Here is a 72,089-nt window from a genome sequence, read left to right on the forward strand (position 1 = left end):
AGGAACAGTGTTATATTTCTTAAGTCAGCATTGTGTGTGACTTGGAGGGGAACTTGAAGGCGGTGGTGACCCCATGCATCTGCTGCCCTTGTCCTACTATGTGGTAGAGGTCACGATTTGGAAAGTGCTGTCGAAAGACCCTTGGTGAGTTACTGCAGTACATCTTGTAGATGATGCACACTGCTGCCACTGTGTACCACTGGTGGAGGGAGTGAATGTTTATGGTGGTGAATGGGGTGCCAATCAAGTGGGTTGATTTTTCCTCAAGTTTCTTTTGCATTGCTGGAGCTGCACTTATCCAGGGAAAATGGAGGGTATTGCATCACATTCCTGACTTGTGGACAAGCTTTGGGGAGTCAGGGTGAGCTCCTTACAGCAGAATTCCTAGCCTCTGAGCTGCTCTTGTAGTCATAGAATATATGTGACTCATCCAGTTCAGCTTATGGACAATGGTATCCCCAGGATGTTGATGATGGGGGATTCATAGAAACATAGAAGCATAGGAAATAGGAGCAGAAGTAGGCCATTTGGCCCCTCGAGCCTGTTGCACTATTCAATGTGATCATGGCTGATCCTCTATCTCAATGCCGTACTCCCGCTCCCTCCCCATACCCCTTGATGCCTTTAGTTTCCAGAAATCTATCTATTTCCTTCTTAAATATTTTCACGACTTGGCCTCCACAGCCTTCTGTGGGAGAGAATTCCACAGGTTCACCATCCTGAGTGAAGAAATTTCTCCCCATCTCAGTCCTAAGTGGCCTATCCCATATCCTGAGACAGAGACCCTTCTTTCTAGACCACCCCAGACAGGGGAAGCATAACCCCTGCATCCAAGTCTATCCATCCCTGTCAAAATTTTATACATTTCAACGAGATCCCCTCGCATTCTTCTAAACTCCAGTGAATTTAGGCCTAATCGGCCCAATCTCTCCTCATACAACAATCCTGCCATCCCAGGAATCAGTCTGGTGAACCTTCGCTACACTCCCTCAATGGCAAGTATATGCTTTCTTGGATAAGGAGACCAAAACTGTACACAATACTCCAGGGATAGAATTTTCCCCCAGTTGGGGGGGGTTGTGTGGGGGCGGGGGTGGGCGCGGGCAGGTGCAGACCCAATCGGCGCACCTGATTGGGTCTGCGCCGCCATTTTACGTGGGCAGCCCAATGAAGGCCTGCCCAGCGTGACGCACACCCGGAAGTGCTGTGCGCTCCCTGTGCGGGTGGCGGGGGTGGGTTCCCTGAGTCGGGGGTGCACTCTTTCACGCATGCATGCGAAAGAGCGCAGAAATCTCCCTGAGGCACAGAGGTACTTCTTATCATGTCCATGGACAGCCTATACATGGCCCAGCCAGAACTGGACACATTTTTGCGCCTTGTTGTTGAATTCGGCAAGATCTGCAACAATGCAGGGTTCATCTAGCGATAGACATTGCAGGAGATGTTGCATAGTCTGTGGACACAGAGGTGCCTCAGGTAGATTAGTTTTAAGTTTTGTAGTAAAGTGTTGTAAAAATTTTTATGACATGTCCCCTCATGTGAAACTGTCACATGAGTTGGGGCATGTGCATTAATTTTAATAAAATATTTTCTGAAAATTTTAAATCATTCGTGAAACCTCATCCCGCCCGTGGATGAGGTTTCATGATAAATGTGAAGGCCGCCTGGGCTCTTCACCTGCCTGCCAACCTTAAGCTTGGATGGGCAGCTTTCTCAATCAGCTTAATTAGTTCATTAATGGCCTTAACAGGCCCTTGACAGTTCAGCGGGTGTACAGCTGACTTGGCTGCGCACCTGCTGAACTGAAAATCGAAATGACGCGCGGTGACGTTGGGACGCACGCCCGACATCATCCCGCGTCATTTTATGCTTCGGCGAGCGGGCCCCGCCCCCACTCACCAAGCCGATGATTCAGCCCCAGGTGTGGTCTCACCAAGGCCCTGTATAGCTGCAGTAAGATATTCTTGCTCCCGCACTCAAATCCTCTTGAAGTGAAGGCCAACATGCCATTTGCCTTCCTAACTGCTTGCTGCACCTGCATGTTTGCTTTCAGTAATTGGTGTACAAGATGGTGGACAGGCTTTGGGGAGTCAGGAGGTGGGTCACTCATCGCACGATTCCTAACCTGACACGTGACAAGTAAATTCACACCACACAAGTGCCAGGCAATGACCATCTCCAACAAGAGAGAATCTAACCATCGCCCCTTGACATTTAATGACATTACCATCACTGAATCCCCCGCTATCAACTTCCTCGGGGTTACCATTGACCAGAAACTGAACTGGACTAGCTACTTAAATATTGTGGCTACAAGAGCAGGTCAGAGGCTAGAAATCCTGCAGCGAGTAACTCACCTCCTGACTCCCCAAAGCCTGTCCACCAGCTACAAGGCACAAGTCAGGAGTCTGATGAAATACTCCCCACTTGACTGGGCGAGTGCAGCACCCACAACACTCAAGAAGCTTGACACCATCCAGGACAAAGCAGCCTGCACCACATCCACAAACATTCACTCCCTCCAACACCGATGCACAGTAGCAGTAGCATGTACCATCTACAAGATGCACTGCAGGAATTCACCAAGGATTCTTAGACAGCACCTTCCAAACCCACGACCACTACCATCTAGAAGGACAAGGGCAGCAAATGGATGGGAACACCACCACCTGCAAGTTCCCCTTCAAGTCACTCAACATTCTGACTTGGAAATATTTCATCATTCCTTCACTGTCACTAGATCAAAATCCTGGAACTCCCTCCCTAACAGCACTATGGATGTACCTTCACTACATGGACTGTAGCAGTTCAAGAAGGCAGCTCACCACCACCTTCCCAAGGGCAACTAGGGATGGGCAATAAATGCTGGCCCAGCCAGTGATGCCCACATCCCATGAATGAATCAAATAGAAACTGTACACACTACTCCAGGTGTGGTCTAACCAAGGTTCTATACAATTGAAGCAAGACTTTGGTACTCCTGTATGCAAACCCTCTTGCAATAAAGGCCAACATATTGTTAGCCTTCCTAATTGCTTGCTGCACCTGTATGTAGCTTTGAGTAACATATTGACGAGGATGACCAGGTCCCTTTGTACATCTACACTTTCTAATCTCTTACCATTTAAGGAATACCCTGCACACCTGTTCCTCCTACCAAAGTGGATAACCTCACATTTTTCCATGTTATATTCCATCCACCATGTTCTTACCATTCACTAAGTCTGTCCAAATCTCCTTGAAGTGGCTTTGCATCTTCCTTACAACACACATTCCCACCTAACTTTTTGTCATCTGTGCACTTGGAAATGTTACATTTGGTCCCCACATCCATATCAATGATACATGTTGTGAACATCTGAAACCCAATTACTGACCCATGCAGTACCCCACTAGTCACAGCCTGCCAACGTGAGAATGGTTTCTGAGGTGAGGAATTTCAGTTATGTAGATAGATTGGAGAAGCTGGGACTATTCTCATTGGAGAAGAGAAGATTGAGAGGAGATTTGATAGAGGTATTCAAGATCATGAGGGGTCTGGACAGAGTAGATTGGATGAAACTGTTCCTGTTGGCAGAAGTATTGAGAATCAGAGGACACTGATTAAAGGTGATTGGCAGAGAAGCAATAGCAACATGAGGAAAGGCATTTCTACACACAGTGGGTAGGACCTGAGGGTGTGGTGGAGGCAGATTCAATTGAGGCCTTCAAAAAAAATCAAGTAAAAGAAAAAATGCGCAGGACTAGAGGAAAAGGCAGGGGAGTGGGACTAAGTGAGTTGCTCTTGCAGAGAACTAGCATGGACACAATGGACAAAAAGAGAATCTAACCATCACACCTTGACATTTAATGGCATTACCATCACTGAATTCCCCCACTATCAACTTCCTTGGGGTTACCATTGACCAGAAACTGAACTGGACTAGCCACATAAATACTGTGGCTACAAGAGCAGAGGCCAGAAATCCTGCAGCGAGTAACTCACCTCCTGACTCCCCAAAGCCTGTCCACCATCCACAAGGCAAAGGTGGGGGAGTGGGACTAGGTGACCTGCAGAGAGCCAGCACTGACATGATGGGTCAAATGGCCTTCTCTTGTGCTGTAACCATTCTATGGGTAACCTTGCCTTAATGGCCTGTCATCCAAACTACTCAATACCTCAAAAAAAAACCTTATTGCACCACAAATAATAATCAGGACAATGGAAGGCAACTGCACTCAGAGGGATTAGCACACATACTGGGTATGATGTGCATAGACAACATTTGCTTCAGATTATTTACATCCGTCCAATAGGAATATCTAGCTTTATAGCTCCGGATAATTTAAGAAGTGATTAGAAGTTGTCCCGCCCCCGCCACAGTCCCCACCTATTTCCCACCCCCCGCCTCCACCCCCCAACACCCCCTCCCCCCTAACCTTGAAACCTGATCGTGACAAGTAATTCCATACATTGAGTTGTGGATAATCAGACTTGCGGCACATGACTGACCCACATACATAAAATAAATGTCAGTTCTGACCAAAGGTTATCGACCTGAAAAGGTTAACTCTGGTCTCTCTCTCTCTCTCTCTCTTCACAGAAGCTGCCAGACCCGCCGAGTATTTTCGGATTTTGTATTAAATGTCTGTAAGGGCAGTTCCGACCAGTTTTTGTGTGTGCGTGTTTCTGAGGGATGGACGTTTTCCCCGCCTCCCAGCCCCTCGCCCCCTTTCACTCCTTCATCGGTTTACACAACAAAACCCTGGAAAAGGGCAAATACAAGTATTTTGTCTCCGTGGTTTGTTTTGCGGGCAATGGTAATTGTGTAAGACGGGGAGATGTGGGCTGGGTCTCTGTTTACGAGCTCGATGCGTCACTGCAGGGTTGACACTGACAATGACATTGACACTGAAATTGATACAAGCGCCGCCTCCGATACTGTAAAACCAGCAACAACTGCTGCAAACGCAATTTAAATTCGGCTGACACTCGCCACTCACGGTGGATTTGACTTGCAGTAAATGGAATGCAGAAACAGCAACTAAATTAAAGAAACAGTAGCCGCTCGCTTCTTGAAAACGAGGAATCTTTTCGCCTGATTGCATGATAAACTTTAGCAAATAGAGCAGCCCTTGAATGAACCGATGTCAAACGCCAAAATGGTAAGCCGCTTCACGACAAACTTGCCACTTTTTAAATAATTAGTGCATGATTGAGAAACACGTCGATTTTGGGGCTACCACCCGCTATTCCTTGGATAACATTGATTGCCATTGGGAGATTGGTGCAGCTGTGTCCCTTACATGTCCGTGTTTCAGTTTACACTCATTGCAATAGCTACATTTAGCCCCCCTCTTGAAAGCGACTATTGTTCGTAAGTCAATTGCAGTTAAGTGAATTGTTACTGTTTTGTTCGCTGTTGACTGGTGTGATGTACAATCGGTGTTCTGTCAATTGGAAGCGGTAATATTGTTCAGAAGTTTGACGTCGCTTCATTTTGTAACTCCGCTTTGTTTTCCGTTATATGGGGGGAAACTTCAATACCAACTTTGCATATTCAAAGCTAAAGTGGTTCCTCCGGGATTAAATTTAAGCCACTAATAGATTTCTCTGACCTATTAGCATTTATTCAGTGACATGTCATGCCAGCCATCCATTTTCCAAGCCTAGTTACAACATCAAAATTAATTTTCCTCATTCCTCTTTTAGTTCTGTCCGAGAGTACGTTTGTCATGATACTGAGCCACGGCATTAAAAAAAATGCCCCTAATGTGAAATAGAGGGTTGCAAACAGCACCACCTTCCTATAGCAGGGGCTTTTCCATTTAGCATCACCTTCATATAGCAGGGGCTTTTCCATTTAGCATCACCTTCATATAGCAGGGGCTTTTCCATTTAGCATCACCTTCATATAGCAGGGGCTTTTCCATTTAGCATCACCTTCATATTGCAGGGGCTTTTCCTTTTAATCCAGAGTAATGATTGAAATGTAACCGCATTAGCTCCGGCAATGCGGAACATTATTTTACCAACCGGCGACCTGATTTCGGAATGAAATAAAACAAGGCAAGAAACAACACTCGGAGGCAGTAGTTAACCTCGCTGTGGACGCAAGTGCGATGGAACGTTCATTTTTTTTTCAGATCCGCTGCTTTGAATAATGTTCCTGTGGATATTTGGCTAAAGCAAATGGCACAATCTGCCACGGGCAACATTACGTACAGCGTGTCAGATTACTGTGCAACTTCAAAAAAAAAACAATACCCAATTTAATTCATTGTTTGGTCACTTCATTGTATCTCTAGTTACTATGGTAATCCATGTTATTTCATCATTTTTTTTTTGTCGTGTTATATGAATTAGGCATCGGGCGCATCATAAAGTTGCTTCCAACTGGACTTTTACCTGAACTTTATAGATTAAGCGAAGAGTAAAGCAGAACTTGAACATATGCGCGAGTCAGGCCAGATTACAATTGTGACAGCACCCACAGAAGGTGAGAGACATGTGTAATTAAGCAACAACAAAAAAAAAAGGGAATGTCTAGATCCGGCAGTATTTAAAATAGAAATTTAAAAGTCGCGGTGGAAAATGAAGACCTTGGTTCTCCAATTTGAAACATGTAACCTGCGGGGATTTTTTTTTCTCTCTCGTTCGGCTGCTGCGCTGCCAGGGGTACACTATCTAACTGGCTATCCACTAATCATGATTTATTAATGAATCATTAATTATAACGTCCTGCCGCTTAAAATGCACATGTTCATTTCCCGCTGCTGTTTATTTGTCTTTTGAATGCCAGGCGCCGGTGGTGGTTGGAGTGGGGGAATGTGTTAGTGCTGGGGAGTGGGTGGGGAGAGATGTTGAGGGTGGGCAATGCTAATGCTGCTAATGTTAATGCTGCTGCTCTGAGCAGTGAATGGGTTTGAATTTCCCGCCGGGCGGCTGGGGAGGCCGCGCGGGGGCTGTCGGGTAGCGGGGGAGGCCGCGCGCTGGATGGTGGGTCTCGGTTGCTGCGCCTTCTCCGGCGGCGTCGAGTCAAGCGGCGTTTGTAGCCGTGGCGGGACGGAGCAGCGGAGCGGCACTCGAAGCTTTTTCTCATGCTTTTGGGACGCCGAGTGAGTAGTTAGCGAGGGCTTTGGGCCGGCGGGGAGGAGGAGGAGGAGGAGGGGGGGGGGTTTGATTTGAAGAGTGTGTGAGGGGAGAGAGTCTCTCTCTGTCTCCTTTGTCTGACCGGTGGGGAAGGAGTCCCGGACTGAGGCCGGAGAGAGGGGTTAGGAGAGAGAGAGAGACACCGCGCCTCCCTCACCCCGCTCGGAGAACCGGCTCCACTTCGGTGCCTCATTCCCGGTCGCGGCTAAATTTCCCACGGAACCGGCTTTTTTTTTTCCCCCTTCCCCCCCACCCCCCGCGCGCCCGGTAAGGACGATGGAAAAAAAAAGAGCAGGGGCCGCCGGGTGGATGATTAACAGCCGCGCGGCCCAATCAGCGACGGAGCCGGCTGCGATGGGCGGGGACTCTCCACCAATCAGTGAGCAGCAGCGGAGGCGGGACCTTATCAGCCAACCATCAAGTTTGGTCGGTTCGCCGCTTCTATCAAGTGGGGTGGACCGGCACGGCTTCTTTCTTTCTCAATGATTGAGCGTTTTGTTGTTTGTTGGGTTTGGGGGGGTTGCGGATGAAAACGCGCCGGTCATTTAAAAGAAAAAACACACACACACACACACACATACATTATGCGGCCATCCGGCTGAGGTTACAGTCCAGGCTGTAGTGAGCAATAGCCGGGTAAAGTGAAGCTGTCACAGCCCCCACAGGGTTGAAGCACATTGTGTGTGTCCCCGACCAGAGGCTCTGGGGCACCCGAGTCCTCCTCATTGTTCAGCAACACGCGGTCAGGCTCTTAAAGGCGTTTCATTTGGACTTCAAATCCCAGTCCCTCTTTTTCCCCCCCTTTGGAGTTAATTGGGATTTAAGAAATCCTTTTTTAACTTTCGTGGGGGTTTTTTTTGGGAAAAAAGAAATCGCAGCAATTGAAATTTAACGCCATCTGGGATTTTTCTTCCCCCCCCCCCCTCCCCAAAGAACACATCTTGTCTCTTCCCACGTCCTTTTCTAACACCGTAGCGTACTTTTAAGGCGACTTGACTGAGTATAAGAACTGTTTTAACTCAGCAGTAACTGACCGCATCAATCTTTCCTGACCTTTCATTATGAAAGGAGATTAGATTGGCTTTCCATACCCCCTCCCCCCCCCCCCATGTGCCTTCACCCCCACTAAAATTGAAGCCTCCAGACAGACGGTGAGTAATATTTGCAGGGCGACAAAACGTCAACGACTCGGCGTGGCTCATAGAAGACGACGTGGCTCATTTTCATGTGACTCATGTGTGGGGTTTTTTTTTCCTTCCCAACAAAAGTTGCGTGTTATTTTCCTGTGACGTTAATGCCGGGTTTGAATGGCCACCCCAGGCAGCGACTCGGATGTGTCAGGTTCCACGGCTGTGTTTCAGTAAACCTGCTCCGAAACACATTAATTTAAGTCCGCCTGATTCCTTCCGAGCCCTAAACCGTGGCCGTGATCAGAAGTAGCGGTTCACGATGGTCCTCGCTAATGTTCGCGGAAAACACTTGGACTGCTTCTAATTTTCCCTGGGTGCGATTCGCAGAATGATAATTGGGTTTAGATTACCTGTGTCATTACTTTAGTTTCTCTCCATGGAAGTGATATCAAATGCTGGATTAGTCAGTCATGTGATGAATTTCTCTGGGGATTTTTTTCTGCCGGAGGGTAATTTTTTTTTTAACTGAAAATTACTTTCCAACTGTGGGCAAAATCAAAAGGGGAAAACCTGTTTGCTAAAATGATTTATTCCTATGAATTTCCATATTAAATACCAGTGCTCAACAACGTGGTCAGTACGCCATATTCAGGTGTTAAACATGGAACAGAGCAGTGAGGTTTTTGAAGTTTGATAATCTGATTCAATATGATAGTTTTGGAAGTCGTGATTTTATTACACAGCGCAGTTTTATACGTAATTTACAGGTATTGTAGTGGGCTACTGTAGTGTGTCTAGGTGTGGTGGTTAGCAGATCGCTCGTGTTTCTGCCACTAGTGAGAATATGTGATCCACATTTGCCTTTAGTCAGAAGTTGAATGATCTATTCGGATTTTGTTTTTATTGTGAACATTGTAAGCACGGTGGCTGTTTCTCAATGCCCAGAAGTAGAAGTTCCGACTGTGACGTTAGTACACCAAATCTTATATGCTCTTCACGGGGTCAGGACACGGTATGATAGGAAATTCCACTTTGTAATGATACTATAAATGGGGTTTGTTACTCCGCCTTCAATGTGACAGGAATGAGCGTTTCAACTGATACTTTAAAATTATGGAAATATTTGAAACAACCGAGAGCTTTTCATCCCAGTAAATTTCGTTTAACTTTGTCACATGAACCAAGCTAATAAAGCTACAGCCGGAAGTGCAAAAAAAAACTAGGCTGCCGTGCAGCTCTTGCACATGGTTAATTACTTTGAACTGCTCCAAAGCAAAAAGTGTGTCACTTTTTTGAGGGGGAGAGAGGAATGAAAATGTGATAACCCATTTAATCCCCAAAATTCAGTCCAAAGTGTAAGGTGTGCATTATATAAAGTTACGTTAAATTGGATATTTGCTGTGGCAGTTATCAGTGTCTGATGACCAAGTATGAGGGAAGTATGAACAGAATAAATAATACAAGCGTAGGTTAATTTAAAGCATACACAGACAGCATAAGTCACTAATGATGGATCATCTGGATTTTTGTTATTCCTTGTGAGATTGTTTATCTGCCATATTAAAATCGGTATATAATTATTGGAAAAGGAGACCTGTGAGTTACAGAAGACCCCTAAGAAAATAAATTCAAAACCATTTTATGAAAGGTGCAAGGCTATTATGCTAAGTCACTGTTATCAAGTTCCAGTGGATGCTTTTATTGTTCTGGTTTTAGTGTGAGGAGTATTTTCACCACAATCCAGGGTTTTTGCTTGCTTTATTGGAAACTTCCCTGGCTCCCTCTCCAAAAATGTGTGCCAGGTTTTTAAACTCCAAACCATGATGATGATAATTGGAAAGCAAGATTTTGCAGATGCTGGACATCTGAAATAAAAACAGAAAATGCTGGAAATACTTCATAGTTCAGGCAGCATCTGTACAGGGAGAAACAGAGTTAACCTTTCAGGTCGATGAAAGATTGACCTGAAACATTAACTCTGTTTCTTGCTCCAATTGACCTGAAAGGTTAATTCTGTTTCTTACTGCACAGATGCTGCCTGATCTGTGTATTTCCAGCATTTTCCATGATCATCATAATCCAGCTTAGTGCTATCTTGAAATAATAATCCTGACCAAATGTAATTGAAGTATTACAAAAATGTAGTTTGTCTGTTATTGTTGAGACTTTAACATTAAGTGCTGCTGGCAGTGTCACTGTGCCCACTTTTTTCCCCATATTCAGCATTTGCAGACTCTGTTTATAGCAGGAAGCTAAGATGTGTATGAACGTCCTGATTATACTGAGTTTTAAATAGCTCTGGAACAACTTTCAGACTAATATTTCGGGTTAATTGAGGAACGTATATGGGAATGCATGGTTTGCTTTCTGAATAAATTGTGGCATTTAATCTATGTTAGCCTAATTACCTGATTTTTCTTCACTTTAACCCTTTCAACACAACCTTAATTGGGAAATTAAGTAGAACAGGTGGTGGAATTCTTGTGAAATACCAGTTTCTGTTCATTGTTACTCTTTCGGTTAAATATTGAGCATTGTAAGCACTCTGGGTTTACTTAAATCTAATCTCCTGCTTTGTCATCTTAAACTTCCATGCTTTAGTTCAGAGGACAGGCACATAAGTTCTCCCATGCTACGTTCACTGTTGCTCAATAAGCAGCATCTTGACACAACTTTTGGTCACTCTATTCTCCCTTCTGTTGGGAAACATATGGTTACTGCCTCTACGGTGGTATGACAGAGATTGGAAGTTCCAAATGTGGGGATCAGGGTTTTAAATCTAAATTTTCCCACTCTGGAGTATTACATTAACCCTGATACACACCTCGTAACTCTGGTGCACACCTGCCTTTCAAATTACATTTTTAATGGAAGAGGCAATTATTTGTAAACCCATAAGATGTATTACACAAATTTTGCATAGATCAAACCAATTAGAAAACTATGAAAAGTAATTAATAGAGGAGAATAACATTTGATAAACCTGAAGGTCTATCACAGTAATGTTTACTACATTAAAGAAAGTATCTGGTAGAAAACTGTTGTTATGTGTTAATGTAATTGCTTTCCATATATAAATATGCTCCAACCTACTGTATCACCCGACATAAAATTATATTACATTTTTATTTTTGGATTGAGATTTGTAGCTATCTGTTGGTCAGTGGACAAAACCACCCAAAGCGTGTCAGCACTTTTTCTTTGTTCATGAAATTTGAACATCGATGGCAAGGCTCACATTTATTGCCCATTTCTAATTGGCCTTGAAGGTGGTGGTGAGCCACCTTCATGAACTGTTGCAGTCCATGTTGTGTAGATACATGCACAGTGCTGCTACAGAGTGTGTTCCAGGATCTTGACCCAGCGGCAGTGGAGGAATGGCAACCGTAGTTCCAAGTCAGGATGATGTGTGACTTGGAGGGAGAAATTGCAGGTGGTGGTGTTCCTATGCATCTTGCTACTCTTGGTCTTGTAGAGGGTATAGGTTGTGGGCTTGGTAAGTGCTGTTGAAAGATATTTGGTGAGTTGTTGCACTGTTTCTTCTAGAAAGTATGCGCTGCTGCCGTGGCACTGGTGGTGAAAAGCGTGAATGTTTCAGGTGGATCAAGTGAGCTGCTTTGTCCTGGATGGTCAAGCTTCTTGAGTATTATTAGAGCCACGGTGGAGAGTACTTCATAATACTCCTACCTTGTGCCTTGTAGATAGTGGACAGGCTTTGAGAATTCCAGAGGTGAGTTACTCGTCTGAGAATTCACAGCTTCTGACCTGCTGTTGTAGCTACAGTATGGATATGTCTGGTTCAAGATTTGGTTACTTGACCAAATCATCAAGGAACTGTCATATGATCACTTTCATACATATTGTAACCTTGATTCTTGTTTTGGTTGCTGGTCTGTGGTAAGTCCCCAGGATGTTGACTGCACGCAACCTGAACAGTTTTGGTTATTACATACATTCAGGGAATTGAAAAAACACACAGTTAAAGAACCTGGGCTGTATGATCCATTTTATCCATATTCATAGCTGAAAAGTTAGAACATTTTCCATTCCAGCATATTCTAATTAGGTTGGGAAGATTCTTCAGTGTTTTGAACATTGACAAAGTGGGTGTGCATTGGGCACATTTTTCTTTCTTTTCAGGGTTGTTGAATGTGGAGCAAACTCCTGGCCCATATGCCTGTGGCCTCCTTTATCTGTGTAATGTTTGGATAAAGAAAAAGAACCATAAATTGTCTTTTGAGTTCTCAAGTCATTTTTGAAATTTTCATTGCATCAGTGTTCTATTTTATAGCATTGAGTAATTCAAGTATATTCACCAAGTTACTTTTTTTTAAAGCATTGAAAGCAGATTAAAAGACATATAAGATATTTGTTGGTGTGCAGCAGTTAATTAAACTGATGTGATGGGCACATTCGTGGGTAAGAATGGGAGTGAGCTTGTTCCAAATTGAAATTTTGCTTCAAAACTGAAATGCAAATTTTAGACATGTTTACTTGTTTGTCCCTTTCTAAGAACCATCTGTTCTGTCATGTATTAAATCCAGATGGGAAGATTTGGAAATTGAGTGCTTACCATGCTTAATATTTAACCCACAGGAGCTGAAAGATTTATTTTGTGCTCAATTAAGTTTATTCCATTAAGATCATATGCCTGATAATGGGGAGGGAAACTTGACCTGTGTAACATTGTCGTAACTGCAAAATGACTTGCATTATTTTAGCCATTCGTGTGCATAGTGTGCAAAAACACTTCTGGAGTTTAGACATTTTGTTTATCCAAACAGAGCTGTTCAATTTGGACATCAATCCTTGTAGATTCTAATTAAAATAGATCTTCAAAAGTATTTTTTTTTTCCTTACGTAGCAAGAGTGCATCTGTGATATGCGTGAAATCAGTCTTGTGTCCAGATCTTCAAGATGCCCTTCTTGAAACTCATAAGCAGCAATTAAATATCAAACTTTACTAAAATAGCACCACTTTTATTTTTACTTTACCACACAACAAATGTGTTTCTTCATACTTCCTGTTGTCTCCAAGCTGCCAATGGTGAATGCACAGAACTAGTGCTGTAAACATCTGAAATCATATAGAATGATAATATTAGCTTTAGATACTGGATAGGCATTCTGGAGAAATGGTACAAATTTACTAGCTAATTATTTGGTAACAATTTGTTCAGAATTTCAAATTTCCATTAAAACATTTTTTGTCCTTGAAGTTTAAAACCTTTCGTGAATCTACTGACTTGACGTTGTCCAGAGATGGGCCCATCAAGTATTTTACAAATATATTTTTGTACTGTATAGTTAGATAAATTATCAATTGGAACAATTTTCAATGTTACTAATGTTTCGATGCAATCTTGTGTGTGACAGGAGGCATTGTTCTGTTCAATTTAATTTCAGCTGCAAGCTTCTGTATAATAAATGTCTTGACGTGAAAGTAAATTAAACATGCAAGTTAGGCATAGGGGCAGATTATGTTGAATATACTGGTGCAATAATTGCCCTAGTCTGTTACAAATTGGAATTGAATAGCTTAAACTCCAAAATTGACCAAATCATCAAGTGACTGTCATATGATCACTTTCATATGTATTGTAACCTTGATTCTTGTTTTAGTTTTTTTTTCCTTTCGTCGTCCTCGTTTATTGAGCCCCTTACCTAATCTCAAAGTTTGTAACCCAATACTCAGACCTTTAAATAGAAGTGGCTGCCGACATTTCAAGAAGATTCCTGTCACTGTTTAGACCACTGTTTGGGTTGTAAAGCCAGAAAAGCAGTGGAGAGGCACACCTCACATGAAAATATTTAGCACATTAGCACTTATATACTTCGCAGTCTCTGATATCCTGTACCTCTAAGTTGAAAGAATCGCAAGCTTACAGGACCGTTAGCTGCTTTGTTTTTTCCTCCCTTAAAAAGTGGAAAATTGAGGGGGGAAAAACTCTGTTCTTTAGGTTTACAATTGTTTGATACAAAGTCTGTGGATCTATTACTTAACATTTCTTTTTTCTTTTTATTTTATAGGTTGTCCAAATATAAAATGGATGATAGCTTTGATTGTGACTGCGGTGAGCTCGAGCCACCTGATCATTAACGGGAGCCATCTTTTAGAGATAGAAAAGCTGCCACAAGTTCATTGCTTGTCCAGACTATAGTTACAAGGAAAGAAAAAGTGCTCATCAGCACTGTAGAATGACGCTGCTCAGGACCAGTCTTACACTGAATGTATCTGCACTATGAGGAGGATGTCAATAGAGGTTTATAACACATATATGTATTGTCACACACCCTGTTAAATGTTAGCCTGTTTACAACAGTAGTTTGGATGCATCTGTCTGTCGAAGTTCATTCCGTTGCAATCAAACTTTAGTTTAATTTTTAATGTCTGCAGGGATGCCCTTTTTTGAATTAGAAGCCTAACATTTACTGACCTGGGTCAGACCCGAATTTCTATTCTTCAAGCTGTTCATTCTTGAAAGGAGGGATTCAATTGGGGACAGAGCTGACCTTGTTTAGCTAGGATACATGGCGCATACATTTCAAAGAGAAAATATCTTGAAGTTAAGAAACGGTTAAGGTTGGCTTGCTCTTTGTTGTGGAAGCTGATTTTCGATAGCTTAGTTTTGACATAGGATTGGCCATCTGATAGAAGAGGAAAACTTGAGGGTTATCAACATGGCAGAAAAGTTTGGAAGTTTAATGAACATTCATGGTTTTGATTTGGGTGCTCGTTATATGGACTTGAAGCCACTTGGGTATGGTGGCAATGGCCTGGTTTTCTCTGCTGTAGACAATGACTGTGACAAGCAAGTGGCTGTCAAGAAAATTGTCCTGAGTGACCCACAGAGTGTCAAACATGCCTTGCGAGAGATCAAAATCATCCGACGACTTGACAATGATAACATAGTGAAGGTGTTTGAGATTTTGGGTCCAAGTGGGATACCGATGTCTGATGATGTGGGTGCCATCACAGAACTGAATGCAGTATACATTGTTCAAGAGTACATGGAGACCGATCTAGCGAAGCTGTTGGAACAGGGTCCATTCTCAGAAGAGCATGCTAGGCTCTTCATGTACCAGCTGCTTCGTGGGCTAAAATACATCCATTCAGCTAATGTTCTGCACAGAGATCTCAAACCGGCTAATCTCTTCATTAACACTGAGGATCTGGTGCTGAAAATAGGGGATTTTGGTCTGGCACGAATCATGGATCCCCATTACTCTCACAAAGTAAGTTTTAATTTATTACCCATGAACAAATAAGGTAGTCGTGTTGTTAGTAGTGCTGGCTGTCATTATTCAGATCTTTTGCAATAACATTTAGCAAGAGCACAATATAGTATACGGAGGATTGAGTAGTGTGTCACTTGTCTATGAGGAACTTGTATGTGAACATTTTGTAATGAAAATTTTTTATGCAGTTTAAAGACTAATTGAGTAAATTAAGTTGCTTAGCTATGCACCAATAACATTTAATTATAGTAATTCTTAATTTTTCTTAATCTTTATTAAAAATTTGCAATAAAAATATTGTTTTAAAGTAGTGAGCTCTTGAATGAAGGATTAAATATGTCACGTTTCAGAAGTATAGGAGAGTTGCATTAGTTCTGTTGGAAGTACAGTATTGTAAATTTCAGTCAGCAGCTTGTCTTCCCATATTGATGTATGTAATATATATCACAGCTATAATGTACTGCAGTGCTTATGGTTTAGCATGGACTTTTTTGACAAGGAAGTGGCAGTGCTAAAAACAAAACATTTCCACTTTTAGTGCCCTGTGTCTGTAGTAAAATCAGCCATTAAATCAACTAGTTGTAGAAAGATATGCCTCATGTTGGATATCAGATGAGTGCCTTCTTTTTACTGCTGTCACTTATACAACTTCCATATTGAATGCAGATAAAAAGGCTGGATTTTATCAATTTTTTTTTGCTAACATCTAAATTGCCCATAATTTCAATGCGCACGTATTATCTTTTTCATTGACCTAGGAGTACAAGACTCTTCCTTTCTGTGTCCACAATACCCCCTCCCTATCAACCCCAAAGTTTAGGCCAGTTGAGAAGATTATATTTCTACTTTTCAAACGAGCCATTCTAATGGCTTGTACATGAAACTATATTTAATAGAAATTTGTAGCAGTAATTGAATGAGGATTTCAGACTTGCAGTCGGGTTATTCTAAATGTTAGAAATAAATAGCATACTCTTCCATCAATTGCCTAATCTAAAATGGGTTCATGTGGAATTGAAATTTTGACTGAAGTAAAAAAAAAACTTGCAGTCTACCCAGCTAAATAAATCAATGCAATTAATTCTGCAACATAATTTATCCTTTAAATATTTATAAGATTTCTAAACAGATTATACTTAATTGACCACTACTTTCAGGAGGTTGCTAGAGCCAATCAGATTAATATTTAAGCAAATTTGAGGGTATTCTTTCAAAACCCAAGCTGAGCTTCTACGGTCAATGAATTACAAAATCCTGACATTCTTACTGTGCTATTCAACCACTCACCCAAAACTACAGATGGGTAACCTTTCTAGATCTTTGTTTTCCACTGCTGACTTTGTTCCAAATTGTAGCTCATGGATTACATTCTGGCATAGTTTTATAATGGCAGCATGTGATGAGGGTAGTATGCAATAGTACTGAGGTGGAGTGACCTTGCTGGTATCCCATTTTGTAGTTCCTTTGGGAATTAAGGCACTAAAATGTTGACACCTGTCACAAGGTTAGCATCTGTTCCGTGTGTGCTGATTAAATGTCTGGAAGCTGCTATTCATGCACTACGTTTTATCAGAGAGTAGCATATCGTTACAGTGAATACTGTATAAGAAATGTAAGTCATCCTAATAGCAATATGATCTTTAAACTGATAGCATAGTCTATTTTCAGTTACAGTGGACAGAGTTCAGGGGAATTAAAGAATGAAACAACACGGATGCAATTTGTCCTATCATACCTATGCCTGTCCTCTGGCTTGAAATTGAAACTATATTTAATAGAAATTTGTAGCAGTAATTGAATTAGGATTTCAAACCAGTGAGTCCCACTCACCCACTCTTTCCCCATGGCACTTTCTTCCCCTTTCAGTATTTATCCAATTCTCTTTTGAAAGTTACTATTGATTCTATTTCCACTTTGACGCAGAGCATTCTGGGTTATAACAATTTTTTTTAGTTTCCTCCTGTTACCTCGTTTCTTTTGCTAGTCGCTTTAAATCCACATTCTCTGGTTACCTACTCCTTATTTATTCTATCAAAACCCTTCATGATTTTGAACACGTCTATCATATCTTCTCTGCTCTAAGGGCAACCCAGCTCCTCCGGTCTCTCCAAATAACTGAAGTCCCACATCCCTGGAAAATCATTTCTACATCTTCTCTAAGGCCTTGACATCCTTCCTAAAGTTTGGTGCCCAGAATTGAATGCAATAGCTGAGGCCTATCCAGTGTTTTATAAAGGTTTAGCCTAACTTCTCCAAATAAAGCCAAGGATCACAAATGTTTTTTTCAAACCAGCCTTCTAATAGCTGGATTGGGAGGGTTGTCTTATGAGGAAAGGTTGGACAGGCCAGGCTTGTATCTGCTGGAGTTTAGAAGAGTAAGAGATAACTTAACTGAAACATGTAAGATTCTGAGGGGCCTTGTCAAGCTGGATGTGGAAAGGATGTTACCTCTGGGAGAATCTAGAACTAGGTGTCATTGTTTAAAAATAAGGGGTCGTCCATTTAAGACGGAGACGAAGATGAATTTTTTCTTTCAAGGTCGTGAGTCTTTGGAATTCCTCCTCAAAAGGCATTGGAAGCAGAGTCTGAATATTTTTAAGTAAGAGCTAGATAGATTCTTGATAAACAAAGGGGTGAAAGGTGACGGGGGTAGGTGGGAATGTGGAGTTGAAGTTACAAACAAATCAGCCACGATCTTGCTGAATGGCGGAGCAGGCTCGAGGGGCCAAGTGGCCTACTCCTCTTCATTCGTATGTATGTGTGTTCGTATGTTCTTCTCATCTTGTCCTGCCACAGTTAAAGATTTGTGTACATACACCCCCATGTATCTCTGTTCCCATGCTCCTTTTAAAATTGTACTATTTAGTTCATAATTACCTCATATTTCTGTGTTAAATTTTATCTGCTACTTGTCTGGCTATTTCACCAGTCCATGTTCTGCTGAAGTCTGGTACTGTCCTTCCCAATGGTTACTACATTTCCAAGTTTGTGTCCTCAGCAAACATTGAATTATGCCCTGTACATCCAAGACAATACATATCATATGGCCCCAGTACTGACCCTTGTAAACTGTGTATATCTGTATACCTCCCCCAGGTTTGGAAAAACATCTGTTCATCACTATTTGACTTCTGTGCCATAGCCAATTTTGTATCCATGCTGCTACTGACCTTTTAACCTCTTGGGCCTTATTATGTGGTAATTTTTTGAAAGTCCATTTACATGACAACCACCCTACCCTTCGCAACCCTCTGTTACTTCATCAAGGAATTCAATCTATTCAGTCAAACATGATCTTCCTTTAATAAATTCATGCTGACCTTCATTTGTTAAACCATACTTTTCCAAATGGCAGTTAATTTTGTCCATTGTTGTTGTGTCTAACTGACATTAGGCTGCCTATAATTGCTGCATCTATCTCCTTTTTTTTGAAATGGGGGTGTCACATCTGCAACCCTCAAGTTCTCTGGTACCACTCCTATATCCAAGGAGGATTGGAAGATTGTGACCAAAACTTCGACAATTTCCATCTTTACTTCCCTCAGCATGATTGAGATCTGGACCATTAGCCTTTAACTTTTAATGCTACCAACCTTTAAGAACATCCTCTTTATCTATTTTTATTCTATCCAATATTGCTGCTGCCTCCTCCTTACCCAAGAGAATGAGGATGAAGGTATCGAACTTGGGGAGACAGAGACTGTGAGGTTCTTGAGCAAATTGATATAGGGAGCGACAAGGTATTGGAGGTGTTGGCAGGCTTAAAAGTGGACAAATCTCCAGGTCTGGATGATTTGTGTCCCAGACTGCTGAGGGACGCAAGGGAGGAGATCGCAGGGGCTCTGACCCAAATTTTTAATTCCTCTCTGGCCACGGGGGAGGTGCTAGAGGACTGGAGAACAGCTAATGTGGTTCTGCTATTTAAGAAGGGCTGTAGAGATAAGCCAGGGGACTACAGGCCAGTGAGTCTCCCGTCAGTGGTAGGGAAACTATTGGAGAAAATTCTGAAGGAGAGTATCTATCTCCACTTGGAGAGGCAAGGTTTGATCAGGGATAGTCAGCATGGCTTTGTCAGAGGGAGGTCATGCCTAACAAATTTGATTGAATTTTTTGAGGAGGTGACCAGGTGTGTAGATGAGGGTAGTGCAGTTGATGTAGTTTATATGGATTTCAGCAAAGCCTTTGACAAGGTCTCACATGGGAGACTTATAAAGACGGCAAATGTATATGGGATACAGGGTAATTTGATAAGGTGGATTCAAAATTGGCTTAGTTGTAGGGGACAGAGGGTGATGACAGAAGGCTGCTTTAGTGACTGGAAGCCAGTGTCCAGTGGCGTACCACAGGGATCTGTGCTGGATCCCCTATTATTTGTCATTTATATAAACGACATAGATGACTGTGTGGGGGTGGGTAGGATTAGTAAGTTTGCGGATGACACAAAGATTGGCCGGGTGGTTAACAGTGAGGTTGAGTGTCTTGGGCAACAGGAAGATATAGACGGGATGGTCAAATGGGCAGATAAGTGGCAGATGGAATTTAACCCTGAAAAGTGTGAGGTGATACACTCTGGAGGGAGTAATTTGACAAGCAAGTATTCAATGAACGGCATGACACTAGGAAGTTCTGAGGAACAAAGTGACCTTGGCGTGTGTGTCCATAGATCTCTGAAGGTGGAGGGGCATGTTAGTGGGGTGGTGAAAAAGGCATATAGGATACTTGCCTTTATCATCGAGGCATAGATTACAAAAGTAGGGAGGTCATGTTGGAGTTGTATAGAACCTTGGTGAGACCACAGCTAGAGTACTGTGTGCAGTTCTGGTTGCCACATTATCGGAAGGATGTGATTGCACTGGAGGGGGTGCAGAGGAGATTCACCAGGATGTTGCCTGGGATGAAACATTTAAGGTATGAAGAGAGGTTGGATAGACTTGGGTTGTTTTCATTGGAGCAGAGAAGACTGAGGGGCGACCTGATCGAGGTGTACAAGATTATGAGAGGCATGGACAGGGTGGATAGGGAGCAGCTGTTCCCCTTAGTTGAAAGGTCAGTCACAAGGGGACATAAGTTTAAGGTGAGGGGCAGGAGGTTTAGGAGGGATGTGAGGAAAAACTTTTTTACCCAGAGGGTGGTGACAGTCTGGAATGCGCTGCCTGGGAGGGTGGTGGAGGCGGGTTGCCTCACATCCTTTAAAAAGTACCTGGATGAGCACTTGGCACCTCGTAACATTCAAGGCCAAGTGCTGGTGAATGGGATTAGTTAGGTAGGACAGGTATTTCTCATGTCGGTGCACATTCGATGGGCCGAAGGGCCTCTTCTGCACTATGATTCTATTGTTACAAATCTAAATTATTACATAATTTTGGGTTTTTGATGTTGACGGGGCATTGGCTTTTGTGTTGGTTTGAGCTTACTGACCCAAACAAATAGAATATGATTAGAATGAGCAGTTGGGCTGAATAACATAGACATATATGCATGCTGTGATGTGAGCATGATGCTTATGGGGTAAAAATAAACCTTAGTGCTATTGGTTATTTTTATCACAAACTATTCTCCCAGTTTTCTGGGTTTGTTTGTGTTTGTGGAGACACTTACAGTAATGTGAAGGATGTCTGGCAGAGAAAATGCAAAAATCATATTTGAGCCTACTCCAGGCGCTCAGTGTTGAGCCAAATACTGGATTAAAGTTATGTGACATCTGCTGGAAGGTCTGTATATTTTTTAGTTTAGAGCCTGATGTAGCATTAATGGAGTGGGGTTTTGGTGTTCAGTGTTCTAACCTCCATTTTGAGTGAATGAGGAAGGATTACTGAATGTAATGATCTCAGTATAGTAAACAGTAGAAGTACAGTGTCTCAAAATTGGCGACTGTGCCGGATGTCAGATCTTGCTGGTTTTCAGGTCGGGCTGTTCAGGCTGGGATCAAGGGTTGCTCGGAACGCAGGAAAAGACAGGTGCGCAAAGCTGATAACTAGTCAGCAAGCCACCACGCCAATGCAGCACCTAGCTGAACAAGCTGGTATGTTGATGAGTAAACTCATGCATGCCAGCTTAAAAAATTGTCCTGTTTCCAGACCTTGCTGGTTTTCAGATAGCTGGATTTGAAACCCAAGGAGCCAAGTTCTAACTTGAGTGAATGTTAAAGAGCATTGCACCAAATATTTAGAAGTCTTCTAAATGGTGTGTAACAAGGGAAATATGCACCTAGAAATAACTTGGTTATCCTACAAAGGATTCATTTTTTCTCCGTGAAATGTGCACCATTATTAATCCACAATACAGTGGGGTGTAGAAAATATTATTCCTACTACTCACTATGTAAATGTAACCTGCCTTTTTGAATTTGAGGAAGGGAAAATACTAGGTGTTGTCAAGTGTTGATAACTGAAATAGTCCTACAAAGACCGATTCCATAAATGTTTGGCTTCATGGGTTCATAAAGCTTCAGTGATGTGGATCATGCCCTTAGTACTTAAATCATTTGGGGTTTAATTTTAGATTGTGCTGTGCAGCCTAATTTGCAATTGGTTTTGAGTTGCTTGCAATGTAATTATTTTTTGAAATCCAGTTTCTTCCTCTGCTGATGAGGGTCTAAATTCTTGCCTATCACACAGTGTGAAATTAAAACAATTGCAACGGATGCACCCGCTTCAGGTGTTTTTCAATGGAGAAAATGCGCGTTCCTAAGTTAGGAGCTCTCTTCCAACTTTTCAATAGTATTTACATAACCTGTTCATTTTCCCAGAAATGTCACCAGACTTTCTGGTATCACTTCTGACAACATTTTTATTATAGCTGAGAGATCTTATATATTGTTTAAAAAAAATTTTTGTTTCTACATTTGAAGATCAAATTTCAGTCTTGGTCATTTTAGTTGAATAAATAATCTCCAAGCTTGTTCAAATTTTATAGTTTACATCTTTCTTTAAAACTGAAAGATTTGTATTTTAAATGCGCACTTTCTTTGTAGACTGTTAGAAGATGAGCCTTATCTTGTTGCATTTTTGATGTGTTGTGACCTTTTCTTAGAAATGAGCAGTAGGAGGGAGAGCCAAAGACAGCTCTGAGTAATACTCGCCTCTGGTATTCACTCAATTTTAAATACCTCACCAGGTTTTGATTATGCTTAAATGTCTTCCCCTTGTCTGCCACAGGTCACATACAGAAAAGTGAATGTTTAGAAACTTTCATATAAAAGTAAAGGGTTTCACAACTTTTCACCTAGCAAATGATCCTCAAGCCAAAGGAAGCACATCAGGTCAGGCGTCCAAAAAGTTAATACTTGAGTATCAGTGACCTCTTGAATTTTAAAACCTTTTAAGGTTGCCATCAAATTGGATAAAGGACTCTTTCTCTTGAGGTTTATTTTATTTTCAAATTGTTCAAACTAAAAATATAAAATAGTAACAAGTGCTGGAAATACATCTCACATCATACAGTATCTGTAGGGAAAAAAATAAGTTTTGGGTCTGTACTCTTTGTTAGAACACATACGCACAAATGTCTTAACCTGGCTGACTTATGTATTTTTGAAATTTTCTATTATTTCTGTTTTTTAATGCTTCTCGTGGATGGCATTGTTGTGAGACCTAACTAAATCCTTAAACTTACTGACCCACTGGCACTTGATGAAAAATAAATATGCACACCTGCTTCCCCTTTAAACACTGAAAACTGCTTAGAACTAGAAAAAACATTTAAAAAATGAATGTAAACACTGAAGTAACACTTGTATCGCACGCCAAAACCAGCATTCACTTTACTCATTGGACCTCTTTGATTTACAATTGCATATGGTTCTTTTTAAAAATTTGATTTAAAAAAAACTATTTGCAGCTTTTACTAGAATGGTATTTGTGGGGTAACAAGTAGCTGTTGAAGTATTGCTAGATTCATTTTGTATTTTTGGTTTTGTGAAATCACCTTGACGGTATGGTTTCAAATCCTCTGTCATTTTTGGATCAAAAGCTGGGAAGTTTGTGATTATGACAGTATGACCTTGCTTTGAGCACAGATTGACAGGTCTTCAAATTTGAAAGTTTGCAACTCTGATGATACGGTATCGATATTAGGGAAGCAATGAATAGAAGTAGAATTTTCTACGTTCCAAATACTTTTCATCGGGTGATTGAGTAACACAAATAATGAAGGATATTTATTTCAAATTCTTTAATAGTCTGCTAATCCACTTCTTTGCAAACTTGCCCATGTATTCAGATTGGCTGGACTTACATTTGCATGTTTTGGTCTGAATTTATATGAAGCTTTTTTGGACGCAAAAGAAGCTGGAGAAAATTTTTTTTTCCCCATTTAATCTAACATTTTATAGAAATGGATATAACTAGTCCTCCTATTTTGTGGATTAGAAGCATTGCCAGGTTATTTCACTGTTGCTCCATTAATATTCTCTCCACATCTGTCCGTTATTTGTATTCGTGGAATGTATTCGTGAGGTAGAATTAACAGCTTCTACTTATGGTAATTAAAGTAGATCTCTACATTGAAGGTCCACATGATCTTCAGTTTAATTTGTTAATGCATTAATTCTAGTATTTCAACTCTGTCACTACTAAGAAACATCTAGTTTTACTGCTGATGTTCTTTCTTGCAATGCAAGGTTTTATATTTCTAAAATTTGTTTCAGATTTTTACCTGTGTGACAAGTCATTTTTGAGTGCAAAGTTATCCATCTAATTTTGAACTTCTGGACACTGATTTTAAAGTTTTGAGCTCTGGTATTAATTTGGAAGCTTCGCTTGTTCAATATTTGTTTAAACACTTGTGTAACCAAATTGTATAATTGAAAATACTTCAATCACAAATTTGCTATAAAATGGGCATTCTGTTATGGTGTTTACCTATCCATAATCGCTAACTAGTTCCTAACTTTTTCATCAGTAACTTTGCTGCATTGCAGTACTGCTTACTGATGCCTCTTGCAAATGACCGTTATTCGTCTGAGCCTTGGTAGCAAGCGAAGAGATCACTGCTGAGTCTGTTGGTCCTCACTTGCTAGTGGTCACAGTAAGGGATGCTGGATAGCAATCTGGAGCGGGAACCCTGGTGTTTTCATTTACTTTCTGCCTAACCCAGGGACAGGGACACTTCTCTGTAAAATTGTAGCATTCTGACTGCTGAAATCGGCTAATAGCACAGATTGGAAGATGTAGCTCTCAACTTCCTGGATAACCTCATTGAGCCACTGGTTGAGCATACTCTGATTTTAATTAAGTATTTACTGGCTTCATTGACAAATCTATTTTTTAAAAATTGCCAATTTTTAATTACCCCTTTTGTGCCTGAAGACACCAGTAACATTTTGGTACCCAAGGTAAACTCAAAATTATGTTTGGCATTTCCTGGCATATTGTTACATGCTTGATGCCATTCAATTAGGTTTCATAATTAATATGCTGTGACTATTTAAATGTGCACCTGAATGTAAAGTTTTCATTTAAATGTTGGTAATGCACATATTTTCCATGTGGCTAATTTGTTTCCTAAACATTCCACGTACAAGGGTCCCTTTGTTTTCTCCAGACCTCTCCCTCCCTCTCCTGAAGGCAGCAATTTGTGCCAGGATATGGTTCCACAAGCACTGGCCCTCCAGTAGCTCTGAAATGGCCATTCTTCATGTGTGAACCTGGATGGTGAGTGCTCATTCTGCTATTCACAGCCAAGCCCTGCCTTTTCTCATTTGACGTTCACTTGAAGCAATAATCGCTGACCTGACATGCTGAGCGTTTTCAGAAATTTCCGTTTTTATTTGATTTCCAGCATATGCAGTTTTTTATGTTATTTATTTCTACCTTTCTCTGTATGGCTTGGAGCAATAGCTGTGTTTGTACTATGAGCAAAGCTGTTCAGCTATATTTGAGCCAAAATCAGAACACCCCGTATTTGCGGTCAATGTGGTCTGGAGGCATAGTTTACAGCTGCATAACAGCCAGTGGAGCATTGGTGCAGGAATGCTGATTACGAAAGCCAGAGAGTCTTGATTTGCTTCTCCATTGTGGTCAGTTTCTGACCTCTGCTGTAATAAATAGACATTTTAGAATCATCTTGTAAGCTTTGGCTGTGTAATACCTTACATCATCTTGTGATTGATTAAGAGAGACTGTAGTGAAGGTCAGGAAGCAGGAGGCCTCCGTGCACAGGTGTAGGCTGTTTGGGAAGGGAGGAAAATACAGGAAAGTATGTTCTGGTCTGAGTATAGACTACATACCCACAGTTACTGGTAGGTTATTGTAAAGTGGTTGTAATGGATGATGAGTGATTGGGAATATAGTAATGAATCAATCCAACTTCTTGATAGTTCCATATTTGTGCTTTAAGTCTAATTTATCATAAATGACAGAACAAATTCCATGCAATCACATAATTGAATTAGATACAGGGACATTGCTGCTAATCTTCCCTCAACAGTCTTCTCGCCACACCCCTGTAACCTCTCTGCAAAGTTGTTGGGTTGGATTTTTATTTCTAATAGCTTCCTAATATCTTGGGTATAATTTTTCTGTTTGCAGGATAATTTGTGAAAAATGTAACCTATTTTAACAGTGGCTGAAAAATTGGTGTTTGCACTTGCTTTAAAAACTGACCAAAGCAGGAGGGAATAGTATTGTTCTTCTTAGTAGCTCAGTCTATGAATGGAAGCATTTACATCTTAACGTGTGGATTGCCACGCAATCAAATATTATGGATCCTTTAGCCTTAGCTAGGAAGCAAATGCACGTTAGTGGAAATGTGCAAATGAGGTGATATTGAAGAGAACAGTCTGAAAGATGTATTACAATGTGGATTTCATATGAATAGTAGATAACCTACATCAGTTGCATGGCGAAGCACATTTAATTTTGATGGCTTGGCATTGAGAAATTGCATAATGGCCTTATTTAAAATTGCAGCCAGCATGTGCAAATATACTCCTTTTAGATGTCCACTAAAAGTTGATTTTGAAACATTTCTGTTGAAGAATTAACTACAAGTTTCCTTGTATAGTAATAGGGAAAAACTATGTGTAAAATCTTAAGTGAACAGCAGAGTAGAACCATAATTATGCTGCATTGTATTTTTTTTGCAACTTTTACTAGCCTACTTTCAAGATGTGTATTTTTGAATTGAGTTATAAACATTTAGCAGTGGTATTGGAATGGTGTCCAGCGTTAACTTCCTGGTCATTTGCATTTTTATTCGCTGACCATGAATGTTGCAAATATTCTCACAAACCTAGTCAGTGAATCTAGCAAGAAAACTAACAATTTTTATAGTTCAAGATTTGATGGAGCATTACATACAATATTTTTAGGATTGGATGGCACTGTTTATTCATAATGTAGTACTCTCTAGAAGAGAATCTGGCACCACCGAACTTTTTATTCACCACTGTGGGTAAAAATGGGATGCTTGCTGGCAATTGACATTTTTTAAATATTTGTATGATAGACCAGTAACACAAGCATATTACCAACAAATGACTGGTCTGTTGACGAGCAAGTGAATCAGTGATACACAGTTTCTGATCAGATTCCATAATATAAGCAGTTTCCAAAACTGCTCATGACTGAGCCTCCACAGTCCTCTGAGGTAAAGAATTCTTAAGATTCACCATCCAATTTAAGTTCCAGATTGCTGCATGGAATGTCTTAACTAACATATTTTGCAGGAATGGATAAACCAGCCCAATGTATTTTAAGTGGAGTGTGCATGGATTATTATTCTATTTTTGTATATAAGTGACTTAGCATATAATGGTCCTTTGGAGGGAAAAAATGTATAACTTATTTTTCTAGGGCTATCTGTCTGAAGGACTGGTTACGAAGTGGTACAGATCCCCACGTCTCCTCCTCTCTCCCAACAACTACACCAAAGCAATTGACATGTGGGCTGCTGGCTGCATCTTTGCTGAAATGCTGACTGGGAAAACGCTTTTTGCAGGTCAGTGTTACCACAACAAAATGAGTTAGTATGAGTGTGTTATTGTACAGTAATTTAGCCTGCATTAAACTGCTTTTTTTTAAACTAAGCAATTACTTTGTTCATAAAGCATAAATATATAAATTGGTGTTTCAGTGGAATTTATCATAAATGCTTATGTTAGCATTTTAAGCATTTGTTGTATTGAGTTCAATGCAGCACTTCATTTGTAGAGCCTAAACATTTCACATTGTAGAATTTAATGGAATGATTCAAAGCTCGCTTGACTCTTATAAGTGTGCAATTCTTTTAGTCTTGATGTTTGCTATGCACAGAGGGAGTACAGCAGAGGTTCACCAGACTAATTCCTGTGATGATGGGACTGTTTTATGAGGAGAGATTGAGGAGACTGGGCCTGTATTCTCTAGAGTTAGAAGAATGAGAGGTGATCACAAACTTACAAAATTTAGAGGCTAGACAAGGTAGATGCAGAAAGGATGTTTCTCCTGGATTTGTGGGGGCAGGGGGGCACGAGAACCAGGGCAGACCATTTAGGACTGAGATGAGAAGGAATTTCTTCACTCATGGGATGGTAAATCTTAGGAATTCTTTACCTCAGAGGACTGTGGAGGCTCAGTCATGAGTATGTTCAAGACCAAGATCGATAGATTTCTGGATACTAATGGCATCAAGGGATGTGGGGATAGCGCAGGAAAATGGCGTTGAGGTAGATGAACAGCCATGATCTACTTGAATGGTGGAGCAGGCTCGAGGGGCTGAATGGCCTACTCCTGCTCCTCTGTTCCTATAAGGAATTAATGTATAGTTTATATTTTATCCCTGCAGATGTTCAAAGTTGTTTTTTAAACTTTGTTTAGGTGCTCATGAGCTGGAACAAATGCAGTTGATTCTTAATTCTATCCCTGTAATCCATGAAGAGGACCTTCAGGAGTTATTGGGTGTGATCCCAGTTTATATACAAAATGATATGACGGAACCACATAACCCATTACCGCAGCTACTCCCTGGTATCTGTGCTGAAGGTACTTACTATATGTAATTTCTTGTCTTGACTTTGTATTTTGTTTGAGAAAATTCAAATTTATTTCATGTATTTACAAATTTATTCGGTACAGATGTAATCAACATTTAAGTCTCCAAAATTGCATTTTTTAAATGACTATCATAATCACCCAGATGATTTCCTAACTTTGACAGTGCTACTAGACAGGACAGAAGGAAGGAGAAATCTGAAGGATAATTCCAAGCTCCTGCATTGTAACATCCATTTAGAGTGAAATGGGTGAAGTTCAGGGACAGATTGCCTTCCTCTTTTCTCTAGTGTTAGGAATTATTGACCTGCGGTTATCTATTGATGTTCAGACAGGAGAATAATGGGACAAAGGTACTTGCAGAATTGAAGACTATGTGGAAGGAAAAGTTGAGGCTTCTATAAAAAATGTAATTTTCTTTTGAAACTTAGCATTGGATTTTCTGGAACAAATTTTGACCTTCAATCCAATGGACAGACTGACAGCAGCTGAAGCCTTGGCACATCCATACATGAGTATTTATTCCTTCCCTTTGGATGAACCCACATCTACCCACCCCTTTCACATTGAGGATGAAGTTGATGATATTTTGCTAATGGATGAGAGTCACAGCCACACTTACAACTGGGACAGGTAATACAATTACTAATTCACTTCTAATATGTCATTGATTTTCTGTTTGGTAAAATATTGTTGCTCAAATTTTGTATAAGAAATCAAATTCAATAATTAGACCAAAAGGGAGTTACTTTTGGGCATAACTGAAATGGGTAGCTTTATCACCTTCAGCTTTTTTTTAAGAGGATTGTTCAGTTTACGTTTTTACAGTGCATTGTTGCATATTGTAACCCTTCTTCAACTTTACAAAGTATTTGCCCCTCTTATGATTAAGAACATAATATAGGAGCAGAAGTAGGCCATTTGGCCCCTCGAGCCTGCTCCCCCATTCAATTAGGTGAAGGCAGAGCCATAGTGGTATTGTCTAGTGTTCCACGGTATTGCTCTGGGGACCTGGGTTCGAATCCCACCATGGCAGATGGTGAAATTTGAATTCAATAAAAATCTGGAATTACAAATCTGATGATGACCATGAAACTATTGCTGATTGTCCTAAAAACCATTTGGTTCACTAATGCCCTTTTAGGAAAGGAAATCTGCTGTGCTTACCTGGTCTGGCCTACATGTGACTCCAGACCCATGGCAATCTAGTTGATTCTTAAATGCCCTCTGAACAAGGGCAGTTAGGGATGGGTAATAAATGCTGGTGTAGCCAGTGACATGCTCATCCCATGAACGAATATAAAAAATAATCAAGGCTTATCCAATTGCAGCCTTAATTCCACTTTCCTCCCACTCCGTAACCTTTGACTCCCTTGTGAATCAGAAATCTGTCTAACTCAGCCTGGAATATATTCCATGACACAGCCTCCACTGATTGCTGGGAAAGAGAGCTTCAAAGACTAATGATTTGTCTGCAAACTGCCTCTAAGATAGGTAATTGTACATCTTTGAAATTGTTTTTGCCACGCGTAATTTGGATTTGGTGCACACTAGATTTGCACTGTTCCTATAAAATGGCATAAAAATCCTCCCTGTATTTCATTGTGATAACACTATTGCCTTTGCTTGCTGCTTATGTGGAACGAAATGTGTTCTTCAAAATTAATCAACTAGTGTTAAATCTTGGGCAGCTGGTTCTGTGTTCAGTTGAATTGAAACTTTCTAATTTTAACAGATACCCAAGAGAGAACACTTTGTCCCTTTGGTCCAGGGAGAGTTAGATCCAAAAATGTAGTTATCTCACTGAATGCCTCACTTGTGTTTTTTCATAAGTGATTTAGAAAATAAAATATCCAAAATGTACCAGTGAAATACTTGCTGTACGTTATAAGTGGTCTGTTGTATTTCTGCAAGGTGATGTTTCAATTTTGGAATCATCCAAGGTGTGGGAATTATGCTTGATGTCCAGATTTTCCCATTGCTTAAATTTTGTTTCAGATACCATGAAAGCGAATTGTCAGACCATGACTGGCCTTTGCACAGTAACTTTGAGGCAGATGATGTTCAACGTGATCCACGAGCAATGTCTGACATGACTGAAGAAGATGAGGTACAAGTGGACCCTCGCAAGTATTTAGATGGAGAACGTGAAAAGTATTTGGAGGATCCTGCATTTGACTTGAACTTTTCCACTGAACATTCTTGGCCACATCCAGATCATCATGAAAATAAGTACTGTGATCTGGAATGTGGCCACACCTGTAACTATAAAGTGGGGTCGCCATCTTACTTGGATAACTTGATGTGGAGGGAGAGTGAAGTGAACCATTACTATGAGCCCAAACTTATTATAGACCTATCTAACTGGAAAGAACAGAGCAGAGAGAAGCCAGATAAAAAAGGCAAATCAAAGTGTGAAAAGAATGGACTGGTGAAAGCACAGTTAGCTCTGGCAGAGGCAACCCACCAGATTGCTGAGAAGGACAAAGAGAAGATTCGGGGGTTTGACTTTGATTCTTTCATGGCAAGCACCATCAAGCTTAGTTTGCAGCCAGAGCCTTGTGATATAGACAAGTTGAATGACTTGAACAGTTCAGTGTCCCAACTGGACCTGAAAAGTTCAATGTCAAATTGCAAGTCTGTCAGTCAGGAGAAAGAGGAGAAGGGGATGGCCAATTTGGCTCAACTAGAGTTTCGAAGTCAGAATCCATGGGAATGTCAGTTTGCAATTGATGGAAGAGGTGGTGGGGATGAAAGCTTTCTAATTCACCTAGATGAAGAAGTTTGTTGGGACAACAGAAAGGATGAGCAGCTAGAAAAAAGTACATTCACTAGTTACTTAGACAAGTTATTCAACAAAAAAGATGATGTAGAAATAGCAGAATCTGAGCCGACAAGTGACAGGAAACTGGGGGAAAGAATTAGTGAAGAGAATGTGAAAGAGGTGAGCAGGAATGGGGAGATCCCATTCAGCAAGCAGTTGGAGTCCATCAGTATGCCCCAATTTGACAATCCTGTCAGTTCACCACTGAAATCTAGAGCGATTCAGACCACTTTAGCACCTGCAGCTGCAAAACTGTCTCCTCAGATTCCTCATAAGACCTATAGTAGCATCTTGAAACATTTGAACTGAATAGAACACTCAGCAGACGTTTGTTTTGTATACTTTACTATGTGCATTTGTCTTGTTTTCTTAAGTCTGGAATCTTATTTTTGTAATTTCAACATGTGCTCCTTTTGGTTTGAATGGTTTACCATTTTTACAAGTCAAATTATTTTGACATTGCATTTTAATTTTTTGTAAACTTACGTCATTTGCACACAGTTTAAAATAATGTACATTGCAAAAAAAATTGACTAATGCAGAAAATTGTGACTATGAAACGATGGTGAGAAAATGCACTAAGCCAAGTGGACATATTGGTGAAATGAGAAATAAAACACCAAGCACAGTCTACTTGTTTTACAAATGGAACAGTTTCCATTTTGGCAAATACACAGTTGAAATATACTTGCATGAGATTTTTTTAAAAATTCATTTGAAATCAAATTAAAAGTGTTTAAGTCCAAGCAGTAAAGTGCATTTGTTTTTCCCCAGCAGTATATTAGACATTTTCTGATAGCTTAAGTGTTTCTTAAACATGTGATGCCAGCAAAACCAGCAATTGAATGCAGAACATGGTACGCATGTGTTATCTACCTCAAGGTAACGGCAATGAGTGGCTGACCTTGAGCCACCCACAGTGCTTCACAGCATGCACGTGATCATAGCCAGCATCACTGTACTAGCAGTTGTTCCCTGTTTGAAAAGCTGTCAGTACTTGTGACTTTCTGGTATGCATTTTCCATAGTAAAGTGTTCAGATACATTATTTATTTTAGCAGATGTAAGATTTTTCTGTATTTATTTTAATTTTATAGTTTCATTGTGACTTTAAAATGAATTTGGGGCATTTTGAAGCTAACTTTGTGTTTAGCACTATGGTTAATTGTGTAAAATGAAAACCTCCTTGTCCTAAAGCTTTCCCCATTTTCCTGTCTTTAGAATTGGCTTGTTTTGAAAAGAGCATTCACTACATATATAGGAATTGGTACATTTTAGTGATGCTTGACTTCCCATTAAATACAACTTAGAATTCATTTCAAAGCTGATTTTGGAAATGCTCCAAGAAGTCTTAAATTCTGTGTTTAATTTGTTAAAATTTAAGATTAGAATTCTCTGCATGGAAATAACTGAGTTACAAACATTACTGTAAAAGTTAAATATAGACAACAGTAAGATGAATGTTGAATTTTCATCTATTTTTATTGTACATTTTTATTAAATTTGTAATTTCTCAAGCCAGCATGATTTCCATAGGTTCAGAATATAGCATGTAGAATTATTTCTGGAAATTTATTTGCATTTACCAATTTAGATACTAAGTTTCTGTATTATTGGTTCTCACCCTCTTCCCTCCCCCAAAAAAATCCAAAAAGGAACAAATAAACATAACACGAACCTAAATGCTTGTGGCCTGCTGTGTTACCTGAAATGTAATGGGATGTCTGCCCAGAAATTTGAAGTCTAAAGAATTCCTTTGAGTTGGGCATTTGTTGTAAATGGAACAAATAGCTCCACTAGTGCACGATGGTCAGAGCTGAGAAATGAGGAACAATTAGAACACTCTTGTTAGGCTCAAAAGATTCATCTGCTTTGATCCCCAAGTGGGCTGAAGATTTGTGGTCCAGCCTACTTCTAAATATAAATTTTAAATTGTATTGCGCAATTAGCAAAAGTGGAATGGAGAATTTGACTTAACATTTGGTGGCCAGCCATTTGAATCCCACGTGCAGTTTGTTCTGCACAGTATAAACTGTTTGACCAAGAATATACATTGCAAAATAAAAATTGACCAACTTTATTAAATGCACAGTTAAGTTGGTGTAATGGACTGTGCCTCACAATTAATCTTTTACTCCTTTTTGATATTTTCCCCATGTCCCCAGTGATAATTGGTAGCCATTCTTTGTGTGCTTGTTTCCCCCTCTTCCTGTTCTCCCCACTCCATTTTAACTGCACCACTTAGTACATTTCAATCTCTTGATGCTTTAACTTGGCTCTCCCTTGAATTGTATCATCAAGTTCCAAAACTGACTCATTCCAATTTCCTTTCTTTTACAAGCAGATAAACTTATAGCCTAGGATGGTATTCTGTGCTGTAGGTCATCAGCCTGACTGAACATCATTTCCAGCAACATGATGTAATTGAGCTATAAGTATTGGAAACAGCTGATTTGAGAGTTTAACCCTCTGGCAGTGTGGTGTGGCAAAGGGCAGCCAACCTAAAGAGCTTTCCATACTGATTGTAAAGTTCTGTAGCACAGATGCATAATTGGAAAGCATGAGTAGGTGAGATGCAGCAGGATACAAAGCCTTTACATTTACTGATATAGACGTGCTCCTGTAGGAGAGTGGCTGCCTTTTGAGCAGGTGAAGAGCCTCAAAAAGTGCACCTCTGGATGACTGGAGGGAAGTGGCCAGGGTTCTAAACTGCCAGTTCCAGGACCTCGTGCTGCCTCAATGCAGGAAGGAATTTTATGACTTTAAGCCAGGCAAGGTAAGAATAAGCCAGATCAAAATATTCTGTACTAAGCACTGACCATTTGCAGTCAATCTCCCCTCACTCTTTAAAGTCAAGCTACATGCCCTTTATACCCTGACCTTCCCCTAGAAGTAGCTATGGAGTGATAATACACCATTCTAAAAGCCTTAGTTAAAACTCAAGGGTGCATTCTCCACTTTCATGTTCCCAATTTGACTACTTTTAGAAAAATGAGCAAATGCAGCTCATGTTTTTCGCACTGTTAAATTGTACTAAAGTAAAAAAAAAATTACCTTCTAATTTTTGCTGCTCTGCAGTCAGACTTTGTGTGGGATACAGGCAGATCTCCGGCATCGTAGTATTAATGAAGGTAACTCGTGCACTTTCATTTCAAGACAACCTAAACCAGTTAAGAGAACTTTGGCAAGACTTGGAGAGTGGCCGATATGAGAAGATCATGGAAACCTGGGCATAGTAGTTATTGGAGATGAAATTGGGGGGTGCATCCCAGTAGAACATGTGAGAATGTTGTTTCTGTTAGCTTTTATGCTATAGGAGTGAACTTGGAGTTATGTAATGCTTTTGTATCCTTGGGATGTTGCAAAGTACTCAATTAATTGTTTTTCAAGTGTAGTTGCTTGTTGGTAAGTGCAGCAGCTAGTTGTGAACAAACTGTGCCCTTTGCTTGATGTTCAAGCAGTGGCAATGGTTGACTGGTGCCTGAAGTACTGGGCTACGATGCACCCAGTGCATTGTGCAATAGCTTGAGTGCCATTTAACTGTTGGAGCTGACTTCACATTACAGGGGGAGGTCAGATTGTAGGCAACAGACCTAGTGCTGTGCAGCCAGGATCACACAATCAGCTCCCATATCTCAAAATTCTGCTGTTACATTCAATAATGGTTATTAGAGCAGAGCTCAGTAACACAGTTTAACTGATCTCAGTAATGCTGTCTTCCTGCAGCATGCATCCCTAATCATTTCATCCCTCCTTCACACCAGCCCAGAGACTTTAAAAATGAGAAGGGTTAGTGCAGAAGGTAGGAGTGTAATGTGTGAGACATGGAAGAAGGCATGTCTAGTGGTGACAAGAAAAGTCAAGAGGTGTTGCCCCTAAGCTGAACAGCTTATGAATCTACAGCTTTGTAGCCCCAAATTTTAAATGCTGAGAAAGAGGCAGGCATTGGACAATGTATTGGACCGCATACTGCTGTCCAATACATTGGACAGATGGCAACTCGTTTGGGTCCACCAGCAGCATACTCAATGGAGTAGGGAACTATTTAACAGCATAGAGGGTGTGGCAACTCCAGGGTTGGGACTGTTACTGAGCCTTTCGATCTAATTGAGACTATTAAATCTGTTCTCCCATGATCAGAGCCACTGTTAGTGACATAACATGAAGACAGAGTCTTTCCCTATAATGCCTACGTATTCAGTAGAAAAGAACTGGATCAGGTTTGACATGAAGCACAAGGCGAATGTTAGCAGCAAGTCCATCTCAGAATCTAGTTGCCCTGAGACAAGGGCCATTTCAGATCCAAGAGGTTCCCCCCTGACACAGCATGCTCTCCTCCTAATCAAATCAGCCAGGAGTACTGAAAGTTGACGGGAGTGCTGGGGGTGGTGGGGGGGTAAAGTTTTGAGGTTGTTTTAGTGAGATGGAAGTGTCTGCATGATGTATTTCTGGTGGGAAGGGTGAATATGCGGGGAATTTTGATACAGTAGCCAGGTGTTTCAGAGGAAGTCTTATGTCAGATTGACATTAACTCTTGCAGCTGCAATTGGTCGTCTCCTGCTTTGTCAGGTTGCTGCTGATGCCTTGTTCCTGATTGTAACTTGTCCCTTGGGGCCTTTAAAAGTAAGGATGTCTCTTTGTAAAGAAAGGTTTCATAACATACATTACACCACCATGATTAATACCAGCATGCCCCCCAGATCAACCCCGGCATGTAAAGCACATCCTCAGCATGCCTATTAGGTATTCAGTGGTGACTCTGGTGAAAAGTTAGGGCCTTTTACACTAAAGCCAAAAGTATTGAGGGGTAACCTGTCTTCAAGATTATGAAGTATTATAAGGTCAATGGTGATGCATTTTTTTTCAATCCGAGGGGACTAAATTTAAAATAATCGCTATCAGAATTGAAGGGGAGGTTTTAAAAAATAGCTTAGGGTGTGGAATTTTCTACCACAAGCTGTTTTTGAAGCAGAGTCACATTTTTAAAGGGAATTAGGTAGTTTCTTGGAAAGAGGAATATTAAAGACTGGGAATGAGCAGAATTAGCTTAGGTACTTTTTTGGGTTTTAAAAAAAAACACTGGTGCAGCCTTCAACCAAATGACACATTTCTGTGCTATAACTTGCGAATTTATTGTATGTAAAGTTTTTTTGAGCTGCTTCTGAAAGATGTTATATAAATCTTAAGTTTTTTTTAATAGAAACACAACTTGCGCCAGTCAAAATTGTTCCTTTATGTTATCTTCTAGAAAAAAAACACTGAAGTTCAAGATCTCTTTGTTACAGTTAAATATATCAGTAAACATATTGGGACACTTTCCCACTTTGGACACCCAGCAACAAGTGCAATTAGGTGCGGAGGAAAGCTCCCTCAACCTTTCACCTGTAACGTACCTTAACCCCCAACTTTGCAGCACTGAAATGATCAACCCTTCACGTCAGTCCTGCGATCACTATTGTGCAAGATTATGGCTTGATTTGTTTTATGGGCTTGTGCCCAACTGGAACTGGGCTCCGACCAATTTCATGCAGGAATTGCAGCAGAAATACAGCTACCTAACCAGTTTAGGCTGAATTCAATCCATTGCCAGAAGGACAATGTGCAAACATACACTCGCTTCCCCCAGTTAAAGCATTCTTTAAATATAACATATGAAATTACTGAATGTGCACTACTTATATAAGATATTTTTATCAGACTTCTGATAATGCCTTTGTGTGATGGCCTTGACCTTTACTATTATTTAAATGGAAACTTAATGTCACTGCTGATAAACATTGGAATAGGTGTTTGACATGAAATCATTAATTTTGGTTTTACTATTCGTTCAACAAGTCAACAAGCAGCACCACTCTGTTGCATTAGTAGATGGCCTTATCTTTATGAAATTTAGGTTTACTTTTCAATTTTACTAAATTTTCATCATTGTTAACTTGCCATTTTACTTGGCTGGCAGTCCCACTAAATCAATATATGGCTGCTGGCTGCACACACACAAAAGTTTGCAATCTCTTATCAAGGGGACGGAAATGTAATCCAATCAAAGCATCTGATGACTCACAGCCAGATGGTACAGTTTGCAGATGCATTCCCTAATCTACAACACGTTTACACTTGATATTGCAACTGGTGAATGATATATGCAGTAAACAAAAAAAAATTACATAGTAGCTTGCATGTGTTTAAGCGCATGATCTTTAAATTCACAGTTAAGCTCTCTTTACAGCAACTCTGGTAAGCCTCCCAGTAAGCAAAATGAACTTGGTCTGGTTTGAGTATATTAAAATTAATGTAATGTTGAAATTGCTAGATAATTATTCAAGTGATTAAGATGGATGATCCTCCCAGACAACTGTTTTAGTTGGCCTGTCCTGGCATCGGGAAGGGAGAATCCATGCTACGGAGATCCCTATTGTGGGCAGCTTTCTTCGAGGTCAGCAGTGAGCACCGCATCATTGCTCCCACACTGACTGCAAAATCCAGCCCAATAATTTAATGAACACAAGACATTGGTGATTTAGAAACTGAAAATGAATTATGCAGTTAAAACACACTCCAGTGTATTGTATGCAATTTGTGGAACCATCTCCCTTACAATCAAACAAGAGTTTATTCCTCTTCCCTATCTTCGTAGCCTCCTCCAGCCCTACAACCTTTCTGGCCTCTTGTGCACCACCATTAGTGGCCATGTCAGTCATCCAGGTCCTAAGCTCTGTAATTCCCACCCTAAATCTCACCATCTTACTACTCTTTTTTAAGATGTTACTTAAAAACCTACTTCTTTGGCCAAGCTTTTAACCATCTATCCTAATTTCTCTTCCTCTGAGTTGGTGTCAATTTCTGTCTGATTATGCTCCTGTGCAATGCCTTTTTTATTCTTTCACAGTGTGTTCATCGTTGGCCAGGCCAGCATTTGTTGCCCATCCCCAATTGCCCTTGAGAAGGTGGTGATTAGCTGTTTTCTTGAACTGCTGCAGTCCATGTGGTGTAAGTACACCCACAGTGTTGCTGGGAAGGGAATTCCAGGATCTTGACCCAGCAACAGTGAAGAACAGCGATATAGTTCCAAGTCAGGATGGTGCGTGACTTGGAGAGGAACTTGCAGGAGATGGTGTTCCCATGTATCTGCTGCCCTTGTCCTTTGAGGTGGTAGAGGTTGTGGGGTTGATAAGTGTTGTCGAAGGAGCCTTGTTGATGTGATACACACGGCTGCTGCGTGTCGATGGTAGAGGGAGTGAATGATTATGTTGGTGGATAGGATGCCAATCAAGTGGGCTGCTTTGTCCTGGATGGCGTCAAGCTTCTTAAGTTGTTGGAGTTGCACTCATCTAGGCAAGTGGAGAGTATTCCATCACACTCGACTTGTGCCTTGTAGATTGTGGACAGGCTTTGGGGAGTCAGGAGTTGAGTTACTTGCTGCAGAATTCTTAGCCTCTGACCTGCTATTTTCGTCTATGTTAGTTGCCATTAGGTTATTGGTTTAGTCAGGTCATCCCTGTTTGTTTTCATTGCACACGATTGCACTGAAGAGCAATTGGAAGCTTCACAACAATGATGACTTGCAGTTATGATGGTCCTTTCGATAACAGATGCTTTTCAGTGGCTTGGGAACATTCAGCCTCAATTATATCTTGGCTGAGTTGTGTTGCAACATCATTTACCTACCAAAGATCCATAATCCCTTAATTCGCTTACCTAATAAAAATTTGTTAATCTTAGTCTTGAAGAATTCAATTCATCCAACATGCACAGCCTTTAGGAAAAGAGAATTCCAGATTCCAAAATTATGAAAATTAGTCTTTAGTGTTAATATTCCTATTTTGTTTAATTGAACTTGCTGGATAATTTCAGATTTTGGTATTTACTAATAGTAGATTGTATTTATGTAAGTCTGGAAAATGTTAAGCCTTTTATAATCTTTTAAACATTAGCAAAAAGTGGGAATTTGAATCGATTTCGAGTTAAAGAAGTGGTTTTAACTACTTCTTGCTCTCAACTCTTGACAAATCTATATAATAATTATTTCAGTTCCTGTTCCTGATGAGTACATTGTTGCACTCCAATTTATTGGAAAACTGTGACACAATTTCAGAATGTGTGAAATATTCTTCCTTACGGTAACCAGAGCAACACTTTAATGCAGAAGTTGAATGTCAAAATTCAAATATTTTATTTTTTATGAGCTGGAATAGAACTTGTGTAAATAATGTTGCGGATTAATTGTGCAGTTTAAAATAACTGCACTGTTCAGATGGTTTGGCCTGTCTGTTGATATATGAACTGAGATAGGTAAGTACTGTAATACAGAATCTCAGCTCTGTGAACAACAGTTAAAGGGTGGAGTTTCCCTTTACCATTTGCAAATTTTTGCTGTCCTGTAATACAGAATCTCAGCTCTGTGAACAACTGTTAAAGGGTGGAGTTTCCCTTTACCATTTGCAAATTTTTGCTGTTTAATTTGTAATGATATCTTGTTCATTCATAAGAGTGATAAACAATGGCAGAATATCCAATCTGAAATCTGGTGCACATGTTCCTGGACTTGTAAACCAGAGGCCTCGACGAAAGCTCCACAGACATGAATTCAAATCCCACCACAGCAGCTGGGAATTTAAATTCAATTCATTAAATAAATCTAGAATAAAAAGCTAGTATCAGTAATGGTGACCATGGAACTACTGAATTGCTGTAAAAACCCATCTGGTTCACTAATGCCCTTCAGGGAAGGAAACCTACCATTCTTAACCGACCAGGTGACCCACAATCACAACGCGGTTGACTCTTCACTGCCCCCTGAGATGGCCTAGCAAGCCGCACTCAAGTTGTAATAACCGCTACAAGAGAGGTTTGCAGCAGTTCATCATTACCTTCTCAAGGGCAATTAAGGAGGGGCAATAAATGCTGGCCCAGCCAGTGACGCCAACATCCCCTGAATGAATTTAAAAAAACCACTACTGTGAGCTGCGCAAAAGCAAATGATATCACAATATTACAGTCAAACCCACATAGAATGGAACATTTGTTAAAAGTGGGAAGGGATTGCGTTCGATGTGGACTTCCCGCACTTCTCACTTCCTTTTTTATAAATCCACTTCCCAAAAACCTTTAACACTTAAATAACATTGGTCAGGTTCTGTTGAATGGGTTTCAACATTGAAAGTTCCTCTGTGAAACCAAAACATAGACCATCTCAGACCAAACTGAATGAATGGGACTGCTTTTATACCACAGTCATAAGTGGACTGGTCCCTGGTAGCTGAGGAACCGTGAATGAGCCGAGATAGGAATATGAGTGAACTGGGGGTGGTTTCTGCAACCTCCAACTTGCTTTTGACCTCTTGTTTTTATACCCAGATGTTGAGAGACCGTGGAAAATCCAGCCTGACCCTGTGCTGAGGGCCATACCCAGTTCCTAAATCCAGGCCGAAAACAGTAAGGGGCAATTTTACCCCTGTCAACCTGGTGAAATCCAGGGGGGTGGGCAGTTAAAATTGTTCTGGGGACCAAGCTGCCGTGGTCCTGCTCCCCCACAGCAGGTTCAGATTTTAATCTGCTCTCCTGAGCAGGCAGGTAGAACACGTGACAGATATATGTGACCCCACCCACCTCAGATTCCACGAGGTCCTTCTTTAAATGTGCAGTTTGGCTTCAATGACATTTTCATTTTAACCATGGACCTGAGAGAATAAGCTGTTGTGCCTCAGACCCCTTCCATTTCAGACCCCACCCAACATAGACCCTCCTACCTCAGCCCCCACCCAACAGAGACCCTCCCACCTCAGAACCCACCCAACATAGACCCTCCTACCTCAGTCCCCACCCAACAGAGACCCTCCCACCTCAGAACCCACCCAACATAGACCCTCCTACCTCAGAACCCACCCAACAGAGACCCTCCCACCTCAGAACCCACCCAACAGAGACCCTCCCACCTCAGACCCTACCAACCTCAGCCCCTACCTGCCCCGCCTGTCTGATTCCTGGACTGAGTTACTATGGGAGCTTCTGGCTTTAAAGGAGATTGAAGGAGAGAAAAAGAGAGTACAAAGGCTTGCTGAGTTCAATTCAGTCCTTATTACTTATGATTCTGAAATGTTAACCGTTATTTTGGGATCTATTCCCAAAATTTGCCCAGTTTTCCAAACCAAAAACAAATGGCTTGGCCAGTGGATTCCAAGTTTCATTTTCAATTTGATTGGGCTGCAGAGCTGTAAACTACAGAGCTGGTAGGGGTCACATTAAGTCTTTAATTTTCATATTTGTCAAGTTGCTGATACTGTACTATGAACTCTTATGACCCTTTATTTCGGATTTATCCATCAATGAGGCCATAGCACAAACAACCTGTTTCCAAAGCTCCGGGCCATGAAATTTCAACAACAAATCAATTAATAATAAATGCGAACACAAGTGGGACTGGGTTGCCTAGGTTGCAAAGGCTGGATTATTAGGACTTGGGAGCAAACATGGAGCTAGGGCCTCAGGCTTCAACACCCTGGCCAAGTAACTACAATATTAGTCATTGTAAACGTACCAAGTGTGGAAATTTGCAAACTACTGTCAGTCACCTGAGTCCGGGGGATCGTGTTAATTAAAACCGGTGCTGAGTATAATGCTCGACTGCAACTCTGATTGCCTTTACAGCCTATTGCTTTAAGACATTGTAGAGCTTACACTGAGCTTGAACTCCTACCTACTTTCTGCAATCTACAGTTAAAGAGAACTCAATGTTTTTCCAAAGGTCAGTAAATCGTCCATTGCCCAGTTCTATGCTGAGGTGTTGCTACTAGGTCATCTCAAACTGCTTGCGTAGAAAGATGTGCTGTGACTGTATTTTCCGCATCAGTTATAAGTCTTCCCAAACAAGGAATGCTGATTGAAGAAGGAGGGGCGTGCAGATGAAGCTAGCTAATTGGGACACTGCACAAAAAGTAATCATTCCACTTATTAGATTGTTAATATTAAGTCAGGCCAAACACAAGCTGACACACTGGGGCCTCCATCTTACAATGTACACCTATTTATTCAAAATTAACTCCTCATCTGCAACAGACTGCTACTACAACCTTTGCACAACAAATGACACTTTGTTAATAATGCAGTTTTCACGTCAATGGTAGCCCTCAGGATATTAAACATTCTGGAATTTAATTATGCCTCTGCGCCACTGTTTCTATTAGCAGTTGACGTTTGTTTACTGGAGAGTTAAAGAAGGTTTGAGTTACATCTTGTGAATGTATAAGAAGACTGGTGCCAGAGTTTAGAAGCGGTCATTCATTGTACAGCGTTACTTTTCAAGGGCCTTGTGGTTGTGCACATTCTCCTCCCTCAGGAAAGGCATGCTCACAAAGTTCCTCGGTGATTGTCCGGTACTGGGAGTAGGGTTTATTTAAGAGGGTAAGACAAAGTTCCAGTTTTTCTTTTGTCTATTTCATGCAGTGCTTCATCCAGTGGTTCAGAGCAGAACAGAGCAGACATCAGTCGATTGGAGAAAAATACTGCGGGTGGCCTGGGGCCTGAATGGGGTTGATCTTACTGAAAAATTTGTGCTGGGCCACAAACTAATTAGCAACTTTCATCACTTTTTACATCCAAATTAAGAAAGGGAAGCCTCAGCTATTACATGAATGAAGAAACTAAAAAGGTCATTTATGACTAATAAAGTAAAACATAAAATCTATGTCACATATGATTCCCTTCTTGGTTTTATTGATTTGCTGCAATTATTGCTCTTTGGAATTTTCATCTCTAGGCCATAATTGGTCTTTGTTAAATCAGAACCCTCAGTGCCTCTTATTCCAATTCATTCGTTCCCAGAATCTAAATACTTTGGAACTCGTAGCCTCAGTCAGTCTTTCCTCTTCCACACCACCGTTCCTCCACCCTCCTCCCACCACAACCTATAGAATCATAGAATGGTATAGTACAGCATAGGAGGAGACCATTCAGTCCATCGAGACCATGCTGACTCTTTCGAAGTGCTACAGACTTACAATTAGCAAGCACGGTTCCAACGAATCCCTATTCCTTGATTTACTTCATCTTCTCCCCTTTTCAACTTATATGTCTTCCTTAGGCTTCTCGATTTAAAGGTCAGAATTTTGGCCCATTCGCAAAATTAAGAAAAATCTGTCATTTTACTTTGTGTCTATACAAATGTAAACATAAAGTTAATCAGAAAAAAAATTTAATTCCTTTGAAGGTTCACTGTCCCTCAGAGACTGAGACAAACAACAGGAAGCCGCATAAAACTCTCGTGAGAAAGAAATACTCTTGATCTTGGATTTTGCCAGGATGGTTTTAACAAATCGACAGTAAGACCATGTTCTTTGCCTATCTGGGATTAAAGTTTGAAATGACAAATGCCTTTGTGAGCCCAAGTTTGGCTTAGTAATAAATCCCAAGCGATAGCAGCACGGTGTAAGTTTTGTTTTCACTGTTCTGTCACTGCCCTTCCACAAAGTCCTGAGATTTTTGGGCCGTGAATTCCAGGATTCTACAGCCTTTAAAATGACCAGCGGGTCCTGGGAAATAGGAACCCAGGGTCGCAAACTCCAGTAAACGTATTGATTTTCACCAAATTATGTGGCATTGAAGCAAATCAAAGTGTGGTTCTAAAACGTGGTTGGTTCTGGCTTACAAGGTAAAGTCTGGCCACAGTGTCTTGTGTGATCTGCCTTCATTATTTCTCTTGCTGTATCAGTATGATTTACTAGGAAAGGCAGCATAGTCCACATTTTGGTGGACGAAGTAATCTAGCAACCTAAACTATTGAACCTGAAAACATGAGTTCACAATCCCATCATAGCATCTGAGGAATTTAGAGTCAATCAATTAAAAAAATCTAGAAAAAAGAGCTGGTATCAGTAATAGTGGCCATGGGACCAAGAAACCTGGTTCAATAAGGTGCTTTAGGGATGAAATCTGCAGTCCTTACCCGGTCTGGCCTATATGTGGCTTCAGACCCTGAACAATGTGGTTAACTCTTAACTGCCCTTTGAAATGGCTGAGCGAGCCAAGAAGGCAGTTCATCACCATTTCTCAAGGGTAATTAGAGATGGGCGATAAATGTTGGCCTTTCCAGTGATGCGCACATCATGTGAATGAACATTCAAGAAGAACGCACCATATGCTGTGCCCTAATTCAGTTTTGTGACACTCAAGAGCTAGCATATAGCTGACTGGCATTCATACACTGGATAATTAAAGCATCACTTCCCTTAATGCTTCTGAATATGGACTGCACTTTCACTGCCAAGTCATTTCACTTTTAAGTGATTCTGACCCATCACATTCCTTTGAATAAGAAATGTCATTCTAAAGATCATTCAGCAACTTCCTGCTGGTTCCATAGCAAGTGAGTCAGCAAACTCTGGTAATTGGAATATCTCATTGATTCATAATTCAATCTGAGATGATTGAGCTGACAGGGCACTTAATATTGGTCAGAGGCACAAACATATTATTAACATGCTATTTTCTGTGTAACTTGTACTGATGACCAGGTGAGGCACTCACTGATTGCTGGCTCTGTACAATTAAATCCATTCCCATTTGGCTGGACAGAAATGATCTAAGTGTAGTGTTCAAGGCCCTAACACAGTTTGACAAGAAAATGCCAGTAAACGTTAATCCAGCTCATGCATTTCTTACGAACATATATACGAACATATGAATTAGGAGCAGGAGTCGGCCAATCGGCTCCTCGAGCCTGCTCCGCCATTCAATAAGATCATAGTTGACCTGACTGGGGCCTCAACTCCATATTCTGCCTACCCCCTGATAAACTTTGACTCCTTTGTTAGTCAATAATCTATCTACATCTGTCTTAAAAATATCCAATGACCCTGCCTCTACCACTTTACGGGGAAGAGAATTCCAAAGACTCTCAACCCTCCGAGAGAGAAAAATTCTTCTCATCTCCGTCTTAAATGGGAGGCCCCTTATTTTTAAACTGTGTCCCTAGCTCTAGTCTCCCCCACATGGGGAAACATTCTTTCAGCATCCACCCTGTCAAGTCCCCTCAGGATCTTATATGTTTCAATAAGATCACACCTCATGCTTCTAAACTCCAATAGATACAGGCCCAGCCTATCCAACCTTTCATCATAAGATAACCCCGCCCATACCTGGTATCAGTTGAGTGAACCTTCTCTGGACTGCTTCTAATGCATTTATACCCTTACTTAAATAAGGAGACCAAAACAATACATAGCACTCTAGATGTGGTCTCAGCAATGCAATGAACAACAAGATTCCATTTGCCTTCCGAATCACTTGCTGTACCTGCCTATAAACATTTTGTGATTCATGTACCAGGACACCCAGATCCCTCTGTACCTTAGAGTTCTGCAGTCTCTCTCCATTTAAATAACATGCTGTTTTTTCTATTCTTCCTGCCAAAGTGGACAAGTTCACATTTTCCCACATTATACTCCATCTGCCAAATTTACGCCCATTCACTTAACCTATCTAAGTCCCTTTGTAGACTCCTCACCTTTGCTTCACAGCTTACTTTCCTAAATATCTTTGTGTCATCAGCAAATTTAGCAACGATACATGGGGTACCTTTGGAAAATTAAAACCAAAGCATCGACTATCTCAGCAGCCATTTCTTTTAAGACCTTAGGATGAAGTCCATCAGGTCCTGGCAGATGTCAGCTTTTAGTTCTAATAATTTTCTCAGTACCCTTTCTGTGGTGTTTGTAATTATTTTAAGTTCCTCCCTCCCTTTCACCTCCTGATTCACAATTATTTCTGGGATGTTATTTGTATTCTCTATAGTGAAGACACACACAAAATATATGTTCAGTTCATCCGCCATTTCCTTATTTTTCATTATTAATTGCCCAGACTCACTCTCTAGTGGATCAACACTCGCTTTACTTACTCTTTTACTTTTTAAATGCCTGTAGAAACTCTTACTATGGGCAGGATTTTCCCGCTAGTGAGCAGGGGGGCAGAACTCCCGACGTCACCGCGCCCCATTTAAATTTTCCAGTAGGCGGGGATGCAGCAAAATCGGCTGTGCACTCATTGATCTGTCAATGGCCAATTGAGGCCATTGACAGAGTCATTAAACTAATTAATGGACCTGCCCGTCCAACCTTAAGGTTGGTGGGCAGGCCAGGAGCCCCGGCGGGAATTAGAAAAAGCATGAAACCTCATCCACAGGCGGGATGAGGTTTCATGTAGGGTTTAAAGAATTTTAATAAAGTTTTTGTAAAAATTATAGACATGTCCCAACTCATGTGACAGTGTCACATGAGGGGACATGTCAGGGAAATTTTATTTTTCTGTTTTTAGCTTTTTCACATTTAGAGCCGATTTCCCTGAGGCTGCACTTAGCCTCAGGGAGGTGAGTGCGCTCCTTTGTGTACATGCACGAAAGAGCGCACTCTCGATTTTGGGATTGCCGCCCCCCCCCGCCCGCACACATAGCGCATAGCGCTTTTGTGCAGACGTCATACTGGGCGGGCCTTAATTGGCCCACCCACATAAAATGGCGCCGCGCCCCCGGGGCACCGATCGGAAGCACGCCTGTGCATGCCCGCCCTTCAACTTCGCCCCCGACGGGGGGAAAATCCTGCCCTATCTGTTTTTATATTTCTAGCTAGCTTTCTCTCGTACTCTAATTTCTCCCTCCTTATTAATCTTTTAATCATTCTTTGCTGTTCTTTATACTCTGTCCAATCTTCTGATCTGCCACTCATCTTTGCAGAATTGTATACTTTTTCTTTCAATTTGATATTATTTTTAACTTCCTGAATTAGCCGTGGATGGTGCATCATTCCCTTAGATTCTTTCTTACTTACTGGAATGTATGTTTTCTGAGTATTTTGAAATATCTTTTTTAAGGGCACTGCTTCCCTCCTGACCTATCCCTTAACCTAATTTCCCAGTTCATTTTAGCCAGTTCTGTCTTCATGCCCTCATAATTGCTCTTATTTAAGTTTAAAACACTAGACTTAGACCCACTCCTCTCTCCCTCAAACTGAATGTGAAATTCAATCATATTATGATCACTGCTACCTCGGGGCACCTTCACAATGAGGTCATGAATTAACCCTGTCTCATTGCACATTACCAGATCTAGTATAGCCTGCTCCCTGGTTGGTGTAAAATGTGCTGTTCTAAGAAACTGTCCCGAAAACACTTTATGAACTCATCATCCAGGTTACCTTTGCCAATCTGATTGGTCTAACCTATGTGTAGATTAAAATCACCCATGATTATTGCTGTACCTTTCTCACAAGCCCCCATTATTTCTTCCTATGTATCGCATCCTACAGTGTGGTTACTGTTAGGGGGCTGAATACCACCCCCACAAGTGAATTCTTAGCTTTACTATTTCTCATTTCTACCCAAACTGATTCTACATCTTGATCTCTAAAACTAATGTCACCTCTCTCTCTCTTTCTATTGTATCAATATCACCCTTAATTAACATTGCTACCCCTTCACCTTTTCTTAGCTTCATGTCCTTCCTAAATCTCCTGTACTCTTGAATATTCAGGTACCGGTCTTTGTCATTCTGCAGCTATGTCTCGCTAATGGCTATCAAATCAGACATATTTATTTCTATTTGCGCTGCCAATTCATCTGTTTTAATACAAATGCTTTGTGCATTCAGATACAAAGTCTTTAGTTCTGTCTTTTTACTATTGTTGTATCCCCGAGCCTTATCTGCTAGTGCACTCTTAGGTTTGTACATTCTGTTCCTTCCTGCCTTGCTCTGATTATCATTTCCCTTACTCCTACCTTGCACTTTTGCCTTGTTTCCTCTCTTTAATTGATTACATCTTCCCTAACTTGATCCCTCTAATTCAGTGCCGCCCTAGTTATACAACTCACCAGAACACTGGTCCCAGTATGGTTCAGGTGATGACCATCCCAATAGCGCAGCTCCCACTTTCCCCAGTACTGGCGCCAGTGCCCCATGAATCAAAAGCCATTTCTCCCACACCAATCTTTGTGCTACACACTTAACTTTCTAATCTGATTTACCCTACGCCAGTTTGCTCGTGGTTCAGGTAGTAATCCAGAAATTATTACCTTTGAGGTTCTGTTTTTAAATTCAACCTCTGGCTGCTCATATTCCCTCAGCAGAACCTCTGACCTAGTTCCACCTATGTTGTTGGCACCTACATTGACCTCGACCATTGGATCCTCCCCCTCCCACTGCAGGTTCCTCTCCAGCCCAGAGCCAATGTCCCAAACGCCTTGCACTGGGCAGGCAACACAGTCTTCTGGACTCCTGCTCTCAGCTGCAGACAACTCTGTCTATACCCTTGACTATACTATCTTCTACCATTACATTCTTATTTACTCCCCCTGCTCGAATGGCTTCCTGCACCATGGTGTCATGGCCAGTTTGCTTATCCACTCTGCAACTACCACTTTCATCCATACAGACTGCAAGAACCTCAATCCTGTTGGATAATTGAAAAAGCTGAGGCTCCTCCAGTTCCAACTTCTGGGTCCCCATATGTGCCACACTTGCAGTCATGCCCTCCTGTCCCTGACCACTGACCAAATCAGAAGACCCTATCCTAAGGGGTGTACTACCTCCTGTACAAAGTGTACAGTAACTTTCTCCCTCCCGTGACGCATCTCAGTGTCTGGGATTGGCCTCCAGCTCAATGACTCTCAGCTGAAGCTCCTCAAGCTGCATACACTTGCTGCAGGCGTGTTTGCCATGCTCCCCGGAGCTCCCATATTCTGCAGTCACAACACATCACCTGCCCTACCATCTTTATTATGTGTTAATTAAATTATTTTTATTAATTAATTTATAATTAATAAACATTGCTACTCCCAATACCTTTATTACAGCTAGTAAACCTTACTACAACTAATAAAACCTTACAATTACTGATAAATTACATGATGATAAACAAGCAAAGTACTCACCAACCCATCACTTATCTGTTTTCCTGTCACACTTTGATATCTCTCAGAATGCATCCATTTCACTCTGGAACCACAGATTGGAATAGGTTAGAAAGCTCTTCTAGGTGCTGTTGACTGCCTACATGTCCTCTTTTTGTCCTCCATTAGTTTAGTGAAAATGAAAGCCTGCTCTGTGTTCTATAATTTTGTCTGAAGGTTGAAACAGATTTGTTGAAATGTTGCTACCTTGAGACATTTTAAAATCCCTGCTTTTCATTGCTCCACCACATGTGGTGTACCTTCAGCTGTAAAACCCTAACCTCTGGAATTCCATCTTTAAATTTCTCTGGCTCTCTCTCCCTTTTTCCTCCTTTAAGAGGCTCCTTAAAAGCTACCACGTTGAACCTCCTCTTTTCTGCACCACTATTCAGCTGAATGTAGAACTGCACAACTGTGTAACCTTGGTGTGCAAGAGAAGGCTGGGGAGATTCTGCCAATGAACCCCCCCCCCAGTCCTCCTCTTGCGGGGTTGGTTATCTGCTCACCATCTGCATCCCCCTGAGAAACAGGAACATTGCATTTTGTGCATCTCAAGTACAATCCGTGTACGCCCAAAGCATCAGGCAGGTCAAGGGCTACAGCCCTTCACTATCTTCCCAGTGTGCCGTGTGTTCACAACACGAGGCTGCATGAGATTAAACAACCCAAACGATAACTTTCTCCCACCATAGGACGTATGAAAATAATTATCTAAACAGTCCCTGAAATAGCCAGGCACAAGCTCACACATCGTCAGGAGGTTTTCATTACCAGTTGTTTAGTGAGGTTCGAGCTGAGATCACTGTCAAATGCTGCTTTGTAACTAATTGTTAGCAGGAGTGACCTTCACCAATTTATTGCCTGTTATTTGTGGTTACCTTGAAATCATGGGATTTTCTCATGACATGTGCTTGGTGAGGGAATAACTATCGTGTATAAAGGCACTGAGCTATTACTCCTGTTCTGTGTGTAGGCTGTCCTCATTTATTTATAAACGCTCCGACAGGTCTAAGGATAGCAGTGCGTTCCTTGGGATGAGTAGCTATTGGGCTAAATGGGCTGAGTAGTTTTCCTTTCACATTTATCTTTATTGCAACTAAGTGTGCCATCCTATCAGTAGCTTGGAACTGAAGTGGAAAATAGAGCGATAAGGCTGTTAAGAGGCCTGAGGTTTTTTAATTGAATACAGTTAGTTCAGCAGCTGCCTGTCTTATGCTCTCCTACTCCACTAAGAGCAGGTGATTGTTATGTGAGGCCGGAGGCAGAAGGTAAAACCAATTGATCTGGTACCACTTGAACCAGTTGACAATAGAGATGGTAACAACAGCTTGTCTGGTTCAGCTGGGGCTTCTGACCAGTTGAATGGAGTATAATCGAGACCAGTTGAGTGAGCGATATGTGCCAACTCAACTTGTTCCAGTTGGGATAAAAACAGAAAGTGCTGGAAGTACTTAGCAGGGTTTTTTTAATTCATTCATGGGATGTGGGTGTCGCTGGCTAGGCCAGCATTCATTGCCTATTCCTAATCGCCCTTGAAAATGTGGTGGTGAGCCGCCTTCTTTAACCGCTGCAGTCCCTGTGGTGTAGGTACACCCACAGTGCTGTTAAGGGGGGGAGCAGTTCCAGGATTTTGACCCAGTGACAGTGAAGGAATAGCGATATATTTCCAAGTCAGGATGGTGAGTGGCTTCCAGATGGTGGTCTTCCCATGTATGTGCTGCCTTTGTCCTTCTAGATAGTAGCAGGTCTGACAGCATCGGTGCAGAGAGGAACAGAGGTAAAAAAAGCTACTGCGGATGCTGGAAATCCAAAACAAAAACAGAATTACCTGGAAAAACTCAGCAGGTCTGACAGTATCTGTGCAGAGAGGAACAGAGGTAATGTTCGGAGTTGAATATGACACCTTTTCACAACTGCTGAGGAGCCCAGCTGAACTGGACCAGCTGCCATTGCCACCTCATTCTCCCACTGACAACTGGTTCAAGTGGTACCAGTTTAACTGGTTTTACTGTCTGCCTTGCTGCCACCAGTTTTAAATAAGAGCCATTTTCAACTCAAAAGATTCATGAATTTTCTAATGGTTTGAAATTTGGCTTCAAAAAGCTGAAGCAGCTGCAGATTTCCAAAGCTTCACAGAGCAGTAGCTACATTTTGAATGATCAATGCTACTAAACTGTCTTGATGTCAGGGGGTGGGGGTGGCGGGGGGGGGTGGGGGGGGTGGGGGGGGTGTGGTGGAGCAGTGGTAGTGGGTGGGGGTGGGGGTGGGGCAGAACAAGCCACTATCTTAAAAGAAGTGGCACATGTTAGTGGAAACAAACAGAGATAGTTCATTCAGCCCAAAGATAATGAGCCGTAAGCACTGTACTGTTAGATTAGAATCATTACAAAGATAAACAATCGACCCAGCTGCTTGGATTGTTTCGGAGACAATAACAGAAAGACAATACTTCCTTGGGTCTATTTATTGAATCTCAAATGTTGCCACCTCCTTTTTAAATCCCAGTTATTTCAAGCTGATTTTTGTTTGTGTTAAATAGCCTTTAGCCTTCCCCTTAATAGCCTTTCCTGTCACCATCTAGTGCAGCTTGCCATTTTTTAAAAATCAAATTATATAAGGTTATATAAGGTTTGCCAAATGTGCAGAAGTGCATATTTGTTTGTTAGTGGACATGGATGATAATTTGAAGCCTATATTGTAAATCTGTTTTAGGCCGAAGCACTTTGGGACATAAGGCACAACATAAATGTAACTCCTTTCTTCATTGTCATATGACACATTTTACATTGTTTTGAAGGCCAAGCATTCCACGTGTCCCTCGATCAGTCCCATGTCAGTTTGGCTACACTTTGTTTGCAATGTAATTGTCTATAGTATAACACTGCCGGGATAAGCCCTTCTGTGGGTCTCCTGAACCTTGAGGTTAAAATTCCATCCGTGGAAGTACTATCCAGATTGGAAGTATGAAACCAAGATTCAATTTGCTTTTTCAGGTGGACAGAGAAGATCTGAGGAGAGGCCCTGGCTAATGTTTTCCTTCATATAACACACCATCAAAAAAGATTAACTAGTCAAGTGTCTCATTGCTAGTTGTGAAACCGTCCTTTGTGCTAACTTCATTTGTCTTCATAACAATGCTGATTACACACCAAGGCAGCTCATTGTCTGTGAAGTATGTCAGAAAGCCCTGAGGATGTGTAAGTAAACAATGTAGGAAAATTCTTTCTTCCATTGTTCTTTGCTCCAGTATCTTGGTTTGCCTTGATGTCCTGCTTCCAATTTACTTTTTCTTTTCTATTAAGATCTTGTATACTCTATAACGTCCCATGCCAGTCTCCTCTTTCAAGGGTAAGATGTCAGCTTGTTTTTGTTGGTACCTCTCTTCCCACTGAGTCAGAACATTAGGATTTAAGCCCTAATCCAGGATGTGAGTGTGTATTCTGTTGAGATTTCAGTGCAGTACTGAAGGAGTCTTATGGTCACATGTGCTGTTCTTTCTGGGCAAGGTATTAGTCTGAGGCCTTATCTGCCTGCTTCAATGGTTCATATGAATGTTAAAGGTCCCACGGCACCATTGAAAGAGCAGGCAGGTGTCCTGAGAAACATCCTTCCTTCAAACAACACCACCAAATATAGATTCATTGCTTAGTTGTCTCAATGCTGTTTGGGAACATTACTGTGTGCAAACGCTGCCACATTCAATGACACAACAGTATTGTACCTCAAAGCAAAAACAGAATTACCTGGAAAAACTCGGCAGGTCTGGCAGCATCGGTGGAGAAGAAATCAGTTAACGTTTCGAGCCTTCACGGCCCTTCGGCAGAACTGAAGCATAGTTAGGAGAAAGCTTCAGTTCTGCCGAAGGGCCGTGAAGGCTCGAAACGTTAACTGATTTCTTCTCCACCGATGCTGCCAGACCTGCTGAGTTTTTCCAGGTAATTCTGTTTTTGTTTTGGATTTCCAGCATCCGCAGTAGCTTTCAGCTTTTTGTTTTTATCTTTGTACCTCAAAGCACTTCATTGTATGCAAAGTGCCTTTGGGAGTTAACTGAGAGATTTGATAAGGTTCTTTATAAGTGCACCTTCTTCATTTCTCAAAGAGCTTCACCTTTCACAGCCATTTCTCACAATTCAATCCTTTTGTTTTTGCGTGTTATACTTCAGAGATGGGATAAACACTTACAGGACAGGGGTAAAAACAAAAAACTGCGGATGCTGGAAATCCAAAACAAAAACAGAAATACCTGGAAAAACTCAGCAGGTCTGGCAGCATCGGTGGAGAAGAATAAAGTTTCGAGTCCTCATGACCCTTCAACAGAACTGAGTAAAATTAGGAGAGGGGTGAAATATAAGCTGCTACTTGCTTGCTTGTCCCTACAACCCCCCACCCCCCGCCCCCCAACTTCTCTCCCCCCACCCCCCCACCACCCCCACCTTAAACCAGCTTATATTTCACCCCTCTTCTAATTTTACTCAGTTCTGTTGAAGGGTCATGAGGACTCGAAACTTTATTCCTCTCCGCCGATGCTGCCAGACCTGCTGAGTTTTTCCAGGTAATTCTGTTTTTGTATAGGACAGGGCTGCCTTAAGAAAATGCATCTTCTGCCAGCCAGTCAAGAGAAGTGGCAATAACGATCAGAAGGATTACCAAGAAAGCCAAATTTAAGAAGAATTTCATTGAAGTTAAAAACCTCAAGGACACCAACATTTTAATCTCATGACCAGATTCGGTGTTGAATTGAGTGAGATCAAAACCAAGGGCAGTTATGTCCTTCAGCTACTCTGTCCGACACTAGGGTGACAGCTGTGGATTTATCTAAAGTCCAAAAAGGATAGCTCTACATAATGGGCTGCCTACAAAGCTTACTGAGTCCATCTGTACTGAATCCTAGCCGTGTGGATTGAAATCCTTGATTGCACAATTCCTTAAGTTCCAGTAACCAAGATAGTTTCCGCCTGTGATGACAGGAAGTAGCACTTCCACAAAATTGCAGTGGACATCCTGTATTCATAGTGAGAGGAAGCTTCCAACATCAACCTGTCATCAACCACCTGAGGGACTAAAATGAAATTGGGGTTCCACGTGCACTGATATCTATCCATCGAACATTTGCAACCTCCCAAAAGTTTGGGTCATTCGTCTAATTGTGAAGGATGTTGCAAAAGTAAGAAAAAAAAAGCAGCAAATGGCATCTCAGCCAGGAAGAGAAAGAGAGAGGGAAGAACTGCATCGATGGTTTTACTCTGTGTTTACAATTTAGAAGTTCATCACTCACAGAAAACTCTTTGAAAGGAGGAAACACTTGAATTTAACTTGTCACCTTATCAAAACAACTCTTTAGCCTCAATTTAAACCGGCGGCGGGGGGGGCAGCAGTTGTATGGGGGTGATGGGGTCCAAGGCATGTGGGACCGCAGAGTTAAAACCTGCATGGAATTAGTCAGTCCCCAGCCCAAAACCGATGGCACCTGGCTGGCGGGTGGAAGCAAAGGGTTAGGAGGCAGAAGGTCACCCCCGGAGACTAATGGGATAATCTCTGGCGCTCAGTTGAGTGGCCTTGTGGTTCAGGAATGTCAGAGTGAGGAGAGGGGAAACACCAGGGTTGGGGAGGCCTAAACTTTAATTGTGGATCCCAGAGTAGCTTTCCTGCTCTTCTGTGAAAAATGATGGGAACCCAGCCTCAGAACTTCAGTGAGGTCACATGAGATCATTAGCCGCACTTCTTTTGATGGCTGAATGAGCCAATTCTGGAAAGGCAAAGTCTGCTACAAGTGCCACACATGAAGCTGTCCCTTGCCAATGGCAATGCAAGAAAAATGATAAAAAGAATAACACTAACCTTTATGGAACTGTCCCAGCCAATACCCATCTTCTTTGCTTTGTTGGCCACAACAGGTTCCCAACAGAGGCCTCTTGTAAAAATTGCATTCGGGCCCCAATTGCATCACCAGAGCCTGATCTGCATATGTAAACAAGGACCGTACAGGTTTCCAATGGGTGTCTCTTGCTCGTTCAGAAGGGAAGATTAAAATTGCAACTTGGGTGAAGACATCTGAACCTGGGTGGATAAGTCCCATGGGTGATTTAAAATGGCAGTCTACCTGGTTTCTGTTGGGGAGGGAGTGTTAAAATCACCCCTTTCCATGTCTTGGTATAAGTGGTATTGCTGCTTCATGCTCTCAATGTTTTTTGTAGACCTTCCCAGCTCCACACTATACATCCTCCAACTCATCTAGAGCTCTGTGGCACTTTATCCCATACACGGTCCCACGCTCAACATTTCTGCCCTCATCAACCCCAGGCACCCAGTGTCCCAGATGCATAAATTTTAGTAAGCTTCATTCTCACTCCTCCAATGCCTCATGAGTCCTTAACTCAGCAATCTTTGTTTCACTCGAAGCTTCGATGTGCCTGCTCCCCTGGTTTCTGCACGTTTCAAACTCCTTTGCCTCCTACCCGCGATTGAAATCCACCCTCCTTCAAAACTCCACACAAAAATCAACCTCTTCACTCATGTATTCAACCCCTTCCCTAATTTTGCTCCTATGTTTTGCTTTCTCGTCCTGTAACTCCCCTTGGGGTGTTTTGCTGATATGAAAAACACTACAAGTAGCGTTTGAATTTATAGCTTTCTTGTTGTTTTTCATAGTCTAGAAACTTTAGCATATATGAAGAACAATCTTCCTCAACCTTGGACTAGCTGTTGCTTTTAGATTTCATCAATATTCACAGAAAAAAAGGACTGAACTAAAGCAAACCAGATTTCACTAGAATTTCCTCCCCCCAGCAAGACCCTCCTCAGTGACAGTTAGAATAACACACACATCACACACACGCACCGCACTTTTCATCTTAGACAGCTAGACGGTTGACACATGGAAATCCATCAGCATATTTAAGATTCTCCACTTCAAGCTCCTGATCAATCTTCGCCAAGTTGTAGGGTTTCCGTTTCCCCAATATGGACTGTAAATCCTCACTCGATTGTTACATATCCAACTGGCCCAAAGAGTTCATGCACTGGTTGGCAGCGAATGACTTAGGCCGGGATTTTCTAGTCCCGCCAATGGTTGGCAAAGTCACAGGCAGGAGGCAAAAATTTGGAGAATGGCCAAAAGGCAATTGGCTTTTGGCCGTTCTCCAAATTTTCCCCTCCCGCCCGCAACGATACCTGCTGCTGGCAGGGCTGAAATATCCCGCTGTTAGTGTGCTAAATTGTGTGCTAAGCTAATGCACTCCCCAAGCTAATTCACTCCCTCCGCCACCAGCTCACAGTAGCAGCAGTGTGGACCATATACAAGATGCACTGCAACAACTCACCAAGGCTCCTTAGACAGCGCCTCCCAAACCCGTGACCTCTACCATCTAGAACGTCAAGGGCAGCAGATGCACTGCCACCTGCAAGTTCCCCTCCAAGTCACACACTATTCTCACTTGGAACTGTTGCCGTTCCTTCACTGCCGCTGGGTTAAAATCCTGGGACTCCCTCCCTACCGGCACTGTGGATGTACCTACACCATTTGGACTGCAACGGTTGAAGAAGGCGGCTCACTAGCACCTTCTCAAGTTCAATTAGGAACAGGCAATAAATTCTGGCCTAGCCAGCGACGCCCACATCCCATGAACAAACATAAAACAAAATCTTGCAGCTGACCAGTGGCAAGTTTTCTGCTTTTTTTCCAGCTAGGATCACTCTACCCTTTACAGCATTGAATTGCATCATTATGTGTCAGTGCACCTGAGCAGGAAGAGCCCTTGCCACCAATGACAAGTCTATTCCAAAAGATATCCATTAATGAATGAGATTGGTCAGTAAGTTTTTTAACAGTGTCCAGGTGTATTGCCAGCCCGACATTTCATGAACAAGTCTGCCATGGAGGTTTCCGAGTTTAGATCAACATGTGTGGCAAAGCTTACCGAAAGATGTGTTTGTGTACATTACCACCATCCTCTTGACTATGACACACCGTATCCCATTGTGTAATGGTTCCTTCAGTCAGAGGTGCAAAGATTGAGCTGCTGCGACCCAATTCAGTCTCAGAAGATGTGCTCATATGTTGAGACTAGGCCCTGAGCCCTGAATGTATGAGTATGTGTTCTCATACCCATCTTCCAGGATACACCTTCCAGCAGCTGTCATTCCAAGCGTCAGAGTTTCCTCAATGCTGAATCAAGGACATCCAATCATGCATTATTTCTTAACTGTCCTTGTATATCTCAGGTTAAAAAAAGGAATGTTGCATTTACATAGTGTCTTTCCTGACTTCAGGATGACCTAATGTGTTGTACAGTCAATGAAGTACTTTTTTGAAGTGTAGTCACGATTATAATGTAGCAATGGTAGTCGATTTACACACAGCAAGCTCCCACAAACACCAATGTGATAATGACCAGATAATCTCTCTTGGTAATGGTGGCTGAGGCATAATCATTGGGCAGGACCCCTGGAAAACTCTGCTGCTCTCCTTCGAATAGTGCCATGGGGTCTCTTATGTATTATGACACAGCCGATGGTAAATGCTGAGTTGTTCAAATCCCAGGGGGAAACTTGAAACAACTGTCATAACCAATTTTGCAATTTGTACGTTTCGAGATGCAGGCTCTGAATTCAGTAGTAATAAGACCACCGATTCTCAAGACGTTTTTATAAACCTAAATTAAACATTTATTAATACAAGAAAGATTGTAAGCACATACATATGTCTACAAAATTATTGTTATAATAACTACAACAATCCCCTAATTAATCTGACTCCTAGTTATACCTCTGTTAAGGCAACAGTAAAACACACAGATTTAAACAGACCCCCGGCAAAGCACACTCTGGACAGTCGAATTCAAAATGAGTTTCTTTCAGTTCTGGGTCCTTGCAGATAGCGGGTTGAGGCTTAGAGGTTGGAGGCTTTAGATCTTAGAATCCCTCTCCTTTTTTACCAACAGCTTTCTCTTCCATTATACTTATTTTCCTCTTTGAATGTAAATTCTCATTTTATCACCAGGTTTTTTGAACTTTACCTCTTCTATCAATAAAACCCTTTCATAACATCAATTTTATTAGTAAGCTTCGGAAAGAGTAAACACATTGCTTGGCTTCTTCTGGCTAAGTGTAATATTCCACCCATTCTTTTAATGGTTTATTTAAAAGTGCAAATTGCCTCCTTTACACTTCATCTTGTAACTTCCCACCTAATTAACATTTCAAACCTACTTCTCTTCTATACATCAAAGCCTCCAGACCAGCTGGCTTTAATTCAATTAAGACACGCACACATAGACACAGACACCACTAAACTCTATTTTAAAATAATTTCCAAAAACATTATAGACATTATTATATCTTCTTGATATATGAACTATTGATCGGGCAGATGGGGCCTCAGTTTAACATCACATCCGAAAGGTGGCATTTCTGAAAGTGCAGCACTCCCACAGTTGAATTGTTAACCTAGACTTTGTGCTCTCAGAATGCAAACACACAACCTTCTGATTCAGAGACAAGAGTTCTGCCCGCGGAGACAAGGCTGATCCGATTTACAATGCCCACTTCAAACGCTGTGACTGTTAACACGGAAACCAATTTTTGAAATGTTTTGTAAACACCGAGACTAAAGAAATGCCTAACATGGAATGAACCTTTTTGTAAACCAACACAATAGGTTTCCTAGCTTTTGGCTGAAGGTTTAATGAATCCACATTAACACAATGGCAAAGGGTGGCCCTCTAATTTGGGATCTTAGTTTAATTGCATCTTTAAAGATACTGAAGTTAGAATATCAATCATTGGCCTCCTTCTGCACCATAACTTTTCTATGGTTCTATGGCCCTAATCGTAAATAACAAAATACAAAGCAAACCTGACAAAAATGGGAATTTCACTACCTCAACCAGATATGACCATTAATGGAAGATAGTAAATTAAGTGAAATAAATCTGAGGTCTTCAATTACGCCCTTTGATAGGAGTCACTAATGAGATGCTACAAACCCCTTTCTCCACTTCACACGCTCGTTTTCAAATAAAGTTTCTAAAGTCCAGAGGGGAGTTGTACAGCTACTTCCACCCGACTTATTGGCCCATAATTTGCTGTCAGAGTAAAGGTGAGATTAATAGTGCTGAATTGGTATTTATGTGCAAACTTCAGCCAAGGGCAGTTGCGAGATTTAAAGCTGTTAGCAAAAATGGCTTCTCACTATGCATGTCAGCGCTGAAATGCACTGAATAGCCTGTAGTTGCCGTATTTACCAATAAATAGAACTAAACTCATCACAAAAATAAAAACAGAAAATGCTGGAAAAACTTCTTCAGAGCTCTGAAGAAGGGATATACAGACTCAAAACGTTAACTGTGCTTCTCTCTCCACTTCACCTTGTAACTTCCCACCTAATTAACATTTCAAACCTACTTCTCTTCTATACATCAAAGCCTCCAGACCAGCTGGCTTTAATTCAATTAAGACACACACACATAGACATATAGATGCTGCCAGACCTGCTGAATTTTTCCAACATTTTCTGTTTTTATTTCAGATTTCCAGCATCCGCAGTATTTTGCTTTCACCGCAAAAAGTCATCTTGTCTATTTCAGTCTGAGTACCATTTTAACAATGATAAGTGTTAATTGCTGTCAGTCAACCTCTCCAGCACTGAAAATTAACTGTTACAAGTGTGGAACCTCATTTCTTCAAATTTTATTTTTTGGTGGTTTAAAAATGTCAATGTTTAAATATATTTTCATTTTACTTTTTCTTTCTGTCCTTTTCTTCTTAATCCAACTTTTCTTTCCTTCTCTTTATTTCTCTTTCTGTACCTGATTTAAGAATGAATTCACCCATGCTAGCTTAGATTTCTTCCCAGTCCCTGCACTGTTAACTCCACAATCCTTCAATCAGATCCGTTAAGGAGATATACAGCTGCTTGTCCTATTTACCCAGGTACCAGGTACCTGGTGTTCCTCACTGTGCCTTTATCTGCTTGTACTTTTAGCAACATGCCTTGCAAGAAATTTAAAAATCTAAATATGCAAGGATAAGTCTGACTAATTAACACTGTTAGATGCCCTGCTACAGCAAGTTATGACCCATAATGCAGAAGCTACATTGCTTATAGCTAGAATTTCTTCATTCGCATATTGTTAAAGCAAATAAATTTAAAATGAAAGCTCACAATGGTTGCCTGTGTTCCAATGTCTGCAGAGGTTGAATTTAATTACATATATGAATTAATTTCAAAGGCTGATTATGAAATATTTAGAATTTTGAGACTTAATTCCAAAGACTTCATAATCAATGACTAACTTTTAAAGCCTAGTCATTTATTATGCATCTATATATAACATTGATCACATTTTTCAGATGAGACCCAAAGGCACTTCACCTACAATGAAGTACTATAAGGTACAATGACTGCTGTATGGGTGAATGTGCTAATCATCTGCACACAGAGATATTCACAATAGCATTGAGACAACTGAGCAATGAATCTATATTTGGCAGTGTTGTTTGAAGGAAGGATGTTTTTCAGGACACCTGCCGGCTCTTTCAGGAGTGCATGGGACATTTAGCATCCATATGAACCACTGAACCAGGCAGATAAGGCCTCAGTCTAATATCTTGACCAAAGAAGAGCATTAATGACAATGCAAGACTTCTTCTGTACTGAAGTCTCACAATTGATTACACACATTCACATCCTGAAATGGGGCTTAAACCTTGGCATTCTAACTCACCAACAAGAGGGCTACCAACAAAACAAGCTGAGATCTTAACCTTGAAAGAGGAGAATGACATGTTGGAGAGGGGCGGAATTTTACGGCCCCTCCCCCCATGGGATTTTCCGATCCCGCCGAAGTCAATGGACTTTTGAATGGCTCGCCGTGTTTTCCAGCCTCACCTCCCCCACCGAGACAGAGCCATAAAATTCTGCCCGGCGTGTTATATAGTGTACAAGATCTTAAATATTAAATACAAAATTAATTAGAACTTGAACAGTGACATTCAAATCTTCAGCACATTCCAAAATGCTTCACAACTGATGAACTACTTTGACGTGCCACCCCATACTGTAGACGGTCACTTTATGCCAGCAAGGGTCTAACAAACAGCCAATATGATGCCAAAGAGCAATGATGGGTTTGTGATAAACGATTCCCTGATCTCACATGAAAACAGGAGGACTTTTCACCATCTTGTAGAGCAACTTTATAATCGGAACATATTTAACCAGAAAGGCATCATTCAGCCTTTTTATGCTTCTTGTAGGAATGATGATGGTACGGGCACTGCTGAAGAAACTCGTTTATGTTGAGAAGTTGTGTCAGTGGCAATTGTGCAATTCTTCTCTGCTGACGCAACTCTCTAATATAAATCGGTGAGCTCTGATTACCCAACCACGTTAAGAGACTCAAGGCCCATGGACCAAATTGGCTTCCACTAACACAGGAGCATAGAAACAGGACGAGACCATTTTGCCCACCCGAGTCTGTTCTGCCACCCAATGAGATTGCGGTTGATCTGTGGCATAACTATATATGCCCGCCTTTGCCCCACAAGCCTTCATATCTTTGGTTAATGAAAATCTTTCAGTCTCAGATTCAAAATTAACAATTGACCTAACATCAGTTACCATTTGGGGAAGAGGGTTGTAAACTATTGCCACGCTTTTTGTGTGGAAGTGTTTCCTAATTTCACTCCTGAAAGGCCGGCTTCCAATTTTTAGATTATGTCCCCTATTCCTAGACTCCCTGTTCTATTCCACGTAATGTCTTAAAAACTTAAAACCAATATCATCCCTTAATCTTCTAAATGCTAGGGAATACATCCCTTGTTTGCGTGATTTCTCCTTGGGAATTGATCCATGGTATCATTCCAGTAAATCTATAGATTCTGCACTGAATGCCCTCCAAGACCAATATCCTAAGGTGTGGTGCCCAGAACTGGGCTCACAGTACCCCAGGTGTGGTCTAACCAAGGCTTCATATAGCTGAAGCATGGCTTCTACTTTAGAATTCCATATTGCTAAAAAAAAGAGACATGCTGTTGAAGATTTTCATCTTGCACTCATCAGGACAGATTCGCAAGAACACCACTTGTAAAGGGAACAACAATTTATACTGCATGAGAAGAGATTGCTAATCGGTTGACAAATGGACACTGATTGGTAGAGGTGCTGCCATGGAGAATGCACCAGGGAACAGTTAACTGCCAAATTGTTGTTGCCTTTACAATTGGTATTCATGTGAATCAGTCCTGATGAGTGCAAGACAAAAAGCTTCGACACCATGTCTCTTTTTTCAGCAACCCTGAAGTTCTGTGCTACCAAATGACAATTCCGTTTATATTTCAATAAGATTTATTGATGAGGAATGGGAGTATTTTTCTTTATTCATTCATGGGATGTTGGCTTCGCTGGCTGGGCCAGCATTTATTGCCAATCCCTAGTTGCCCTCGAGAAGGTGGTGGTGAGCTGCCTTCTTGAACCGCTGCAGTCCATGTGGTGTAGGTACACCCACAGTGCTGTTAGGGAGGGAGTTCCAGGGTTCTGACCCAGCGACAGTGAAGGAATGGCGATATATTTCCAAGTCAGGATGATGTGTGACTTGGAGGGGAACTTCCAGGTGGTGGTGTTCCCATCTATCTGCTGCCCTTGTCCTTCTCGATGGTAGTGGTCGTGGGTTTGGAAGGTGCTGTCGAAGGAGCCTTGGTGAATTCCTGCAGTGCATCTTGTAGATGGTACACACTGCTGTTACTGTACATCGGTGGTAGAGAGAGTGAATGTTTGTGAATGTGGTGCCAATCAAGCAGACTGCTTTGTCCTGGACGGTGTCAAGCTTCTTGAGTGTTGTGGGAGCTCCACTCATCCAGGCAAATTGGGAGTATTTCATCACACTCCTGACTTGTGCCTTGTAGATGGTGGACATGCTCCGGGGAGTCAGGAGGTGAGTTACTCGTCACATGATTCCTGCTCTTGTAGCCACAGTATTTATATGGCTAGTCCAGTTCAGTTTCTGGTCAATGGTAACCCCCAGGATGTTGATAGTGGGGGATTCAGTGATGGTAATGCCATTGAACATCAAGGGGTGATAATTAGATTCTCTCTTGTTGGAGATGGTCATTGCCTGACACTTGTGTGGCGCAAAAGTTACTTGCCACTTGTCAGCCCAAGCCTGGATATTGTCCAGGTCTTGCCACATATGGATATGGACTGCTTCAGTATCTGAGGAGTCGCGAATGGTGCTGAACATTGGGCAATCATCATTGAACATCCCAACTTCTGACATTACAACAGAAGGAAGGTCATTGATGAAGCAGCTGAAGATGGCTGGGCCGAGGATACTACAGTGAGGAACCTCTGTAGCGATGTCCTCGAGCTGAGATGACTGACCTCTAACAACCACAACCATCTTCCTCTGTGCTAGGCATGACTCCTACCAGTGGAGAGTTTTCCCCCTGATTCCCACTGACTTCAGTTTTGCTAGGGCTCCTTGATGCCACTCGGTTAAATGCGGCCTTGATGTCAAGGGCAGTCACTCTCACCTCACCCCAGGAGTTCAGCTCTTTTGTCCATGTTTGAACCAACGCTGTAATGAGGTCAGGAGCTGAGGGCCCTGGCGGAACCTAAATTGGGCATCAGTAAACAGGTTATTGCTAAGCAAGTGCCACTTGATAGCATTGTCGACGACCCCTTCCATTACTTTACTGATGATTGAGAGTAGGCTGATGGGGCAGTAATTGGTCGGGTTGGATTTGTCCTGCTTTTTGTGTACAGGACATACCTGGGCAATTTTCCATATAGCCGGGTAGATGCCAGTGTTGTAGCTGTACTGGAACACCCTGGCTAGGGACGCGGCAAGTTCTGGAGCACAAGTCTTCAGTTCTGTTGCCGGAATATTGTCAGGACCCATTGCCTTTGCAGAATCCAGTGCCTTCAGCTGTTTCTTGATATCGCGTGAAGTGAATCGAATTGGCTGAAGTCTGGCACCTGTGATGTTGGGGACCTCCAGAGGAGGACAAGATGGATCATCCACCCGGCACTTCTGGCTGAAGATTGTAGCAAATGCTTCAGCCTTACCTTTTGCACTGATGTGCTGGGCTCATCCATCATTGAGGGTAGGGATATTTGTGGTGACTCCTCCTCCAATGAGTTGTTTAATTATCCATCACCATTCACGGCTGGATGTGGCAGGACTGCAGAGCTTAGGTCTGATCCATTGTTTGTGGAATCGCTTAGATCTGTCTATCATTTGCTGCTTATGCTGTTGGGCATGCATGTTATAGCTACACCAGGTTGACACCTCATTTTTAGGTATGTCTGGAGCTGCTCCTGGTATGCCCTCCTGTACTCTTCATTGAACCAGGGCTCATCGCCTGGCTTGATGGTAATGGTAGAGTGGGGGATATGCCGGGCCATGAGGTTACAGATTGTGTTTAAGTACAATTCTGCTGCTGCTGATTGCCCACAGTGCTTCATTGCTGCCAGTTGTTGAGTTGCTAGTTCTGTTCAAAATCTATCCCACTTAGCACAGTGGTAGTGCCACACAACAGGATGGAGTGTGTCCTCAATGTGAAGGCGGGCATCATCTCCACAACGACTGTGCGGTGGTCGATACTGTCATGGACATGCATCTGCGGCAGGCAGGTTGGTGAGGATGAGGTCAAGTATGTTTTTCCCTCTTGTTGGTTCCCTCACCACCTGCTGCAGACCCAGTTTAGCAGTGATGTCATTTAGGATTTGGCCAGCACAGTCAGTAGTGGTGTTACCGAGCCACTCTTGGTGATGGACATTGAAGTCTCCCACCCAGAGTACATTCTGCACCCTTGCCACCCTCAGTGCTTCCTCCAAGTGGTGTTCAACATGGAGGAGCACTGATTCCTCAGCTGAGGGAGGGCGGTACATGGTAATCAACAGATGGTTTCCTTGCCCATGTTTGACCTGATGCCTTGAGACTTCATGGGGTCCAGAGCCGATGTTGAGGACTCCCAGAGCAACTCCCTCCCAACTGTATACCACTGTGCCCCCACCTCTGCTTGGCCTCCCGGTGGGAGGAGACATACCCAGGGATGGTGATGGTGGTGTCTGGGACATTATCTGTCTTGTATGATTCTGTGAGGATGACTATGTCAGGCTGTTGCTTGACTAGTCTGTGAGACAGCTCTCCCAATTTTGGCACTAGCCCCCAGATGTTAGGAAGGACTTTGCAGGGATCGACAGGGCTAGAGTTTGCCATTGTTGTTTTCCGGTGCCTAGGTCGATGCCGGGTGGTCCGTCAGGTTTCATTCCTTTTTTGTGACATTGTAGCAGTTTGATACAACTGAATGACTTGCTGGACATTTCAGAGTCAACTACGTGTTGACCCCTAAAGGGACATCTGTGAACCAGATGGGTTTTTACAACAATGTTTCCATGGTCATCATCAGATTTTTAATTACAGTATTTTTTTTATTAAATTCAATTGAAATTCCACTATCTGCCATGGCGGGATTCGAACCTGGGTCCTAAGAGCATTACCCTGGATCTCTAATTACTAGTCCAGCAACAATATCACTACGCCATCGCCTCCCCCATGTGGTGCATGAAGGAGTCAGGGATAGGTTTTACCAGCCCTGGGGAGATGGGCCTTGAGGTGAAATGCCTTGTAAAATGGCAGCTGAAGGCACTGGGAGGGGAGCCCAACATCTTCCCCAGTTTTGGAATTTTCTCAGGGCACGGCTGCCGGTTGACCAGAAGCAGGCGGCCAATTCAATTAATTGGACAATTATTGACCACTTCCAGTCCCCTGCCAGCATTTTAATGGCTTTGGGAAGTGCGCCACACATGGGTAAACTGCCAGGTAAACAGAGGCGGCTTAAGTGGAGTCCCCGGGGAGGAGGCCCTCCTCTATGGAAGGACCCCACCCCCCCTCAAACACCGGTGGCAATGGCTGTCCCTGTAGCTGTGGCTGTGATCCCGTTGCTAGAGGGTGAATCCACCAATCAGCAGGACCTGCCTGTCCCCAGGACATTAAATTGAAAAGCTTACCTGACATTCGAAAAGGCTACAACATGGAGGTGCTCCCTTCTTTCCTCTGCAGCCTCCATGATGGCCGCCTCTCCTGGTGACATTGCTGAGGCTGCTGAGCTGCCGGCCCTCTGATTGGGCCAGCGGCTCTGGAAGACTGGCCGCTGTCTTCAATTGGGTGGCGGCCCTGGCAGCATCTTCTTAATTGGCTGCTGCCAGTAAAGTGCCGCCCAGGGTCCCGGTGTCCATCTGTGCGGGCTCGGGTTTCGCTGTTGGAATGGCCCAACCCAGGCTTGGATAAAATTCTGGCCACAGTCTCCATTTGAATGATGTTTTGGGACCCCCATGTTAAATATAAAGTTATCTACATTTCGTAGAACCTGCCCTGTCTATATTGCAGGGACCACAAGAACAAAAATACATACCATCGTTTTAAATCACCCAGAGTGTATCTTCTTCAGAGGTGCTACTGAACAGCCAGTGACTATAGGTTGTTCAATTGCTTTTGAAAATATCATAATGCTTGGGAGTGACAGACCTCATTATTTGACTGATTATTGTCCTCAAACTGTTCTGAAATATACAATGTGAACAGAAGTGAGCACTACCCGGCAGGAGATGGAGAAAGCTTTACAGTGATGGCTCAGTGGATGTAGCTCTGGTTCCTCAGTGTCAGGAAGTCATAAATTTAAGGCCCACTTTAGAATTGAGCGGACACTCCAATGCAGCGCTGAGGGAGTGCTGCACTGCCAGAGATGCCATTTTCTGGAGGCTCTCCTGCTCTTCTTGGTGGATGTAAAAGATCCCATGGCACTAATTTGGAAAAAAGGACAGTAATGGAATTTTCCCTGGCGCCCTGGTCAATATTAATCCCTCATCAATATCACTAAAAGTAGATTAGCTAGTCGGTATTGCACTGCTGTTTGTGGGAGTTGGCTCTGCACAAATTGGCGACCATATTTTCTACATTACAACAATGTCTGCTTGTTAAGTGCTTTGGGATGTTCTCAAGTTCTGAAAGGTGCTGTATAAATGCAAGTCTTTTCCTCTTCCTTTGCCACGAGTTGGATTCAGTGGGGGCCTATGTGGGCCACTTGTGAAATTTGATCATTGCTATCTTATTAACCAGGTCATGAGGATATGTAATGCATTCAATCTCGTATTCCAGGATGTAAGTGGACAAGACATTGCAAAGTGAAGCGAACGTTTCTGTAATTCTTTTTTAGTGTGACTCATGACCTTTTTCGAGAACTGCCAATATTGCACAACGTGAACTGAGGCTTTCAGTCATGAGTTACAAACCTGCAGCATCCATTCCACCAAAAGCATACACGTGACTAAGATGGTGAATCGGTGACCTCTGGCTCTCACATTGACAGCCAAGGAGTATGAACATATTTTCCATATTTATTCTCTGTTCAGAGAAACATTTAACTCGATCGTGGCTGATCTGTATCTTAACTCCATCCACCCACCTTGGTTCAACAATCCTTAATACTGACCAGCCCGTGGCTACAGTGTTCGATTGTTTTTGAAAATATCGGAATGTGTGGGAGTGACCGACCTCGTTATTTGACTGATTGTTGGCCTCAAACTATTCTGATATATATAATGTGAGAACACTGCTGACAGGAGACGGAGAAAGCCCTACAGCCTAATAAAAATCTATCAAACTCAGTTCTGAAATTTTCAATTGACCCTCAGCCCCAGAGGGTTTGTGGAACAGAGTTCCAGTTTCCCACTACCCTTGGTGTGAAGAAGTGTTACCTGACATCACCCCTGAGTGGCTAAGCTTTAATTTTCAGGCCGTGCTTCCTTGTTCTGGACTCCCCCCAACAAAGGAAGTAATTTCTCTCTGCCTTTCCCTGTATCATTCTCTTTTTCCTCTCGTACTCCAGAGACAGCAGGGGACAGAAATAGAAGCAATTGCTGACGTATTCTAGGTTTAAGGAAAACACGGATTAAAGTAATCATCCATTTTAACAACTGTACTGCAGTAGAGACAATGTTTGCTGTAATAGAAACTTGTCAGAGTGACTAAAATTTGATAAGACAAAAGCTTTTTCAGCAGAGTGTTTCCCTCTGTTACAGGATCAGGCCCAAGCTGAATACTTCCTACTGAGATGCTAATCACCTTTAACAGTCCTGATCACTTGCAGGTTATCCCTCACTGTTAATATTTACTGCACTTGCTTGCATTTTACATTTTGTAAGCAAATAGATTTTAGAAATTATATTTGAAAGTAAGCAAATTCTTTGAATAACACCACAAAGTTTTTATTAAAAAATAAGAGACATGCAAACTGATTCTGTGTTGTGGAGCAGTTCAAGAACACTCTATCGAGAGATCCATTCAGAGTGTGACCGTACTAGCAACTGCGTTGACATTATACAGGAGCTGAAATATGATCTCAGTTCACGCAGACTCTCACAACATAATCCTAACTCCGACGTGTAAAACGGCGAGCACGTCGGTCAGAAACACCCCTTAACCTTTGATTTAAGATTAAAAAGTAAGGAAAGCATTTCCTTTGCCATCACTGAGTGCAGGGAGCAACCCAGATCACAATAGGGTTAGTTTGTAAATGCGTTTCCCGTCAGCCCCATTTAGGCTGTGACTTCAGTTGTCTTAGCATGAGGAGCTAACAGCTGCACATAATTAGAAGTTTGAACCTGGCATCATTTGTCACACAACCCTGTCTGTGGCTATTTGTTACATAGCTACACTTTCCAAGATCACTTCTAGGCATTTACATTGCTGTGATCCGTGCTTTATTATTTCGAAGGTAACAACTAAAGAGCTGCAGGCAGCCACTTCCCTGCCTCTGCTTTGGCTGTAGGGCTTCAGGTGCCAGGAATTTAATTCTCTACAAGGCCTGAGATTTGGATCTGGTCAAAATTGCCTTTCACAAATCTCCAGATCTAAACGCTAGGTTCACATTCCTTGACTGATGGCTGACAGCATGGCTTCAGGAATGGGGTTTCCACCCTTTCAGCTCTGGACTGGGCTATCTGGTTTTTAAGTGGGTGCTTCAGAAATTTCTAAAATGTAAAGCAGATCTGTCTGGGTTTTTTTTTTACATTTCAAAACGGTTGTCCAATTCTTCCACTCGCATGGACTATAAGTACCAGCTTGGCTCGCTGAATCAGAAGGTCACAGATTCAAATGCCAGAGATACTGGCTAACATATCAGTGCAGTGCTGAGGGGGTGCTGCACTGTCGGAGGTGACACCCTTTGGATGAAATATTAGATTGAAGACTCAGTTGGCATTACAGATCCCATGTCACTTCTAAAGAAGAGCAGTAGAATTTCTCATCAACATTTACCCCTCAAGCAATGCACCAAAACTGATTAACTGGTCATTTGTCTTATTATCTCATTGTTGTTTATATGACCTTGCAGTGCGTGAAAGGGCAGCTACATTTGCCTACATGACAACAGGGCTCACATTTCAGAATCACAGAGCAGGAGAGGCCCTTCAGCCCATCGAGTCTGCACCGATTGATTTTAGATTGATTGTGAAATGCTTTGGAGCATCCTGAGAATGTGAAAGGCGATCCTTCCTTCCTGCCCTACTCTCTGCCAACCCTGGCTCCGTGGGGTAGCATTCCCACCTCTGAGTCGCAAGGTGCTGGATTCAACTCCCGCTCCAGGGCTCCAGCACAAAAATTGAGGCTGACACTCCAGTGCAGTACTGAGGGAGTGCTGCAGTGTTGGGGGTACCCCCTTTCGGATGATACATTAAGCTGAGGCCCCATCTGCTTCAGGTGGATGTAAAAAATCCCAGCCACTATTTGAAGGAAGAGCAGGCGAGTTATCCCCAGTGTCCTGGCCAATTTTCATCCCTCAATCAACATCGCAAAAATAGATTATCTGGTTATTATCGCTTTGTTGTTTGTGGAGGTTTAGTGTGCGCACATTGGCTGCCAGGTTTCTTACATTACAACAGTGACTACACTTCAAAAAGTATTTCATTGGCTGTGCAGTAAAGTGGTTTGAGACCTCCGGTGATCATGAAAAGCACCATTTCAATACAATTTTTTCTTCTTCCTAATGTTTTTAAGGTTAATAAAGTTTTCAATACATCTTCATGGGTAATAAAATGAACATAGCATCTTCATCTACGGTCCCACCCACAGACCTACCCCTCTTCCCACCTTCTCACCCCGCCACTCTTCCTCCTGCCCAGTTTTGGACTGGGCAAAAGGCCATAATCTTATTTTTTTTTAGATTGTTTGGTTAGAAACCTGCAGCTGCACTTACCTGGAGCAGCCAAAAGGTGGCAGTCAAGGCCCCAGCTGCCCTGATCAGGACAAATCTGGGCAAACCTGAGTTGCAGCAAATTTGTCTAGTGCAATTCGTTTAGCGTTTGTAAAGACTATCTCTGTCAGGATGATTAGCAGGGACAGAGTTTCCTCTTGGCACCTTTTAGAATCAGAAAGATGTTAAATTGAACGATAATTAGGAATTAATCAAATACAAGGCCCATAACTATCAGAGGATTTCTCCACACTATAGATCTTTTGACACAACCAACTGAGACTTAAAATTCCACAGGTGGGCTCTGGGTGTCTGCCCTATCCCCATTAATCCTTAAATGAGAACGAAGATTCTGTGTAACCTGGGGACTTTGTTGATTCCTTGCTGGGCTTATTGTGTGGGACCAGGGATAAAAAAAACATAGAATTAAAAAGCCAAGGTGTTTTATTATGGCTTTTCAGTGTAAGGTTCAAAAATCCCTGTGATAATGTATGTAAAGATACTAAATATTAAAGTTGATTATTATTTAGCTGTTAATATCTTATATTATAGTAACATTATTTAGTTGATACTAAATATTTTTTAAAAATTGATGCTACAAAAGGTGGAGTGACAGGAATGTTTAATTTTTCTCCTAAAAATATGTTTTAAAATATGCTTTATTCATAAATGCATAAAAGTACTTACATGGCCGTTCAAGGCGCAAACCAGGTCAGTTCCTTCCATTACTCTATGTTACTCACTAATTTACATTACAGTTAATATGAGGGACCTGGGGTTGCATGTGAATTGACCTTTGAACGAGGCAGAGTGGTTAGCAAAGCATGCGAGATCTTAGGCTTCATAAATAGAGGCATTGAGTATAACAGCAGGGAAGTTATGCTGATCCTATATAAAGCTCTGGTTCGGCCGAACTAGAGTACCGGGCCCAGCTCTGGTCACCACAGGTTTTTAGGAAAGATATGAAGTTCCTTGAGAGGATGCAGAGGGAGATTTAGTAGAATGGTTCCAGGGATGGGGAGCTTTAGTTACAGGGTTGGGTTGGAAAAGCTGGGGTTGTTGTCCCCTTGTCAAGGGGATAGAGGGGAGATTTGATAGGGGTGTACAAGATTATGAAAGAATTGGATAAAGCAGACAAGGGAAAGCTCTTTCCATTAGCTGATTGTACAAGGACTAGGGGGGTGCACATTTAAGATTTTGGGCAAGGGATGCAAGGGGATAGTGAGGAAGAACATTTCTGTGCAGTGAGTGGTCATGGCCTGGAACTCGGTGTCCATGTGGGTGGTGGATGTGGTATCATTGATTTCAAAAGGAAATTGGATGGGCACTTGAAGGAAATAAACTCGCAGGGCTACGGGGACCAAATTGGGGAATGGGAGTGACTGGATTGCTCCATGGGGAGCCAGCATAGCCTCAATGGGCCAAATGGCCTCCTTCTGTGCTGTAAATGGCTCTATGACTCTTTGAACAGGAATCCTTAACATGAGTGTTCAAAAGCTCTGTTTCGAATCCATATACCATCTGTATAGAATCTGGAGGTTCCTCGTCTCGGGTCAAAGAAGGTCACTCCACACTTGATGAAAGGTTAATCAAAATTTTGGATTCAGCCCC

At 41.8% G+C, this 72,089-nt stretch overlaps 1 protein-coding gene across 3 annotated transcripts; it reads left to right on the top strand.

Annotated features, from left to right (window-relative positions):
- The first annotated feature begins 4,926 nt into the window (after positions 1 to 4,926).
- On the top strand, positions 4,927 to 32,978 carry mapk6 (mitogen-activated protein kinase 6). Of its 3 annotated transcripts, XM_078530235.1 has the most exons (7): positions 4,927 to 5,145; positions 6,347 to 6,479; positions 14,293 to 15,498; positions 27,297 to 27,441; positions 28,299 to 28,463; positions 28,904 to 29,105; positions 30,471 to 32,978. In XM_078530235.1, the coding sequence occupies exons 3-7, from the start codon at positions 14,944 to 14,946 to the stop codon at positions 31,603 to 31,605; spliced, it is 2,202 nt and encodes a 733-aa protein (XP_078386361.1). In that variant the 5' UTR covers positions 4,927 to 5,145; positions 6,347 to 6,479; positions 14,293 to 14,943; the 3' UTR covers positions 31,606 to 32,978. The 3 variants fall into 3 exon arrangements, with proteins under 3 accessions (XP_078386361.1, XP_078386360.1, XP_078386359.1); XM_078530234.1 differs by lacking the exon at positions 6,347 to 6,479; XM_078530233.1 differs by lacking the exons at positions 4,927 to 5,145; positions 6,347 to 6,479 and adding an exon at positions 6,950 to 7,098.
- The last annotated feature ends 39,111 nt before the right edge of the window (positions 32,979 to 72,089 follow it).

This window comes from Cetorhinus maximus, chromosome 26 (genome assembly GCF_964194155.1).
Source record: "Cetorhinus maximus chromosome 26, sCetMax3.hap1.1, whole genome shotgun sequence".
Taxonomy (NCBI): domain Eukaryota; kingdom Metazoa; phylum Chordata; class Chondrichthyes; order Lamniformes; family Cetorhinidae; genus Cetorhinus; species Cetorhinus maximus.

What these genes read in the sequence shown, in the direction of transcription:
- mapk6 (XM_078530235.1), top strand. Translation starts at nt 14,944, where the DNA reads ATGGCAGAAAAGTTTGGAAGTTTAATGAACATTCATGGTTTTGATTTG. An exon ending in CCCTGGTATCTGTGCTGAAG is followed by an intron (nt 28,464 to 28,903) that starts GTACTTACTATA and finishes TTTGAAACTTAG; the next exon opens with CATTGGATTTTCTGGAACAA. An exon ending in CACACTTACAACTGGGACAG is followed by an intron (nt 29,106 to 30,470) that starts GTAATACAATTA and finishes ATTTTGTTTCAG; the next exon opens with ATACCATGAAAGCGAATTGT.